This window comes from Sphaerodactylus townsendi, linkage group LG03 (assembly GCF_021028975.2).
Source record: "Sphaerodactylus townsendi isolate TG3544 linkage group LG03, MPM_Stown_v2.3, whole genome shotgun sequence".
NCBI lineage: Eukaryota > Metazoa > Chordata > Lepidosauria > Squamata > Sphaerodactylidae > Sphaerodactylus > Sphaerodactylus townsendi.
The window spans coordinates 16,502,235-16,574,052 of NC_059427.1; the positions used below are offsets into that span (position 1 = coordinate 16,502,235).

General features: G+C 45.9%; 1 protein-coding gene, 1 long non-coding RNA gene and 1 other non-coding gene across 4 annotated transcripts; 2 read left to right on the forward strand and 1 right to left on the reverse strand.

Moving 5' to 3' along the window:
- Nucleotides 1–3,467: 3,467 nt before the first annotated feature.
- On the reverse strand, nucleotides 3,468–28,015 carry LOC125430197 (RING finger protein 39-like). 2 transcript variants are annotated; one of them, XM_048492027.1, is made up of 3 exons: nucleotides 27,632–28,015; nucleotides 5,853–5,875; nucleotides 3,468–5,382 (listed from the first exon to the last, which is right to left on the reverse strand). In XM_048492027.1, exons 1-3 carry the CDS (start codon nucleotides 27,980–27,982, stop codon nucleotides 5,379–5,381), a joined length of 378 nt encoding a protein of 125 aa, XP_048347984.1. In that variant the 5' UTR covers nucleotides 27,983–28,015; the 3' UTR covers nucleotides 3,468–5,378. The 2 variants fall into 2 exon arrangements, with proteins under 2 accessions (XP_048347984.1, XP_048347983.1); XM_048492026.1 differs by having other exon boundaries at nucleotides 5,853–5,878.
- Nucleotides 28,016–42,086: 14,071 nt separating this feature from the next.
- On the forward strand, nucleotides 42,087–63,310 carry LOC125430204. The gene is made up of 3 exons (XR_007244106.1): nucleotides 42,087–42,099; nucleotides 43,173–43,178; nucleotides 63,200–63,310. It is a non-coding gene; the product is annotated as an uncharacterized LOC125430204 (long non-coding RNA).
- Nucleotides 46,419–46,506, forward strand: TRNAY-GUA. Its single transcript is given in 2 exon segments — nucleotides 46,419–46,455; nucleotides 46,471–46,506. It is a non-coding gene; the product is annotated as a tRNA-Tyr (tRNA).
- Nucleotides 63,311–71,818: the final 8,508 nt, after the last annotated feature.

Here is a 71,818-nt window from a genome sequence, read left to right on the forward strand (position 1 = left end):
TAACATTGAGGTGTGTAACTAGGAAATTCAGTTACAGGGACTGTGTAATATATCCCACGTGTTGGTGGTGTAGGTGGACTCTAATCTGGAGAACCAAGTTTGATTCCCCGCTTCTCCACTTGAGCGGCAGACTCTTATCTGGTGAACTGCATTTGTTCCCCACTCTTCCACAAGAAGCCAGCTGGGTGACCTTGGGCTAGTCACAGTTCTCTCTGAACTCTCTCAGCCCCACCTATCTCACAAGGTGTCTGTTGTGGGGAGAGGAAGGGAAAGGAGTTTGTAAGCCAAGCCCCTTTGAGCCTCTTTACGGGGGGGTGGTGGTGGTTAAATCCGAACTTTTCTTCTCCCTGCAAATGGGCTTACTGTTGCTAAGATCCTTATGAAAGTTCCTCGATAATAGCAAGCTTCTTTTCCAACACTGGCAACTAACACTCTTTTAGCAGAAGATGCCTGGGACTTTCTGCTTGTGAAGCATCTGTGTTTCTACTAAACCATGATCGCTCTCCATCTTATTACATGACACTTCTGTGCAGTGGCGTATTTGCCTAGGGATGGGGGTACCCTAGGTGCCACTGATCTGGTCACGTGCAGGGTGCAAAATCGACCCCCACCCCCACGTGACAGCAAGGACTTCCTGCTGCCTTGTCATCTTCTGACGCCCTCGGGACCACCCATGTCATCATCAACATGGGCAGGGCCAAGGAAGTTAGAGGACCCCCCAATCCTTGCCCCCCTTCCCAGCTGCTGGCTCCCCCCAAGGCCCGCCTCTCATAAAACCAAAGGCCCCAGCAGAGAGCCTTTCAGTTGCTTCTGTCCTCCTCAGAGGGGAGAGCAGAAGGGACTGCTGGCTGCCAGCTTGGAGCTGGCAACTGAGAGGTGGTGGGGCTCGGGGGTGGGCCCTGCCCCAGGCATAGTGGGGGGGGGCAAGGAACAGATGTCTCAGGGCGCCATTTCCCACCAGTACGCCTCTGCTGCTGTGGTTTATGGTTATAAATGTCCCTGGAAATTTGTTCTAATCCAGTCTGGAACTGGATTAGGAAGATCTAAATGTTATTTCTTCCCCCTGCATTTCCCTAATCAAAACGTTCTCAAGTTTCTTTAAGCTGCTTGTGCTGAGATTGTATCAAAAGTACTGGGCTGCATATTCACATTTCTTTGGAAGATGTCCCTTTGCAGGACTGGGTAGAAATCCAATTGATCAGTCTTTTTCAGCATGGAGATATAGGCACATCTGAACCTGTTGATTTTTATTTTTTACTTATCAGGCTGCTGTTGAAGAATCAGGAGCTCCGCTGGGAGGGCAGAAAACTAGGGTTGCCAGCTCCAGGTTGGGAAATACCTGGAGATTTGGGGAGGGTGGGGGGGTGGAGCTTGAGGAGGGAAAGGTTTGAGGAGGAAAGTGACATCAACAGGGTATAATGCGATAGAGTCCACTCTTCAAAACAGCCATTTTCTCCAGGGAGAATAGATCTTAATCATCTGGAGATCAGTTGTCATAGCAGAAGAACCCCATGTACCACCTGGGGGTTGGGAACCCTAATAAGAACCCTGATCAGGATTCTAAGGTTCTAAACTAGAGTTGCCATTTGAACAAAAACAACAACCCTGTCTTCTCTGAAGAACTGTTCCTTTGATAACCATTTGAACCCACATGAAGTTGCTTGATACTGAGTCAAACCCTCAATCTATAGAAATCAGTCTTGTCTACTCTGATTGGAAGCCGCTCTCCAGGGTCTCAGGTGGAGATCTTTTACATCATCTCCCACCTGATGTTTTCAATAGGCGATGCAGGGGCTGGACCTTCCATGCCCTGCCACTGACTTACAGCCTCATATAAACTTCATTAATGACAACTAGCCAGCAATGATGTTTGGCTGTATGCTGAGACAAAAATAAAATTTAACTGGTTGAATTCTGCACCAGATATTTCAGTTAAAGAGACAGAAACAAGTTATACTAGATGTGTATGTTTTTCTCTCTGACCAATTGGCAACCATGTTCTAGACCTGCTAAATTAATGTGTGGCATGATTAGTAGTGTAAAATTCATGGCTGGATCCAGGGAGAGCAAGGGGGCAAAAGCAGAGGTGGGATCCAGCAGGTTCTCACAGGTTCCCGAGAGTAGGTTACTAATTATTTGTGTGTGCCGAGAGGGGGTTACTAATTGGTGATTTTGCCACATGATTTTTGCCTTAGTTACGCCCCTCCTCTCAGCAGTAGCGCACAGAACTTAAAGCAGTCTAGCAGGAGGTGCACCGGTGTGCATGGCAGCCTGTGCCTGCGTGCATTCATTTCCCGCCCAAGGACCGGCGCAGCGGCTGCGTCCTTGCCACAGCCCCGCCCAGGAATGCCCTGCCCCCGGAATGTCCGGCCACAACCCCAATCGTGCCCCAGCCAGCCCCATTGGCGCTACGCCACAGTTTGAATCCCACCACCATGGGAACCTGTTACTAAAATTTTTGGATCCCACCACTGGGCAAAAGCCCCTCTTGGGGAAATGGTGGGCAAGAAAGGAGGGCCTGTTCATGTACCTTATGTGCCATCAAGTTGCTTCTGACTTATGAATCAATGGCCTCCAAAATGTCCTATCATTAACAGCCATGCTAAAGTCATGCAAACTGAGGGATGTGGATTCCTTTATTATTCCTTTAGTCCATCACATGGTGGGTCTTCATCTTTTCCTACCGTCTTCCGTACTTCCTAACATTAGTGTCTTTTCCAGTGAGTCTTTTTCATTGACTAATGTGCGGTAGCTTCAGTTTAGTCATTTTAGCTTCTAGCAGCATAATTACCAGATTAAGCTTTTCTTGAGCTGTACTTCAACAGCTCAAGTGTGAGGTGTGTTTGGTGTTTCTCATGCAAAATGACGTATGCTGCATTTTTTTAAAAAAATGACTGAGAAAAAGTTTGGCTGATAATCTGTCTACTTGAGTTGGGTTTTTATGTACGCAGAGGACTTAGAACATAAGAACTAGCCTGCTGGATCAGACCAGAGTCCATCTAGTCCAGCATTCTGCTACTTGCAGTGGCCCACCAGGTGCCTTTGGGAGCTCACATGCAGGAGGTGAAAGCAATGGCCTTGTGCTGCTGCTGCTCCTGAGCACCTGGTCTGCTAAGGCATTTGCAATCTGAGATCAAGGAGGATCAAGATTGGTAGCCATAGATCGACTTCTCCTCCATAAATTTGTCCAAGCCCTTGAGGAAATATTGAAACATTATTGACAGATAAAAGTATAATTATTCATTAACAGTTCATCAAAGCCAACATAATTTATTCTGTCATTTAAAAGAGTTGTTGATTATATATGTATATGTAAAAAAAAGTGATATATGCATTTTGTACTTTTGCCCCCCTTCCAAAAAAATGTAGATCCAGCCCTGCTAAAATTCAAGCATACATGAGGTTACACTGGGACTGTGAAACAAGCTGGTTGTGAAACAAGCTCCCCTAAAGAAAAACAAATCTGATTTCCTTTGCAATCTTGTTTTTATTTAAGTAGAGTTTTACACTTATGAGTCCCTTCCAGTGAAGGACTGAAATTGCTATGCATACACACACAAACAAAAATCTAAAATTGATTCTTGGTACACCACAAATTAAAAATATGGAGTGTTAACTGCATCTTAATGCTTCCTGTCTTTACTTGTGCAGGGGATTAGCAGCATAGTACATTGGAGGCAGGGACTTCAGGAAAAAAAAACACATTAATGATGTATCTGTGCAAGCATGGGAGAAAATGTCCTGTCCCTTTCTTTAATAAAGGATAAATGTGTGGAGATGAGAAGCTGCAGCTTTGCCTGGCACTGAGGTAAATAACATCATCCCTTGTAAAGAACACCCCATTAATTCTCTCTTTAAGGGTCAGAACACTTTTTCTCCAGGACTCTGGGAACTCGATATGAAGAGAGCAAGAGAAGATTTCCCATTTCTTCCTCAAGTGTGTTCCTGCATGGTAGGGGGTTGGACATGATTGGCCCTTGTGGTCTCTTCCAACTCTATGATTTATTCTCTTCGTTCCTAACTAAAGATCCTAGAGACTGACGGGCATCAACAACCAATGGGGTGTTTCTTTGCCATCTTACCATCCACCTCAGCCTAAATACATACCCTTAGCCAAAAGCAGTAAATGAAAAATGGTACTGAGTATTTAAGGAATAGTTGCATCATGCACTTCAATGCATTTCAGTTCTGCTCAGTGAATGCTAATTTATATTTAAGAGCCACTTGCTTTATTGCCTTCCAACATTTAAAACAATGGTAAGAGTACATCTGATCCCGTGAGGTCCACAGAAGCAGTATGAACCTTATCTAGATGGCTTTGAATGTCTTTCAAGGCAGATGAGCAAATGGTAGAGGGTGATATCGGAGATTTATTTATTTGTTGCATTAAAAAAATATTTATATATCATCTTTCCTTTGTGGCTCATGATTAATGAATGAATTGTGTGAATCTAAGGCCCCTTCTGCACGTGAAGAATAATGCACTTTCAATTCACTTCCACAATTGTTTGTAAATGGATTTTGCTATTCCGCACAGTAAAATCCAGCTGCAAAGTGAACTGAAAGTGCATTATTCTGCATGTGTGGAAGGGGCCTTAGCAGAGTAATTAAGACTGACCTCCCTTCATACACTGTCTGTTGCAAAATAATACTATAGATACAGGTAACCATCTCACTGTGTAGTTTCAGCAGTATTAGTCCGAAAGCAGCCATTCCTCTCCAAGGCCCAGCAGCCACCTGCTAATGCAGATCATCTCTAATATTGAAGTCCTCTTCCCTACAAGCAACACCTTGGGTACAAGGATAAGATTTTCCCAGGATGCCGTGCAGCTGATCTGAAGGTTTTGTCCTTATGCCAAACCAGGCACACTTCCCAGATTTAGTCCAACCAAAGTCTGTTCTGATAAGACATGGAAGGCAGTGCTTAAAATTCAGGCTAAGCCAAGTCCTGGAGTCTGTTTTCAATGTCAGGATTTCGTCACAGAAGATGCAAAGAAGTCACCAAGAAAAGGGGCAGTTTGATCATACAGCAAATTGAATTTCCTCCTTGCTAGGTAACTATGGTCCATTAGTTCCGCAAGGCTTGTGTGCTGGTATTTCTCTGTTGTTTTTAAAAATTAAAGCAATGTAGGGAGGATTTCTTCTAGCTCTTGTAGCTCCATTCCGAAGTATGGATCTTCACTTGGGTGCAGGCCTAGGATCTGCTGCTCCTTCCTCAGAACTTTGCTCTCCTCCATGTCATAGTCTGTTCCAGAGTAGACCTGTTCCCCCAGGGTCTTGACTGTCTTATCTCTTGGCAGGTTGATTGGAGGGGCTTCACATTAAATGTCCAACATGTTCAAATGGAAATGTGTGTCTGGGAGGGTATCAGAACCATATTAGCTGTGGATTGGAAAATGAAAATATAAACAGGCAGCTTTAATTTCTATGGGCCCCATGAAGAATTATATATATTAGGCTGACCAGACGTCCCGCTTTTGGTGGGACAGTCCCGCCTTCAAACAATTTGTCCCGCGTCCCGCGGGTTATTTCAATTGTCCCGATTTTTGGGAGGCTGCCGCACTGCCTTCTTTAAGCGCATGGAGCAGTCTGCGGCAGCAACCTCCCACACAGCGTAGCCACAGGAGCTACGGCCTTCTGGGGCACTGCCGCTTCCTCGCCCTGTGACAGAAGGGAAACGGCAGCACCCCAGAAGGCAGTGCGTTTCCTGTGGTTGCACGCCAAGATACGCGTGCGTGCTCAACACTACCAAGGTCTACCAGCCTCATCAAGGTAGACCATCTCCGTCACCTTGTATATATGCACACCCAATTACAGCAGTAGCCTCCAAAGGAAAAAGAAGAGCAACTTACCATCTGCAGAGTTCTCTGATGCCCTGCTGGAGAAAGAGAGAAGAAGGCGTTAAATGGATGATTACAGACAATGATCCTTACCTGTCTATTGTTATGGTGAAAGAGAAAACTTAAAATTGGCTTCCTTGTAACCTTTTTCACTAGCAATATGTTTATGGTAGACAAAAGGTAGTGCATCTTCACATACTGTATCACTGGCATACAGAAAGAATGTTCACGAAGGGAATGCTTTAAAGAGTATTAGAAAAATTCACCAAGGATCAATCTATTGGCAGCTAAATGGAACCTCCACCTTCAGAGGCAGCCTATCTCTGAAAGCTAAAAAGCAGGGCAAACAACAGTCAGCTGTCCTCACTTTCATGCCCTGCTTCTCAACTTCACCAAATCACCGGGTTATCCACTGTTAGAGTGTTGGATTAGGAAGACCCTAGTCTGATCCAGCAAAGTAAATCTTACGGTCTTCATTTTTGACTGGGCTCTCAGAGAGTATCTCAGTGCATAAATAGTCACAGTCTGTTCCCATCAGCTAGAGAGATTCGGAAGAAGAGTTTTCAGACAGATTTGTTCTCCTCTTTTCAGGACACAGCTACTATGCAATAAATTAAATGCTATAAGGCAAACAGACTTTGATTTATTTTAGGGGATGCTTCTCAGGTGTGCTCATTCTATCAGTCTCCACATGTTTTGGTGTGCAGGATGCTCAGCCGTGCAAATGCATTCGAAGGATAAACAAAAGGTCCACTGATTTGTGTCACCTCACTTTTAAGCGCTGCACATTACTGCAATTATAAAGTGGGATAAGCTTCAAGTTTATCCTTTCGGTTTCATGTGAGCAAAGAAGTGTTATCAGAGGTCGTTGTGTCAGAAATGTTTTTTTTCCTGTCACAAGATTATCCCCCCCCCCCCTTCATGTTAATATGAAATCCTTGTTAAGAGGAGCTGTGGCTCAGTGTTTGGCGTGCAAAAGGTCCCAGGGTTAATCTCTGGTATCTTCTGTAAAAAGGACCAAATGATGATCCATGTGAAAGGCCTCCACCTGAGACCCGGGAGAGCGGCTGCCAGTCTTAGTGACTTTGATGGACCAATGATGTAATTCAGTATGAGTCAGCTTCGGCGTGTTCTTTCTTGAGCTCAGGCAGGTTACCCTGCTTCCCCACAAAAACTCCCCCTTTCCATCTTTCTCTTGCACCTGCCCAGCACAGCTGCCTCCTCAGTTGCTCCCACCCCCACCCCGACCTCTGCTGTACATGTAGTGGTGGCGTGAGCCCTCTGGATAGGCCGTGGGGAGTAGAGAGATTCCAGCCGCCCGGTGTGGGAGGAGTCTCGTGGCACCGACCCCCTCCGTCCGCAGCCTGGGGGTCCACCTGGATTCGTCTCTTTCAATGGAGACCCAGGTGGCCCATGTAACCCGGGTTGCCTTCTTCCATCTTCGACAGGCCCGGCGGCTGGCCCCCTTCCTCTCCCAGACGGACCTGGCCACTGTAATCCATGCAACGGTCACCTCCAGGCTGGACTATTGCCTTCGCTCGGGCTATGCGGCTGATCCGGAGGTGAAACTGGTCCAGCATGCAGCGGCACGTCTGCTCCCGCGGGAGAGTGCCTTTAGAATCACATCATGCCCGTGTTGCATAAACTGCACTGGCTCCCAGTTGAGTTCCCGGATTGTCTTCAAGGTGTTGGTGGTGGCAGGCCCTCAGCGGTCACTGGACCTTAGTGCCCTAGAGACCGTCTGGCCCCATATGTCCCGTCGGTCTCTGCGTTAGGCAGAGAGCCAATCTGCTTGTGATCCACCAAGCCCCTCTATGGCTGGCCTCCACTAGGGCCAGGGCATTTACGGCCCTGGCCCCTGCCTGGTGGAATGCTCTCCACCAACTGTCGGGCCCCTCGCGGGATTGTAATTCCGCGGGGCTTGAGACTGAGTTATTCCGGGCTTTTGGGAGAGTCAGCGGCTGATAGGGGAGTGCCGGAAACAGCTACAACCCGCTGTTCCCTTTGTAGGAGTTTTAATAGCGGGACGCCATCTTTATTTTAATTGATACCGAAACTGGATGCTGCTTTTAAATTGTTTTAATATTTATTGTTTTATCACTGTTGTAAACCGCCCTGAGCCCTTCGGGGGAGGGCGGTATAAAAGTAGAATAATAAATAAATAAATAAAATAAAATAAGGTTGTAAATCTGCCCTTTCCACTTCCTGGCACATAATCTGATCTCTGGTGGCTTCCTGACATAAGCTGGCAGCTCAGCAAGCCCCATGCCGCTGCTTTGGGAAGAAAGTTTTGTCCGAGGTTTGGAAAAGTAGAAGATCACTGCCTAAGGCTGCCAGCCTTCAGGTGGGGTTGGAGAGTTCCCTCTTTTACAACTGATATCCAGGCTACAGAAATCTGTTCCCATGGAGAAAATGGCTGCTTTGGAGTATGAATTCTATGGCCTTGTGCCTTGCAAAAGTCTCTCCCCAAATCCTGCTCTCTCCAGGCTCCACCCACCAAATCTCCAGGTATTCCTGACCCGGAGCTGGCAACCCTACCACTGTAATCTTATGGAAGGGAGGCTTGTTTACACTGGGTTCAGAATGTAACACAAATGACAGAGTTCAATACAAAATCTCCCTCAAAGAGGGGACTCTCAGCTGAACTGGATTTCCTGCACAGTGGACAGATTTGTAGCTGCTTCCTGCCCTCTGCCAGATGGCCCATTGACAACAGCATAACTAACACAACCGTGGTAAGCCGGAAATTGCACATTTGACTGAAAGATCTATCCCTGACATTATCACAACATCCACATTATCCTAATGAGGGGTTAGCTGTTATTACAACAAGCCAGGGCATAGATGTTATTACAACAAACTAGTGGCTGGTGACCTGAGGGCAAGAGAGGACCACACGCTCAGCAAGAAGAGGAGTTTGAATGTATTCCCTGGTTTTCTCAACTGTAAGGAGTCTCAAAGCAGCTTACAAACTCCTTTCCTTCCTCTACCCACTGAGAGAGTTCTGAGAGAACTGTGAGTGACTCAAGGTCACTCAGCAGGCTTCTTGTGGAAGAGTGGGGAATCAAGCCCGGTTCTCCAGATTAAAGATCATCTGCTCTTAACTACTACACTATTCTGCCTCTAATAGGGCCCAGTATGCATTGAGCACTTTCCGCGACACTCTTCCCTCTATAGTGGGGTCTCATTGCATTTCCTTGTTTACATGCAAGTTGGTGCCCCACTGCCTACCGCGCAGCTTGCCTGCCCTCACTTCCAGGTCACTCGCTGTCAATTGATAGGCAATGAGTTGCCGGGCAATGAGTAAGCAATGGAAGCCTGGCAGTTCAGTAAGCCATTGCTTTGGGAAGAAAGTTTTGTCTGAGGTTTGGAAAAGTAGAAGAGCAGAGCACCAATGTATCATCAACCAAGAATGCTCTACTTGTGGATCCTGTGCCTGTTCCCAAATTATGCTGCTTCTTTAATTCCAGATTATGTAAGGAAATCACCCTGAGAGCAGAGAACGTGCCACCAGGGAGTCATTACACGGCATGCCACTTAGGTTACAGGTTTTGCAATACCATCAAAGACAGTGTTTATCGCAGAAATAGAACATACAGAGTTTGTAGGAGGTCTCCTGCCCCTGCTGCCTGATTGATCTATCTGGTTTTTAGGTGGTGTTGGGGAATTATCCTGCAGATATTGATAAAATATATGTTTTACATACACTCTATGTAAAAAGCTTTTTGTAAAATTATGACGTTTTAGTGGTTTGATGTTCGCTGCCTTGAAGCCCCTGTTAGGGTGGAATGAAGACACAGAATTTTTAAAAATAAAATAAACCCACTCACAAGCCAGAGGCAGATCAGCTTAGCTTTGGAAAGGATGGCACACTGTGTGCCTTCAGACTCTCCTCTGACTTGTGTATGTGGATGACTGCTAGTCTGCGTTTTTAAACTTCGAGCTGGAAAAATGTATTTTTTATGAATGGTTCTTCCTTTTGCAAAAGCTGCTGAAAGCACAGAACCCTTTACTGTATAAAATCTGGCTACCCTCTGTGCAAGACACCACCTGGACCCTTAGCTGTGCTCATTTGATTTGGAAGATGGAGATATTCTTCTTGTGCCTCTGTAAAATTTACTTTAGGTACATCTAGCCCATTTAGTTGTTAACATTTGTACAGGGTTTTGGCTATTAAGGTATATTTGTTGTTGTTTCCCCCCTTGTTTTGCCATGTTTATGGGATTGTATTGTTCTGTATATGGGAAGATTGGGAAGGCCTATGGCTAATACAATAAACTTTTCGCTTGCTAGTTTGTGCCTCTCGGCAGAACCATTTCAGAATGGCTATAATCAGACACTCTTAAGCCACATTTTAACTCCATCATGTCAAAACAGCAAATGTGTACGCATTTTCATTTTTCAAGAAGGTAGGGTTACCAACTGCATGAAGAAAAGTGCCCTGTTCCTTTAATACAAATGTAATGGAATGTTATTTACCAAGCAATGTTATTTACTTCACGCATGAAAAGCTTCTACTGCTCATTTACACACATGAACCCTCTATTAAAGGGACAGGAGGGTTTTTTTGTGTCCTGGCCTATTGGCAGTCCTATAAGGAAGGAGAAGCAGAGGAGTAGCCGCATAAAGACAATAGGTACGTCAACGAGGTTGGATCGGGTAAGGAGTGGGTTTTGTGCAGAATGATGGATTCGCACCCCAGACCACCACAAGAAATCTTAGCTCATATGAAGCTGCCTTATATTGAATCAGACTATCAGTCCCTCAAAGTCAGTATCGTCTACTCAGACTGGAAGCAGCTGTCCACGGTCTCAGTCTGCATCACCTCACCTCACCTACTACCTGGTCCTTTTAACTGGAGGTGCCCAGGACTGAAGTTAGGCCTTTCCGTATGCAAGCAGATACCCCCGCCATACCTCGGAACGCCCCCACCATGCCCCCACACTGGCGTGCACCCGGGCCGTCAGGGCTCCCCCCCCCGCCCCCTTGGCACTTCATCCCTGTAGCTAATGCCCACAGCCAGGAAGCCATACTATTTATCAGGCGATGGTTTTTTTCTCTCCTTGCCCTGAAAAGGTTCATCTGCCCATTTCCATATAGACTAAGCCTGCATTGAATGGACAAGATGTTTTCTGTAGGCCAACTGGCAATCCTATGAACACTGCAGAGGAAAGTTCTCAAGAGGTGTTTGGAGAGATCTTAACTGAAGATGCCAACTTCTCTCAGCCTCCCTGACCTGCTATGACTGCCAAGATTTCCTCTTTCAACCCCCTTTCACACATGCACAGAGAACAATCTTCCTTTTGTCTCTGGCCAGCCCAGTGCAAGCTCTTGTAAGCTCATCATACAAATTACAGTGTAGTTCAAGAGAGGGGGGCAAATGAGTTCATCAAGGTCGTTTCTGCACGGCCCAAATATCCCGGGTTGAGCAAGGGAAATATCCCGGTTTGGCCAGGAAGTTTGCATGGTTCCTGGTCCTAAAGAGGGTTTGCTCCACAATATTTCCCTCATTCTGAACCCACTACCATGCAAACACCACGGGAGAAGAAGAAAAAGTTTATTTTTCCTGCCCAGCCGCCTGATCGCCCTGCCCTGCTGCCTGCCCCCCCTGATCTCTGTACCTGACATCATGTCAGTTTTCAGCTCTGCTGATCCACCAACATTGCAGCCTGCCCTTTCCGAAATGTTCTCCCAAGCACATTTTCTGCTCATGGTATCAACTGGGTGCCAATTCGCCTAGATTAATCAGGAGTGGAGTCCCAAAATGTCCTCGTTTTCTTTTTTGTACATGTACTGGTTGCTCAGACCGCATTATAGCTAGGGAGATATATTGGACCGAATATTAGTGGGGGGTGGGGGTCTCTCGTTTTCCACAAAAATATGAGAACGTGAGCGGGGATGTGATGTGAAGTTGTTCCCCATTGTTTTTTGCTGCCGTTTGCCATGCTGAGGCCTGCGCTGGGCCCTTTCCAGAACTCAGTTTCCCCACACTTACTGTGGGTTGACCAATCAGAAGCACAGCCTTTTTGTGGGGGCGGCAATGGCCTGAAACAGACCTTGGGTGGGAAACAGCTAGTTTGAATTCAGTATTGAGGAGGGGTCGGCAGCAACTGTTGGTTTTGAGTGATTGGTGTGCACAGACGAAGATGGCTGGCACAAGTGGTGACGCTGTTCCTCCCAGTCTTCACTCGATTCCTTCACAGAAACGGGCAGCCATGCGAAGGGAGAAACCAGGATAAGATAGAACTGGATTGCAAGATACTGATTGTAGGTATAATTGTGCCGTGCAGAAATGGCCCAAGTTTGGGAAGACTTTTATCAGATCCACTATCTTCCCAAAGGACACTAGTACTCCAAAATCTCTTTTTTCACTACATACATACAAGATTACTCCCCCCCCCCCGCTGGCCCAATTAATTTTCATAGGAACTTTATGGCTTTAACACTTGTATGGCAGCCTGAAGTCCAAAAAGTGCAGCACCCCCCTCTCATGGTAAGAAAGGGCAGCACCTGTTGAACTCATACCTGCCCCACAATTACTATGGGCATAGTGGCTTGTGCAGAAATAGTTGCTTGTGGCACTTCCACACACACACGCATATGCGCACATGACTGCACATGTCATTTGCTCACTTGATATCCCATGTGCTGTTTATTCCCAAGAACGAGGAGTGCCTGGCAGCGGTCCAGGCCAGAGGCGTAAACACCCCAGCGCCCTTGGCTGCCTTACCTAATAGCTGGCTTGCGAGTTATCAGTCACAGGGAAGGCAATGCCCTTGGAATCCTTCCAACCAACTACACACGTACGCACACACCTCATGCCTGTTCTTGAGCCATCCAAGCTTGATTGTACAACCACCCCAACATTCTCCAGTTGCTATGCACACAGTGGGTCACCTGCAACCCGCTCAGCCTCTACAAATTTACAAGCTGCTTTTGTTAATATTATGGTCTGGGGTGGAAGCATCCAAACCACAGTGCAAGCTTTGCACCAGCCACTTGGACATATCTACGAGGCCTCTAAAACTGGGTAACTAGAGATCTGGTGGAATGGAGTACCTACGAGTCCATTAGTTCCAGTTTCATATCAGCTGGCTTGCTCAATGATCTTAAAAACAACCATTTCTTAGCCTCAGCCCACATCTGTGCTATAGCGGTAATGATGACCTATCTTCTAGGTTTGTTGTAAAAATCTCTGAAATAGTGGATGTGAAGCAAACATCAGTATGTATTGTTATTAGTGATCCCAACATAATCTTTCAGTGTTTAGTGGATTAATTCTCAACATCACTATTTGGTTAGTTACTTATACCCAAAATGAGGACCAAGAGCATTTTACAACTTTCTTTTTCCCTCCTCTATTTTTATCCCTACAACAACCCTCAGAGGCAGGCTAGGCTGAGAAAGAAAAAGAATGACTGGCCCAAAGCCACACAGCAAACTTCTGAGGCAGAGTGGGGATTCAAACCAGGGTCTCCCACCTCCTACTCCAGCATTCTAACTATACCATGCAGGCTCAATGGACCAATAGCCAAAATTGGGGTTGAGAACAGTACCAATTAAGTGAAGAATGTCACTGATGCACAATGTTACTGGGAAGAATCTTACTGATGCACAAACCAGCAACAATGCATTCTACATTTGGAGCAGCTGTGCTCATGTGATTGTGTAGAATTGGGTGTGGTAGTAGCTCTTCACAGTTCACAAACGCAGGGTGAATTTTTAAAAAACGTGCTCCTCAATTGTACCTAAACAATAGGTACAATGCTCCTTTTCTCATTGTCTGTCCCCATCGGCTGTTGTACACCAAATTGGTATGTTTGATACTGGAGCATTTTCTGCTATTGAAGTAGGCACATTTCTGCTTAATTTGGTAGCAGGTCTAGCACAGCTGCATACAAAGTGCTGATCTGATGACTGGGTGACCAAGCAGGACAGGTGTAACTTCTTGTTTTCTTTTTCTGGAGATATAGTGAGCACTATTCTGGTTGGGCTGCCACCTGTTCAACATTCCCTTTTACATTTCCCATTGAAGTGGGGAAATGCCCTTCCATGGCTTCTTCCACCAAAGCTGCTCACTCCTACATTGCCACCTTGTACTGAGAAGCAACTAGATCAGCAACAGTGGGCCTTCAACATAAGGAAATTTCTATTGGATCAGACCAAATGTCCATCAGGTCCAAAAAAATTTCTTCGACAAGGGCCAACTCACTCAAATGTCCACTGTGTTCCCCTTCTTGCTTCTCATAGTGGCCAACCAGATGCCTCTTGGGAAACCCACCTACTGGTTTTGAAGAAAAGAGCCCTCCCCAAACAATGTTTATTGCTGTAGTAAAAAGTTTGGCCAACTGAGTTCTGTAGATGAAGGTGCTATTGAAGGTACAAAGCAAGCCAAACTGCTTGACAATACCACCAGGAGAAGGCCTCAGCCTCTATGCCAGTGGTGACGAACCTTTGGCACTCCAGATGTTATGGACTACAATTGTAGTCTATAACATCTGGAGTGCCAAAGGTTCGCCACCACGGCTCTATGCCCTGTTGTTGGACCTCCAGAAAAACAAAGTGGCCACTGTGTGAGACAGAATGGTGGACTAGATGGACCTCTCATATGATCCAGCAGTGCTCTTCATATGACAATCCTTGCTCTCACCCACTTCCTCCATTACTCCTGTTGTCCTTTGCTCCTCACATCTGGAGTTATCTTGCTTGTTTCAACAGGGAGGAGAGGGCAGGTAGGAAGAATGGGAAAGGAATGGTCAGGTTGAGCCAAGTGGCTGCCTATCCTTTCTCATATTCCAAGGCCAACATCTGGGGGAATCTCTGTGTGAAAGGTGGGGTGCTGTCTCCCAGATACCAATCAATTCAAAGGCATGAATCTTCCATCTACTGTTAGAGAGACTTTTAGTCAACAGTCTGTTGTTGTTTGTTTATTTTTGTGTTGCTTCTTCTTCTTAGAAGGCCATTATGCAACTCAATTGTGGCGCCTTTCAAAATCTGCATACCTGCTCAATATTTGACATAGATGATTGCAAGATAAGTCCTGGTCTAATACATCTGTCACACACACCCTTTTTCACCACATCTAGTTCGATGGAGAGTCCTGGAGAATGTTGGAAGCTCATGCACTGTTTTGTGTCATTCAGGTAGGTCCTAATAAAGAGTATTATGCAGGTGACAACCTGGCAGCTGTCGATGACAGACACTGAACCTGCAATTGCCGCTTGTCTGACTTGCCCTTCTGAGCTTACGACATTAGGCTCTGCCATATATGTCACCACCAGGCAATGTGCAGGATGCAGAATCCAGTGACGTTAGTTCTGCCTCAAAAACACTGACATTGTTTGCATTACAAGCCAGTGTGAAGTCACTGCTGATCAGATGCCAATTCTTTTTTCCCCAGGAGTATCAGGTGGTGTTTCTGATAGCTTTGCAATGATGTCACATGTGATGAATGAGAGGAACGTTTTCCCTCTTATCTCTTCCTCATATTTGGATTCCTGAGAGCCTCCACTCTGATGCACCCCTTGCATGTTCTGGAGCTGCTCAACTTTCCAATCAGTCTGTGTCACCAAGTGAGTTGCATTATCACAAAGAGTAAAAGAACAACTGGAGTAGAAACCCACTTTTGGAGAATGTTTACTCAGAAGTAATCTCCATGTTATCTGGTACGGTTTACTCCCAGGAAAGTGCCTTTAAGACCACACCCTTTGTCACATCAAAGGCCCTAGGCTCAGTCCATAACATACCTGACAAAGTGACCACCTAATAACCCAAGCACATACCTTTGAAATCTCTGAGTGCAGAAAGCCATTGTGAGGTAGTGGCTAAGAATGGTCAACTATTATCTGGGCAAACCTGGCTTTGAATCTTCACTTGTGTCATGGTGACCTTGAGTCAGTCACACAGTCTCTCAGCCTAACCTGCCTCACAGAGTTCTGAGGAGAAAATAGAGGGGGAAAGAACAATGAAAGCAGCTCTGGGGCCCCACTGGGAAAAAGGCAGAGTATAAATGAATAAAATAAAAAATAAAATAAAATAAAATAGAGGCAAAGAAGACCAACAAAGCCCTTTCACTGCACTGGCAGATTGGTGTCCTGGTGGCAACCTAATTTCCCCCTTCACCTATCATTACACCCAGTGTCCTGCTCACTGGGTGGGTTGGGGGATTAGGGTCAGAAAATCCCTGGATTAGGAAACACCTGGGTTAGGAAATACCTAGAGATTTAGGGAACTCAGGAAGACAGAGGGCAGGAGGAAGGACTTCAGTGGGGGATGATAATGCCATAGAATCCACCTTCCAAAACAGCCACTTTTCCCAGGTGAGCTGATCTCTTGTCACCTGGAGATCAGTTGTAACAGCGGGAGATCTCCAAGCCACCTCTTGGAGGCTGGCAACCCTACTAATCTGATCCTTTTAACTGGAGATGCTTGGGATTGAACCTGTCACTTTCTGCATGCAAAGCAGCTGCTGTACCACTGAAGCACAGCTCCCCTCTCAATTATCTGTACCCATCAGCCCTTAAGAATCTAGAAGCCCTTTGCACCCTAGATGGCTGTCTACATTTCCCTGTTTTTTATATGACTTCTGTAGGTACTGGCACACATCTCTTTCCTTCCTTCCTCTCAGCACCCCACTTTAATGTTGCATTCATTAAAAAGTCTTAAAATATAAGTTGAAATTTTATTTGTTGGTGATTCAGCCAGAAGTATTCATAATCTACCTTATGTTTCTTGGCTTTTAATTAACGCCTGAAAAGAGGGATACCGAATCTGGGTTGGGAAATTACTGATGATTTGGAGAGTCAGGGTATAACACCATAGAGTCCACTCTTCAAAGCGGTCATTTTCTCCAGGGGAAACTGATCTCTTTAGCCTGGAGATCAGTTGTAATCCCGGGAGAGATCTCGAGGTCCCACCGGGGAGCTACATAATGTTACAGAGGGCCTTTGCTCTGACCAGCAAAAAGCTTGCAAAACTTAAGCTAGCTTGTTCTTCTGACTTAAAAACATTTATTCAAAATGTATTTCAATAAAATATTTATAAGTCTGTCTCTCTTCTGACCAAGTCCAGACCCATGTTTAGCAAACATCAGCGTAATACCTAGAAAGCAATCTAGTTTAAACTGACAGGAGCAAAGACAAATGACACAAGAAGGGATGACACGCCAAGTAATATAGATGTTGATCAAAATAGCATTCAGCTAAAGGATGGTGAGAGAGAGAAGAAACATGCATGTGTGAGATTGCTGCGCATACGTAGGCAATTTTGCTTGCCTGTTCACTCCACTCTACCATCAAAGAGACAAACTGCTATTCAGCATTCAAAATGGCTGCTGCGCTTGGCAGTGGGGATGACTCCACAGTGAAAATCATCACCTGATGCTCTTTCAGTTCTGGCCTGATTTGTGCAGTCACAATGATGAATACATTGTCACAGTTCTTGGGCTGCTTGCAAAGGATTCTAACATGGTATATCGTGCACCAGAGAGAGAGGTGGTGATGGTGGTGGTGGTAAATGCTATCAAGTCACAGCCAACTTATTGCATCTCTGAGGGTGGTCAAGAAAAGAGATGTTCAGAGCTGGTTTGCTATTGCCTGCCTTCATGTAGCCACCTTGGACTTCATTAGTGGACTCCCATCCAAATGCTAACCTGGGCTGATCTTGCTTAGCTGAGCCATTCAGGTTAGGACAACAAGAGAGAGAAACAGAATTTATTTTAAATTCACTCAAGAGCCTGGTGGAAAGAGCCCACAAAATTCAAAAGGCTCAAGTTTGATCGCTTGCAAATGAATCTAGTCCTGAAGCACCACTGAAAATTCAAGAGCCAGGCTTCCTTCTCTTGCAATTATGTTGGTAGTCATAACAGAAAGCATAACCACAAACAGACCGAGACATGGACATTCTTAATGCAACTATTTGCAGCGTCATCACAGAGACAGATGAGATTTAGAAATGTTGAACTCTGCGTACCCTTGAGAAGATTCCCTGTATCTGTCCCTGTATTTGTCCCTGTATCTGTCCACCTATGAACATTTTCCACATTGCCATTTTATTAATATTACTGTTACTCAAAAGGAAGTCAGTAGTGCCATCTGTACTCTCATTTATTATTCTAGCCCCAAGACCCTAAATTTACAGGGCATGAGTGTCCATCTGTACCACTTCCATGTTTTGTTTTGTTTTTGTTTTTTAACAAAAGAAGCCTCTAAGCCAGTGATGGCAAACTTTCTGGGCTAGCCCTGTCAAAAATTAGGAAAATGCCTAACTTGACTCTGCTGGCTTGTCCCATACATACACACATACACCCCGAACAAAAAAGAAAAAAAAATCTTTACATATTAACTATTTTTTTAAAAAAGCACAGTCCAAACACGTGTATTATGAATTATGTATTATGAAAAGAGACGTCTAATAATTACAAAAAATGACTCAAATTCAAACAGGCAGAATAGCTGGTGAGCGCTGGCGTACCAGACAAAATGTCATAGCGTGTCACCTTTGATACATTTGTCATAGGTTCGCCATCATTGCTCTAAGCATATATGTTGTCTTTAACCTAAGGCTATACTCCGTGGGTCCTTGCAAGATGCATTTCCAAAGGGAACATTTCTCATGGGAATAAAGAGCATCAGATTTGCAGAACTCCTCTGGACTAGTTCAACTTGATCAAGAAATTAGCCTTTTCTGAGGCATGTGCAGCCCCGGATCCCTACAAAAATCCTCTCCCTCACCTGGTTTGTTTCTGTTGTGTCCCTCAGCTCTCCATTGTGTTCAGCACCATTATATAATTAGTAACCAGAAGGAAACAAAGGGATGCACCAATTGGGGCAAAGAGTGGCAAAAACGCGATGGGGCAGAGGGAAGAAAACTTTATTCAAAATGTTAATAACTTTTACACCGCTAACCAATCTTCACTCTACAGATTGGTGGGCCCTTATTGAAGCAAAGCTCTGTGCTCTTGACCTATCGCTTGACTCGCTGGCAATGTTTTTCACCAAATGAAATTCTTAAAAACATCAGGGCCAGACTATACGAGTCCAAACGGCAATCCTTGCTTGTCTAGGCCCATAAATTCTGTTTCCCCCTTTTCTTTGGTATCCCATGTGGCTCTGGTAAGGCTGAATATTCATTTCTCCTCTCTGAGCCTAAACTCCCCCGGGCCCTCTCTTTAGGAAGATGTAATATCCTGCCCTCTTCTTTGAGCAGGGAAGGGCTAAAAAAGTACCACATCATGAAAGATTCTGCATTTGTGAAAAGCGTTGTGAAGAATCTGTGGATCATGTTTTTACTTCACTGCCCCCTTTATACAGAGGCAAGAATGTCATTATTATTGCCCTATTTGAGTGGCACAGATAAATGGACTGATCAGCAAAAGACTGTTTATTTATTAAATAACGACTCCGGAGCCATCCTAAAACAGGCTGCAAGGTTTCTTAAACTGGTTGTTAATAAGCGATCTTAATCTAATTACCGTATGTAATATACAGCTATCTATCTATCTATCTATCTATCTATCTATCTATCTATCTATCTATCTATCTATCTATCTATCTATCTATCTATCTATCTATCTATCTATCTATCTATCTATCTATCTATCTATCTATCTATCTATCTATCTATCTATCTATCTATCTACTTACTTCTACTTCTACTTGCACTTGACTTCTATTTTATATCCCTACTCTCCCCAAGAGGGGGCTCAGGGTTGGCTTAACGACATTGTAGATATAACAGGTACTCTAAAACCACATCTTGGTTTAAAACCAAGAAAAAGTTAAAAAACAATAACAATCGGTTAAAAATGACCACAGCGTAATAAAACAGATGATTACTTCATGGAGAAAGGGAGAGTAAGTCAATACCCTCACCCCACCCACACATTTTGGAGATTCTTAGCTTATTTTCATTAATATCCACTCTCATGCTTGAGTGCCTACCAGTGGAACACAAAACTGAATCAGGTAAAGGGGTTTTTTTTCTAAATGCAGCAAAATTGTTTAATAAATTCAAGCAGGGTTACATTTAAAAAGGATCCCTCACTTTAAGCTTTGGAATACCAATATTCTTGCTAGAAGGTTGATCCAATAATAACCTTTTGGAATCTAGATCTAACTTTAAATGAGAGATTTTATGAATCACCATAAATTCTTTGTTCCTCCCACAGAGCATGCTTAATCAGCCATGGAATGTTTGGAGCAACTGTAAATGCGAATGCAAATGCAGTTGTAAATGTGATTGCAATTGAAACAGCAAATGCAGCTGTAAATGAACTCCATCCAGACACATGCAACTGTGCCTCACTTCTCTGTGAGGTGGACAAAACATATACCCCACCACACAATCACTCCACACTGTGCTACAGAGAGAAATGTATCTCACTGTGACGTGCCTCTGAAGATGCCAGCCACAGATGCGGGTGAAACATTAGGAGCAAAAAACTACCAGACCACAGCCACACAGCTCGAAAAACCCACAACAGCCAATTGATTCTGGCCATGAAAGCCTTCGACAATACAATAAACACCTCTTACAAAAACAAGCAAACAGGGAGGGCAATGTGACCCCTCAAACCCATAATAGTTTTTGGTATCCAAGATATGCCTCCAGTGCAAATTTTGCCCTTCTCCTGGCCTCTATTTTTAAGGCTAGAGTTGCTCAAAAGTTAAGTCTTTGGGTGTGAGAGAGGTAACAGGATTGGAAGAGCAGTGTTGCCTCAAGTTAAATCACACACATCCAGGATTCATTTAGTGTCAAAGTCATCACAGTCTTATAGTATTCTGGACTTGGGCGGAGGTGGGTGGGTCGAAGATTAGCAATGGAGGATGCATGCTAATGACTATTATGTACCCTGAACTCTAGGCCACTTGACCTACAGAAAAATGCCCTGTCCTTCCAGTAGAGCTTTTATATGTGGTAATGGGCAGTTGAAGTTTTTCATGGCATGGAGGAAATTTGCATCACCTTGTAAATAGCAGACCATTATGGCTTTATTATCCCTGACCTGCATTGCCCAGTTTGACCTACTATATAGGATTTTAGGAGCTAAGCAGGGTTGGTCCGGGTTAATACTTGGATGGGAGACCTCCCAGGAATTCCACGGTTGCTGATTAAGAATAGCAAACAATGTCTTTTGCCTTGAAGACCCTATGGGGTTGCTAAGTCAGCTGCAGAGTTTTTACATACACAGAAGTCTTGATTAAAGGGACAAGGCATTTTTCTCCAGGCTGACTGGCAAATTAACTTTATCATAGGATAACAAGTAGTACTTACTCATCCATGTACTCCCACTGTTCAAGTTCCAGGCTTGGCAGCAACCTTCTTACCTCAAAATTGCACAAATCCAGTCCACAGTCTGTTCCATGGGGAACTGGACCACTGTAATGTTTATCAAGCTGCCATGTTCTGTTCCCAGGATGCAGAAAGTTCCCTACATCCTGTCCTAAAATTGGATCAATGTTGTGCTATGGGAGGCACTTTCTGATTGATTCTCATCCCCATAAATACCTTACTGTGTTCTTCTGTCTTCCCTGTTCTCCTCTATGGAAGCCCCACTATGGCACCAACCCAAATGGTCTGAATGGAAAAAAGGAGATCCTCTGGAGGGGTGTCCAAATTATGGTATCACTTTGAACATGGAGCTCCCCCAGCACACATCTGGTTGGGCCGTTGTTGTGAGATGGAAAGGCTTGGCAACAAGGCGTCTCGGTGGCTCTTTCTGGATCTGGAATCGAGCAGGCTCATTCTGAAGACTTAGCTAAATTCTGATTTGTTAGAGCAGCTGAAATCCTTGTTACACACCATCGAGTCGGTTCTGACTTAAGATGACCCTAGGAATTAATGACCCCTCCCCCCCAACATTCTATCATTAACAGTCTTTCCTGGGATCTTGTAAACTGGCTAACTTTATTGAGCCAATTAATCTCATGTGGAGTCTTCCTAGTTTGGGATGTTGTGGAGATGGCATTTGCAGGACAGGTGTGTAAGGGTTCTCATGGGCCCAGCCTTGTGGCTTCAAAAGAAGATTGGCTATGTGGCCAGAACTGACTTGTACTAGTTGTGTTTCTTTCACCTGGTTGACTGACCTAGCCACATTAATCTGTATTTTTGTAAACTTACGGTTGTACTACTGTAAGACCCTCTGTGCTGTGCTGACCTGGAAGAGCCCATGGAAAGACAACTGATGCAAAATGTGGCAGCCTAATTATTGTCTGGGCTAACTAACAGGAACATATCTTACTAATTTTAGTTGATATTGGCAGCCAGTTTTGTTTCCAAACTAGTTATCCTTAAAGCCCTTCACAGTCTAGGATTCACAAATCTAAAGGAATTGGTGACCCAACTGGTGTGTGGTGTTCCGCAAGGGACAATTCTCTCACCATTATTATTTAATATCTAATGCCCCCTCTAGCCAAATTGATCTGGAAGTTGGACTGGGCTGTCATCAGTATGCTGATGTATCTGATGATGGATGGTCTTATGTCATCTAGATGCTGCCCCAACTGTTTTGAGCAACTGTCTGGAGGCCATGATGAAATGGATGAAAGAGAGATGGCTGAAATTAAATCCAACAAAGAGGCTGATCTTAAGGGGTTGATCTTAAGGGGGCAGGTGGAAGAATGTCAGCTGTCATCTCTTGGCAGGGTGCATCTGTCAAGAGTTTAGGTGTACACCTAGATACCTCCTTAACAATAGAGGTGGAGGTGAAATAATGCTACTAATGGGCATTTTATCACCCTCGCCAAGCAAGATAACTGACACCTTATCTGTCCCAAGCCAACTTAGCCACAGTGATTTATGCAATGGTCATCTCTAGGCTGGATTATTGCAACTAGGGCTACACAGGGCTACCCTTGGACTAGTTCCAGAAGCTCCAACTGGTCCATAATGCAGCAGCGAGGTTCCTACCTGGATCCTCGTGGTGAATACACATTTAACCTGTGTTCCACCCGCTGCACTGGCTCTAGGTGGAACGCTGGATCAGATTCAAGCTTTTAGTACTGATGTACAAAGCCCTATATGGTCTGGGACCAAAGTACCTACAAGACCGTCTTTCCCATTACGTCTCCCTATGGACACTATTAATTGAGTGAGAACCTATTTGTGGTTCCTGGCCTGACAGAAGTCTAGCTGGCCTCAGCCAGAGCCAGGGCTTTTTTGGCCCTGGCCCCACCCTGGTGGAATGCTCTGTCTGAAGAGACTAGGGCCCTGTCCGCAGGGCCTACAAGATGAAGCTGCTCCACCAGGCATATGTTTGAGATAGAAGCAGTTACTGTCTCTGGTCTCCCGCCAACCCCCACTCTTCCTCCATCAGGTAGTTAATTCTTTCCTTCTATCCTCCTTCTCATCTTCCTTAAGATTATCTGAACTGTTGTAATGGGATGCTTTCAGGATTATCTGAGCTGTTGTAATGGGATGTTTTCACCATACTGATAAGAAGTATATAGATTTTAAATTTGAATTTGTAATATTTATGGTTGTATAGTTTTATTGTTTTGTTTTGTTATAGATGTTTATTTTCTGCTGTAAACCACTCCAAGCCCAAGAGGGGAGGGTCAATATAGAAATTTAATAAAATAAATAAATGACCTCCCCTGTACTTTTCTGTGTGCCAATTGTGGTCATCTCCTCCTTGTTTGTGTCCTGCTCAGCATCTATCAGAGCCCGTTTCTTTGCTAGAGCATCTCCTGCCGTGTAAAACAGGCTGCTTGAAGAGCAGATGGAGGTGACATCTTTAGAAGTTTTTAGGAAGTAGTGTATGGCTGTTTTTATTAGCAGTGGCCTTTTAAAAGGGAATTTAAGTTGCATAGTTCTGGGGAGGAGGGGGAGGTAAATGGTAGTTTTCTGTATTTTGCAAGGTTTGTTTTTTGGAATCGAATGCTGCTCTTCTCCTGACCTGACTAGAGCAACCCCATGAGATCTTGGATGCTAAACCATGTCAGCGCTAATTGGTATTTGGAGGCAAAGGTATTGGGGGGGGGGAGGAATGGCGCCTGGGGACAACACCTGCTTCAGCCCCCCCGCCTCCTTGTTCCCCAATACCTGGGGAGGGCAGAAGCCGGCCTGCAGGGAGATGGGGGGGGAAGACCCGCCTCCAAGCACTACCCCCGAGGGCCTGCGGAGGGAAGGAGGCAGCTCGGCCTGTTCCATGGCAGCAGGCCTCTGCCTTTAGGCATCTCCCAAGCCAGGTCAGCATCGGGGAGGAGGGGGTGGAGGTGATTTAACCCCCCCACCGTTGCACCAGGGGTCATTTGACCCCTTTCCCCGTGGGTGGTGTGTCCCTGCTTGGAGACCACAGAGACAAACAATAGCAAGCCACCTCTGTTCCCCTCTTGCTGTGAAAACGCCACGGGATTGCCGTAAGTTGGCTGAAACTTGACAGCACTTTACAAAGTGGCGAAAGTGGCAGGGTTGCCCTCCAGAAGAGGTGGGAACTCTTCCTGGGACACTTGCCTTGGGTATTCAAGGAGCAGGTTGGCCCTGAAGCTGCCGCCCAAGATGCTGCTCTTGGCACTTCCGAGCTATATTGCTACAGCCTTTGAAGTGTGTTGTTGGGAGAATCTCAGAGTATGATTGCAGAGCAGCTGATGAAGCTAAGCAGGTCTCAGTCTGGGTCATGCCTGAATGGGACACCCTCCCTGGATGGGCACCAGCATGTATTGCATGAGGGAAGAAAATTGGGATGCAAATGTGACAATAATAGGTCAGTGAACGAACACTCTGCCTTTTAGATCTCGTATGCCTCATCCTTGGGTACTCCTATATGCCATGGCTATGATTAGAAACAATTAAATGGGCCAGTGCATGAAACATGCGTGCCAAAGCCACAAATCCTTTTGGTTTAAGAAAATTAAAAAGTGACTGAGCTGTACTTATAACGAAGTACAAAGAGTAACCACAGCACATGCGCTTAAAACGCTCTGCTCTTTTAGCATGAATGTATATTCCAAGAACGGGTTTCGGGCCTTGCTGTAGATCTTACCTCACCCCACACTGAAATATCTTCGCCCACCAACCCAAACTGGAATATGCCTATCTGCCAGTGGCAAGTACTGGATCGAGGATAAAGAAAAGACTCAATTGCTCTGCCATGCACTGAACTGATAGAGTACAATGGTGCATCACAGCACTGTTTCCCCACGTGACACAATTTTATCCTCGCATCAACCCTATGATAAGGTGACCAGATGGTCACCTTTGTGAACCGGGACGGGGGTAGGTGGCTGCGCGCGGGAAAGGCGGGAAACGGCAAGCCCCAGAAGGTCATGCTCCTGCAGCCACGCGCGCGGGAGGCTGCCACACTGCCTTGCGCCCCAGAAGGCAGTGCGGCAGCCTCCCAAAAAGCGGGACAATTGAAATAACCCGTGGGACACGGGACAAATTGTTTGAAGGCGGGACTGTCCTGCCAAAAGTGGGACGTCTGGTCAGCCTGCCCTACGAGGTAGGGAAAGTTACTGGCCCCAGGTCCCTCAGCAAGAAATGTTGAAAGCTTCAATGACAAGAACCAGCTGGTTGTTGTGGGTTTTCTAGGTAGTGGCTGTGGTCAAGTAGTTTTTGCAGCCAACGTTTCACCCATATCTATGACTGGCATCTTCAGAGGCGTGTCATGGTGAGATGTGTTTCTCTCTGTGCCATAGCAGGCTTCATGCAGAATGTGAGTTTGAACTACAGCCTCCCAGAAACTAGCCTGACGCTCTAGCCACTAAACCACAGTGGGGCTCAGTTGGCAGTATGAAATGACCCTGAATCTTAAAGGAACATAAGGTATAAACAGGACCCAGTGCCCTAAACATAGATACAACCAAACCACAAATTACTGGTGGAAAGGGCCTTCATTCCCCCCACTCCAACTGCATTTTCTACTTCTAATCTGGTGTCTTTGAAACCATTGCAAAGAATGCATTTATTATCCCAAGAGCAAATGGGCAGTGTACCCCCATATGAAAAATGGGTCAGCCTGCATTGGCGACCCCATTCCAGGCCAGATTGCACATCTGGCATTGCTACTGTCATGAAACTCCAGCATCTCTGGCAGTGGTTTGGTTTTGCTCTCCCTCCCTCTCCCCCAGCAGACAGTATCGCTTGATATCTTGTCAGTCCCGACTGGCAAGACAGCTTCTTAGCCAGATTTACTAAAGAGGAGAGGATGAAGCAACTGAAAGCATTCTAGCTGTCCCAAGTAATTTATGTCTATAGCTGAGGAAGGTGGAGCTGATTTATGAAATTCGCACAGCCCAGGATTTTGGCAGTGGGACTCCAGGAGTTTGTATTCCAGATCCAACACTCTTAGCACAGGAGTTTTGATTTTAGTAGTTTGGAGCCACACCTGAGCAGATCAACTCTTATTGTCAGTTCTCCCCTTCAGGGAAAAAAGAAAACCCAAAGTCGAAAACTAGCAAATAGGATGTTGTAACTGAAATCTGAGATTGCTATCAAACCAAACTCATTACCAATGTAAATAGATCAATTACGCCGGGATAGCCTGTCTCAATGCATATTTATGTATTCCTTTACGTCATTTATACCCAGCCTTTGGTCCCAGTGGGGACCCAAAATTGCTTGCATCATTCCACCATCCTCCATTTTAGCCTCACAACAATCCTGTGAGGTAGGTCGGGCTAAGAGAGAGAATGACTGGGCCAAGCTATGCAGCGAGCTTCTTTGGCCCAGTGAGGATTTGAACCCGGGTCTCCCAGATCCTCACCTGACACTGTAACCACCCACACAACACTGTCTCTCATAAAAATGGCATATGTGTGTGTGGCACAAGAAGTCAGACCACTATTTTAAAACTCCCTTGGATTTCAGGACTATGGTATCTGCAATGCACATAAATGCCATCGGTTGACCCTGTGGCTCTCGCTCCATATTCTTTTCCTGTGTGATATAGTGGCAGAGAGGAAGTTTCTGGTTCGAATCCAGCTTCTGCCAAGATTGCTCTGGTTGGCTTTTATAGCTCCTCTCCCTCCCTCAACTCAATTCCCCTTCTACAATACAAGGATAACAACAACGGCCTACTTTGCAGAGCTGTTGTAAGAAGCGCCAAAGGCAAAGGGCACGGGAGGCATTTGAGCCTGAAAAATGCTATGCAATTGCTGCCCATTAGACCTCGTAGTAGGAGATTCCTTGGGAGGGAGAAGGAATGAGTGTGGTCCTGGCTGATGTGCATGTTGATGGAATCTCACCTGGAGATCGGAGCTGTGAGAATGAGCTTGGGAAGGAACTGGCTGGAGTCTGGCGCAGTGGGGAAGAAAATGCCGAAAGGCAAAGAACGGGGAGGGGAGGCGGCAAGGAAATCAGCAGCTACTTTAATATTCATGTCTTCCTTGGAACTGACACTTCAGTTATGTTTGCTTTCTCCATTCCTCCACTCTCCAGGCTTTCCCTCTTGAATCTGTGCTCCTCCTGCCGCTGTTCAGAGATTGCGATCTTTCCAGCACCCTTTCTCCCCAGCGCCTTCTAAGAAGCTGCAGGTGTTTAAAGCAACACTTAGACATCCGAGGCATAAATAAAAACAGGATGCCCACAGATGCCCTGGCATTTGCCAACCTGTCTGTCTGTTTCACAGCAAAAGGTCATCACGTTGCAACTTGTTTCTCAAAGGGCCGAAATGAAAGCACAACCAGACAGCACATTCTGTTTCTTGAAACCCCTCCAGATGTTGTGCTATGGTGAGAAGCACTCTGCACATGCTCAGGGAACTAAATTCATTCACATTTCCCAGGACTGAATCCCGCCGTCGGCCTTAGCTCTTGACAACCCCCAAAATCCAAAGGGATCCCCTGTCCTACCTTCTCGTCCCGGATGCTGGTTGCGGGTAACCACCCTCCACGACGCCTCCTGGGCTTGGGGCCGAGGGGCACCTCGGCTGTCTTGGCATTGAGATGCTGGGTGATCTTGACTTCCACGGCCAACTTGACATTGGTCCGGAGGTTCTTCCTCTCAAAGACCATCTTGCACTGAGGGCAGGACAGCACCCTTGGGCCCTTCCCAGACGCAGCTGCCTCTTCCCAGTAACGGGTGATGCAGGCACGGCAGTAGCTGTGATCACAGTCCAAGATCACCGGGTCCTTGAAGTGACCCCTGCAGATAGGGCATATAGCAGCTCTCTGCAGCTCAGCCACGAGCCCTTTCCCTTCCATGATGTGTCTGGAAGTCTGACTGTGTAATGTGTCCTGCTGTCATCTGGTGCCAGTTAAGAAGCTTCCTCTTCTTTATAGAAGGGGGTGGAACAAACTGAGAGGTTGGGGCGGGGCATCCTTACTGCACCAGGTAAACAACTCTTGCATAACCAACCAGTTTTTCCACTTTGCGAGGTCGACTTTCTGCGCTGAAATAAATAGATGTGGCAGGAACTGCCTGTGGGGTGGAAGACAGGCTGTTGTTTTTTCTTGGAAAGATTTTTGTAGCCTGATAAGCTAGGGGGTGTTTTGGAGAGGACAGTGCAGGGGCGAAGATGAGGGTTTATCTTGGGGTTTGGGGTGGGTGGGGGAGTACCTGGTTGCATTCCTATCCTTACTCCCTTCATAGAGCTTTCTGAATCTGTCCCGATCTGGAAATGAATCAACTCGATTAACCAACAGAAGGGTAGGGATGGGGAGAAAAGGCAGCCATTGATAAGAACAAGGTTGAATTGATGATCCAGATGGTTTTATTGATTATGAGGCTGGTGCTATATCAGGGTTTTATTGTGCTTTTATTTTCCTTTTTAAAAAAAATTGGTAGCTGCTCTGGAAACCTGGCATACAAATCTTCTCGTACACTTGAATCAGGGATCACCGAGGGCTACGGTCTTAACCTGTTTTACTATCAGGGCTCAGTCCAGGAACATATGGAGTAACGATTTTGTAAAGTGTCCTTGAACATGGGCAGAGCTCCTTTTTAGCCAGTTGCTCTCTCTCAACCTGAGCATCTCACAGGATTGCAGAGAGCACAAAACAAGGCAGGGAGGAAGTGGACTGATGGTTTGGGGACGATGCAAGTGGGCCTCAGGAAATCTATCTGTGGGAATCCTGTTGGGAATCATCAGCAAAGTGAGGAGGGCTCCCAAAATTCAGAAGATCTGAGCTTCAGAGGAGTAACTGGAATCACAAGTTTATGGATTTTTGGGCTCACAAAGGTACTCTTGGATACATTGACATATAGTCCATTTTTATCCCACCTGTTCCCTCAAGGTACTCTGGACAGATCACAGTGTTTTTTCAACCTTGGTTTTTTTACAACAACCTTATAAGGTAGATCAGGCTGTGCAATTATGGCTGTCCCAAAGTCGAACCGGGAGTTACATCCACCAAACCTTGCTGGTTCTTGTCCAAAACTCTAACAACTAAACCACACTGGCTCTCCAGTTTCTTGTACCCATGACTAGTAAATCACTATTCTTGATTTGCCTATTCGTGACTAACTTTTGGATTTGCTTCCTTTAAAAAAAAACACAAAATAAAACACGGCATATGCTTGAATATCCTACCTCCCTTATCCTACATAAATGCCTGTGGCAGCTATTATAAAATAATTGTAGATAGCCAGATCCATCGTGAGATTAAATATTCTGTTGATGATGCAAAAGGAAAAGTGTTAGAGCCAATTTATTAACACACTTGGTTTGCAGGCTAAGGGCTTGCCTTTGCAGAATAAATTAATACCACTATCAGTATCAAAGATGTTATTGCATAGCCACAGGCCTTCACAATATAGGATATAAAATTAAAAGATAAAGAAATAATACACAATGTAAATTACAGAGGAATGTAAAATCAACCATGACAAGGTTCTCACTTTAAAATTCTCCCAAGTAATTAAATAGACAGCGTTAAAACCTATTAAGGGTACAAGATCATATTAAATGGTAAGTTTTTCCAAGGTTTTCTTTAATGCCTCCTTGGCTCTCATTTCATTGGCCGCTTGTGCAAACAGAGCCAACCTTTAGGATACGAAAGAATCAGTGTCTAAGAGAAGCAAGGCCCTTTCGCACATGCAGAATAATGCGCTTTCAATCCACTTTCTATGCACTTTAAAGCTGGATTTTACTGTGCGGAATAGCAAAATCCACTTGCAAACAATTGTGGAAATGGATTGAAAGTGCATTATTCTGTATGTGCGGAAGGGGCCAATGTCAGAATAAAACCATATCATTGTTAACATAATGGAAAGGAATTTAGAAATAAATTAATGCAGGCAGCTATATAAGATACTAGTTGGGGTGTGGTGCTTAGATAGGGTTGCCAATCTCCAGGAGGCCTGGAGATTTCCCAAAATTACAGAGACCAGCTCACCTAGAGAAAATGAACACTCTCAAGGATGAACTGTATGGCATTATATTTAGCTGAGGCCCCGCCTCTTTCAAACCCCACCCTCCCCAGGCTCCACCTCCAAAATCTCCAAGGAATTTCCAAAACCCAGAGCTGGCAACCCTACGCTTAGGCAATTATCTGAGCATAGAAGTATTCACGTGCTGTTGGGCATACTTCAAGAAACTTGGAAGGACCTTTTTTGATATTTAATGACAACTGCCAGAGTGGTACTCATAACAAAATGGAAAGCAGAAGATTGTCTTAGCTTAGAAAATTGAGCAAATAAGGCCAGAGAATATGTATCAATGGCAAAACTAACCAATTCTGTGAACAGGAGACCTAACCAAGGGTTTCAAAATAAATGGAAATATATATTTTGTATATTACTTTTTAAAATTATATATATTTTTATTTTCTCATATAAAAAGACAACACATATATATGTGTGTGTGTATACACACACAAACAAACACATACATACATATGCATATATGCATATATGTGTGTAAGTGTGTGTGTATATACCGTATATACTCATGTATAAGTTGACCCGAATATAAGTCGAGGCACCTATTTTTACCACAAAAAACTGGGAAAACTTATTGACTCGTGTATAAGTCGAGGGTGGGAAATGCAGTAGCTACTGGTAAATTTCAAAAATAAAAATAGATACTAATAAATTACATTAATTGAGTCATCAGTAGGTTAAATGTTTTTGAATATTTATTTCAAAGAAAAACAGTAAACTAGCTCTGTAAGTGGAAAAGGGAGTCAAGAACAATATGGTCTCAACAATAACTTTAAAAGTACAAAAACCTTAGCTCAATCAGCAACCAAGCTAAAACACAAGAGTTAAAATCCTTCAAAACTGGATTCCTCATCATCATCTGTATGTCCAAATGTAACCCAACTTAGATTTTAAGAGGGATATTATCAGAAATGGAAAATCTACTATTAGCTTCTATTGTAAACAATGGGGGATGGGACACCCCCTTTGGGGGTCACTAACTTTGGATCCCCTGACCCAAACTTCACCAAACCTGGCTGGTATCATAAAGAGACTCTCCTGATGATTCCAGCCAGGTTTGGTGAAGTTTGGTTCAGAGGGTCCAAAGTTATGGACCCTCAAAAGGGTAGCCCCATCTACTATTAGCTCCCATTGAAAACAATGGGGAATGGGGGCATCTCCTTTGGGGGTCCATAACTTTGGACCCCCTGAACCAAACTGTACCAAACTTGACTGGTATCATCAGAAGTGTCACCTGATGATACCCTGAAATTTTAGTGCTGCTAGCATAAAAACTGCGCCCCCTGCTGGTCGGCAAAGTAAAAACACAAATTTTTTTAATGACCCGCATATAAGTCGAGGGGAGCTTTTTCAGCATTAAAAATGTGCTGAAAAATTTGACTTATACATGAGTATATACGGTATATATATTTACGTGTGTGTGTGTGTGTGTGTGTGTGTGTGTGTGTGTGTGTGTGTGTGTGTGTATCAAGAAACAAACACAACCCCTTACACATCGTATAGTGACTTCCAACTATCTGTTCTTTGACTACAGGTTAACTCTAGCTTCAATGCATATATTTTGTATATTACTTTTAAATGTAAATGCATATTGCTGAAGGGTTATACTGGTATGGAAGCATTTAATGCTTTGTTGTTTGCCTGTGTCAAAAGGGGAAAAAAATTGAATGGATAATTTTTCTTACCAAATATAAGTTCTAAAATCAAGTTATAAGCACCTTGTTTAATATAATTATCCGTTCCATGCTGGTCTCCCATGCCGGAACTAACCCCATTAAAATTTGGCTAGCCTCAGCCATCCAGGGAAGGATTGGGGGGTAGAGTTGCCAGATCCAGGGCCTTTTTTGAGATTTAATGTTTTTATATTAATATTATTAATATTTGATATTTTAATATTTTAATATTAATATTTGATATTTAATTTTTTGATATTTAACCCATGGCTGGGCCCTTAGGCTTCAAGGTACTTTTGTCACCATTTACACTTTCAGTTTTCACATGGACACTGTGTGAAATGGCCATCGACAAGTACAAGCCCAAGTCAGGATTTCAAAAGAGAAAAGGAAGAGCGATTATACTGAGGGAAAAGAGGTTGGCAAACTTTATTTCAACTGGCTACCATTTGTTCCTTTTACATTTATATATAAATAAATAATGACTGTCTTGGCTGGTCCCACCAGCTTGTGGGAATGTTCGAGCACATGTGATCATCCAGGTCATGACTAGAGTGTTTTGCTCATGGAGGAGTAATAAGGGAGGCGGCATGATGTCAGACCCCTGATGCTAGCTTGCTATTGGCCTGCTGTTTCTCCCCACCCCCAATCGACTCAAAACAAACTTCAGCTGAGTGCAAAGTGCCTTTAACCACTGGAGCCCTAGGGTGCTGGTAACAGTGCCTCAGCAAAGAAATTGACCAGCCCCCTGGTCCCTACGGGGACCCTAGACTTCAGCCTAGTCAGCCTTGTGGATAATATGGCCCTGCCTAGATCCAGGTTGGAAAACTCTTGGAAACATGGGAGTGGAGCTTGGAGAGGGCAGGGACCTCAGTGGGGTACAATGTCAATAGAGTCTACCCTCCAACGCATCCACTTTCTCCAGGGGAACTGACCTCTGTATTCTAGAAATGAGATGTAATTCACAAGGACGCCCAAGTCCCACCCCGGAAGTTGGCATCTGTCCATTCAGTTCAGGCCTCCATCTGAAGCAGAAAGATACATTCTGACTTTCACAGAAAGAACAGCACTGGTAGAGCACACAGTGTGTTATGTGACTTGCAACCCAACAACACTTTGGGAACACTGGGTGGCAAAGTACAAAGTGAGAAACCCCACCCAGGTGAGTCTCCTTACCTGCCTCTTGTCACTTCCTTGAGTCCCCCCCCAGGTGTGTGACAGACGCTTGCCTTGTTAGTTCTGTCAACAGCATGTTTTGAATTCAGCAGAAAGGAATGTTTTGTCAGGAACAAGAGGCCTTGAGAGGTGCCCATACGACAACCTGATCCATCCTGTCTTTCCGTTCCGGCAGCCTTCCATCTTCCAGTGCCCTCGGCTCTCCAGATCTTTTGAACAGTTCTGCTCCCGCATTTCCCCGTGTGCCTGGAACTCCCTTCCTAGCATTTAACCTGTAATTACCTTGTGGAATCCACTGCCACCAGATGTAGAGATGCCTACTAGCTTAGAAGCCTTTTGATAAAGTACGTGACAGATTCGGGGTCTATCAATAGTCACTAGCCATTAAGCCGTCATGTTTATCCAGCAGGGCATTTTTGGTTACCAGGAGAGGTAACTGCTCACTCCGACTTGGGAAATGTCGGGAGGATTGTGGGACAGTGCGCCAGGAGGGAAGAGTTTCAAGGGGGTGGGCCTTAGTAAGGATGTGATGCCATAATAGAGTTCTCCCTCTGAAGCTGCCGTTTCCTCCAAGGGAAGTAGTCTGGATGTCAGTCATAATTCCAGTAGGCCCCACCTGTAGGTTGGCAACTCTAGCAGATGAGTTGTCATTCCAGAACTCCTGAAGCCTTCTGTCCCCATTTGAAAACGAAACCAATTCCTTTTCACTGCCTTGCTTTAGCGCTGGTGGCCGTTACCTCTCTCAGCAGCCCTCCCCCTAGACTCTCCTCAAACTGTATTATTTTTTTTAACAATTTCTATCCCACTCTCCCTGACCAAAGCCAGGCTCAGGGCAGCATACAAACATAAATAACATAAAATGTAAAATATAAATACAAACATAAATATACAAAACATAAATGTCAGGGCATCCCAGGTCCCACCTGGAGGCTGTAAGAAGTAGAAAATGTTCAGCAACTACTACAGGAGTTGATATTGGGAACCTATATCCCAATGGACTAGATAATTGTGCGTCTTCTGGCATATTAACATGCTCTGCAGAGCACCACAGAACATGCCAGGGTAATTATTTTATTTATTTAAAACATTTTATGTTGCCTTTCCACTTGATCGCAGTCCACAAGGTGGCTAACATTTAAAAAAACAATATTAAAATATCTAAGTAATTAGAAAACCAGTTAAAATTATAAAATAATTCAACGAAAAACATATAACCAAATGACATCAGAAAAAGGACCAGTAACAGATCACTGGGGATATGACTAAGCAAATAAAAATTTTCACCTGCTGGCAAAAGACAATGATAAAGGGAAACAGCTAAATCACCTTGTGAGAGAGTTCCAAAGTTTGGGGGGCCACAGCCTAGAAGGCCCTTTCATATGAAAGGACACAATTTAAAAGTATGTTGGTCCCAGGCCGGTTACCCCAGCCCCCTCCTCCCTTGGCCACTTTTAATGTGCCCAATCCTTGTTATTATAGAAATAGATTGAAAAGGCTGAGACTCCTTGAAGACCAAAGATTCACAGAGGTGGTTAAGGTGTGGGTTGCAATCAATCAACATCTAAGTATTTTGTGGTGTCCCTGTCTCTGCTGAGCTATCTCTTGCTCGTTTCTGAGCCCAACTGGACCATATGCATACCCTTCTCTTACACAGAGTAAAACTCACAGGGATATAATGAACTCGTACTTCTGTTGAAGGTCAAAGCGGAGATTTGCCCTTGAGTTTGTTTGAGACTGATTCCACCCATGGAACCTGAATTCCTGGCAGGATTGCGAGATTGCCCTGCATGGTTAGTGGTTGAGCAAAGAATTTGCACGGGAGCTCAGCCAGCCTTTGACAGATTGGGAGTGGGCTGTAGCGGAGGCATCTTGGGAAATTCCTTCCTGGTGAGTATGCTCAGGAAACGTGAGTGAGGTGACGCTTCTCTGCTTCTCTCGTCTTAATGACGCTGTGCTAGTTGGGAAGAACATACATCCTTCTTCTGTAAAACAACACTTGGATTTACAGCTAGAGGAAGAAAGCGCTTTTGATTATTCGGTGCTGGCTCACATTACTGGACATTGTTCTATCTGATACATTTTCATCCTACCTTTCCTCCAAGGACTTTAAGACAGTTCTCTCCATTCCTGTGTTTTATTTTCACAACAATCCTGTGGTGAGGCTGTGAGAGGGACTGACTGGCCCACTATCATTCACAGAGCTTCACGGATATGAGGGGATTGAAAACTCCACATACCAGCTGAACAGGAGGCTGTTGAAGACAGTTTTATTTAGCCTGCATTTGACTAATATTTTTATTTATTGGCAGTCCTAATTGAGTGCCTAAATTGTGGTCTTTTATATTTATTTTCCCTAATTGCTTTATTTTCATTGTAAGCTCTCTTGAGTTCTGCAAGGTAGAAAGGCAACTAGTGATTGTTTTAAATACATAAATGCAAAGATTTCAAATAGATGCTCCGAATGTTTTGTTATAGAGGAAATATTCCCTCCTGCAACAAATTCCTCTGAAGATGCCAGCCACAGATGAAGGCGAAATGTCAGGAGAAAATGGAACTAGAACACGGCCATACAGTCTGGAAATATTCTCTCCATTTTTCATGGACCAGTGTGTGTACCCAATAACCCACGGACTGCGGTGGCGTAGCGCCAACAGGATGGGGGGGCATGGCGCCCTGGGTGGAGCAGCGGCCGAAGTGTGGCTGGGCCATGGAGGGGGCATTCCTGGTCAGGGGTGGGCGCTGCCGCAGCAGGGGCACAAAGCACGCACATGCCCCGGGTGCAGTTTCCCCTCACTCCACCCCTGATGGGCTGCCAAATGTGTCTCCTTAGTGCACGCATTCATGGGTGTGGGCTGCACAGCAAGCAAGCAAAGATTATTAGCTTTCACTTTAAAAATCCACCTTTACTTTAAAAAAAAGTTCTGGCTTCTACCCAAACAATTCAGGCTAATTGGCCCAAAGATCAAAAAAAGCAGCCTGACTGGAGTATTTTCCCCTGATCAATTAGTAGACTAACCTCTTGCCCTGGAGGCTGTTCTGTCAGTAGATTTCCTCACTTTCTGCCAGAAAGAATTGCAGCCAGAGGGTCTGGAGAGAGACCCATGGATTGTAATTCAGTGGTTTAAGCCTGGCCCCCACAGTGGGTCTGTTGGCTTGAATCCTCCGGCTCCAGGGATAGAGGAGCAGAGACTATGGTGGATTCTGCACATGACAAATATAACTATGATTGTAAGGGTCTGGTACTCCAGTCAGTAACAAGTCTCAAGAAGGTTTCAAGAGCTTTATTAGAACTGTGTCAAACGAAACAGCCGGATAGCTGAATCTGAGATCCAAGCTCCCTGACCCCAGTATATACCTTAGGGTTACAGTTTGGTTCAACCCATAAGACCCCCACCTTTGCATTCCCCCAATATCAGCATGAGAAAGGACAGTAATACAGTTACATTGTTTTGAGAATAGACGAGTTACTCCCTGTGAAGGAAAGATTAGAAGTACTCAGCAAGCTCTATTGAACTAGGTACATGCAAAACAAAAGACAGAGGCCCTGTGGCCTTGGGGCAAGGAGATAGCGAGCCCAGCTGCCCCTGGGCTGGGACGTGCACGCTGGCAGGCCAAGGATGGTGCGGCCTGACACTGATGTAGGCTGTTACATAAACTGTTGTGGGAAGGGGGAGCTTCCGTACAAGTCCCGTTCCTAAAATGAGTTTGGCCTGTTTTATTCCTCTCAACCTGAGATTGTTGACAATTGCTAAATCAGCGACCCTTTTGCACAATCCCAGGTTGGAGACGCTCCTGTGCAAACACAACAGGCAGGAGACACCTTATTTCCCTCTCCTCCATCTGTTCACTTTAAGTTCTGTGCTGTCCATTGCCAGGGAGAATCTGCCTGCCCGCCATTCTGTGCAGGTCACCCAGCATGTTGTAGGCAGATTCTGTGTGTGCCTGACAATGTACAAAGTCCCCAAAGCACATTTCCCCCCCGTGGCTGCGAGTACGAGTACGTCCAATCTACAGCAACACGTTCATTATTGCCCGGCCATTGCAGGGAGTTCCCCCCTTTTTTTCTTTTGTGTGTTGCAGATGCACAATTGCACAGGTGCAGCTGATCAGATTGTGGGACAATCAGCGTGGCTCTGGGGGGTTCATGTCTGCACAGCTAAGCACGTGTTGCAGGAAATTAAAAAAGAGGGAGAAGCATCTCTGTGCAAAGGCGCAAAAGCAACCCAGTTTGTTTCCATGGTCTCCAATTGCTGCCTGAAAGTGTGAAAGGCACATATGTGAACGGGAAATAGGAAAATGGGTTCCTTTAAAATGACTGCAACCCGTTATACGTATGCTGCGCAGAATCCACCTATTTTAGAACCTAACTGCATAGTCACATTTTGAAAGAGTTGAGTGACTCCGAATTCCCCAGAGCCAATTCTGGTCCTCTGTAGCTGAATACCAACTGCAGGGAATGACTTTTAAAACATAGAAGAGGGCCAAGAGGACTCAGAATGCCAATGTGGGGATAGAAAGGGCTCCTACCTTTTCCCCGGGCCATTTTCCTGCGCCAAAACAGTGCTGTGCAGAGTTGTTCCTCATTTTATATATCAGCGATGGCAAACCTTTTTGAGACCAAGTGCCCAAATTGCAACCCAAAACCCACTTATTTATCGTGAAGTGCCAACACTGCAATTTAACCTGAATACTGAGGTTTTAGTTTAGTTGAGAAAAAACAGTTGGCTCCGAGGCGTGCGTTACTTGGGAGTAAGCTTGGCGGTAGTCGGTGGCTTTGAGTTGAAGCAACTGTGCAACTCTTCCAACGGGTGAATCACGACCCTAGGACGGTTTACTCAGGATCAAGCCCCATTGCCAGCAACCGAGCTTACACGCAGGTAAAGGATTGTGCTTTAGTTCTTCGCATGGAAATCAGTGGGGTTTAACAGCGCTTAACAGGGTTACCTACACTGTCTACCCAAAACTAGGTCTTAGGTTTAATGCTAATAATCGAGCCCAGCGGCCCAGGCCAGCTTAGATGTGGGGGGGAGGGACTCTGTTTGTGCATGTCCACAGAGAGGGCTCTGAGTGCCAGCTCTGGCACCTGTGCCATAGATTCGCCACCACTGTTATATATTAAAGCCATTCCCTGTAACTGCTGTGAGGCTGCAGGGCACCAGAACCCAGACTCAACTAAATCATAAAGATCCCTTATTATGGCCATGTGGGCCATTGCCTAGATTAAGGTGACCAGATGGTCACCTTTGTAATCGAGACGAGCGGCTGCGCGAAGCCAGCGCCTCCTGCGACGCAGCACCAAGGCGCTGAAGCTTCTGGGAGGCTTGTCGTTCACCGCCCTGTGACAAGCGGCAACGGCAAGCCCCAGAAGGCCATGCGGCTCCTGCGGCGGTACAGGAGGCTGCGCGCACCTTAAGCCCCAAAGGCAATTGCAGCAGCCTCCCACAAATCAGGACAATTTGTAGAACCGGGTGTGAACGGTATCCAAAGGCGTGTGATCCGCCAAAAGCGGGGCCGGCCTGAAGGTCAACCTAGCCTAAATCAAGTGACCAGATGGTCACCTTTGTAATCGGGGCCGGGGCTTTCGCAGCGGCCGCCAGAAACCATGCTCCTGCGGCGGCGTCTTTATCTTGTAGCGCCAGCGCGCAACTTCTGGGCTTGTCGTTTGCAGCCCTGTAATAAACGACAAAGCGAAGCAAGCTGAAGGCCATCGCTCCTGCGGCGGCACAAGGAGAGCTGCCGCACTGCCTTGCGCCCCCAAGGCAGTGCAGCAGCCTCCCACAAATCGGGACAATTTGTAGAACCCGCGGGACGCGGAACAAATTGTCCAAAGGCGTGACGGTCCCGCCAAAAGCGGGACGGCTGGTCAGCCTAGCCTAAATCCCAGGTTTTCATGATGGTAATACTTGGCCTGCCATTTTTTAGGCATGGTGTCAGTAGATGGGAGGTTTTTAACCTCAGACTATTGAGTGTGGGTTTCGGTTAGGGTTGCTAACACTGGTATGGGAAATGGAGGTGGAGTTTGGGGAGGGCAGGATTCTGGGGAGTGTGTAAAACATTCCGAGTTTGCCCAGAGTATTAATAAAATTCAACAGAGAACATATCAGATCTTGTGGTGGTAGTAGAAAGCGCCGTCAAATCGCCCGTGTAGGGTTTTCAAGGCAAGAGATGATTTGCTAGACTTCCTTGGTGGTCTCCCATCCAAGTATTAACCAGGCCCAATGCTCCTTAGTTTGAGATCTGTCAAGATCAGGCTAGCCTGGGCTATTCACATCAGGGCATTGGATCTTGACAGCTTTATATAACAAGCACCCTAATTAGTTATTTTATGTTGTGCTCATCATGAGAAGCAAAAGGCGTCACAGCACAAAGAGGTGTAATTTTAGAGAACGGCTTTTTTTCCAAAAGGATTAGCAAAAAGTTTGCGCCAGAGTAATTAAGCAGTTTCCTCCGGGGAAAACAAATTATCATTGTCAATTGGTATTTACAGCCCACCCTATCCCAAAGGTGCAGTTTGTCCCGTATCTCGCTGCTAACTTGCAGATGCGGGAAGGCAGTAAAGGTGGTGGGTGTTGCTGGGATTTCCACCCCACTTTTCCTGACAGGCACCTTTCTGCAGAAACGGATTTGTTCTACAAGTCTGGCTGCATGTTGCAGCCTCCATGTGAAAAGCAAGCTCAGACAGCTGCCAGTTCTGAAGGCTCAGGGCAAGCTGAAGAACCTGGGATGCTGTTGCTTGGTCAGGTTTTATTTATTTTATATAGCTGGTCTTTCCAAGCAGTGGAGGAGATAGGAAGATTAGCCGAGTGAGACAACTGAGGATAAAAATCCACCCGCAGCTTCTCTAGGGCTGATTCTGCGCGGGCCAAAAACAGTGGTGTGAAAACGGTGTGAAAACAGTATAAAGCCTTTTACATTGTTTTAAACCCTTTTACACCATTTTCACACTGTTTTCACACTGCTGTTTTTGGCCCATGCGGAATCAGCCTAGGATTGCTCCTGTTACTTATTAGAGTGAAGTGAACTGCCTACTGATCTAGTACATTTTTAAAAAAAGAATCATAATCTTCTCAGTGGAGTTCGGGGTGGTGTACGTAGTCAGCCCGCTTTTATGCTCGCAACAATTCTGTGAGATGGGTTAATCCAGCAGAGCATAACTAGCCAAAATTTACCTTGAAAGCTTCATGGTTAATTGAAAGTTTGCACCTTGGTCAACATTACACTATGGTGCCTCTGTAAAGGGTTTTGGGCGACCATTCAATGGCAGCAAATTGACAATTACTTAATTATCTTTGGCCACCACTGAGAACAACTTTTGGATTGTCTGCCTGACGCTCTAAATTATCTTGGGATATTTCTGGTATGTTTCCCTTCCTAGTTAGCACAAGATGTCTGGCTGCTGCCCAAACCAGTGACTTATGTCTCTGTCCTCTTCTTTCTGATACTATGTCACTGATGGCGAACCTATGGCACGGGTGCCAGAGGTGGCACTCAGAGCCCTCTCTGTGGGCACGTGCAAACAAAGTGCTGTTAAACCCCACTGATTTTCATGCGAAGAACTAAAGCGCAATCCTTTACCTGGGAGTAAGCTCGGTTGCTGGCAATGGGGCTTGCTTCTGAGTGAACCCTCCTGAGTGAACCCTCCTAGGGGTCGTGATTCACCTGTTGGAAGAGTTGCACGGTTGCTTAAAAGCAAAGCCACCGACTACCACCAAGCTTACTCCCAAGTAACGCATGCCTCGGAGCCAACCGTTTTTCTAAACTAAAACCTCAGTATTCAGGTTAAATTGCCGTGTTGGCACTTTGCAATACATAAGTGGGTTTTGGGTTGCAATTTGGGCACTCGGTCTCGAAAAGTTTTGCCATCACTGTACTATGTAATAGAACAGAAAAAAAATGAAGATATGACATCATGTGGCAAGTTTTCCTTGGTCTGTCAGTGGCAGTCAGTAACGAGAACTGGGCACAGGGAAATTCAGGACATGATGATGTCACGTTGCAGCATGGTGACACCAGCAAGGGGCTTTCAAGACAAGCGAGAAAGAGGTGGTTTGCCATTGCCTTCCTCAGCAGAGTCTTCTTTAGAGGTCTTCCTTCCAAATACAAACCCTGTATAGCTCTAAGACCTGATGCAATCAGGCTATATACCAAGCTGCTTCCCTCTCTACCACACTTTTTAACACAAGAATGTAAAAAGAGCCCTGCAGAATCAGACCAGTGCTTCCTCTAGTCCAGCATCCTGCAGTGGGGGAGAAAAGTGCTGTCAGGTTGCAGCTGACTTATTGCAACTTGGTAGGGTTTTCGAGGCAAGAGTTGAACAGAAGTAGTTTGCTGTTGCCTGCCTCTGCATGGAAACGTTGGACTTCCTTGGTGATCTCCCATCCAAGCACTAGCCAGGACCAACAATGCTTAGCTTCTGAGATCTCATGATGGGGAAGAGTGGTTTATAAATCAAATAATTAAATTAAATGAGATCGGACTACCCTGGGCCATCCAGGTTGGACTGCAGTAGCTGGTTAGGTGAACCAGAAAGTCCAGAGAGGGGGACAGAGCTGAATGTTTCTCCCTGTTGTTACCGCACACCAACTGGCATTCAGCTTTTGAACACTGAGGCGCTATTTCATAGGTGTCAAACTCGCAGCCCTCCAGATGTCATGGACTACAGTTCCCATCACCCCTGCCAGCATGATGCTGGCAGGGGATGATGGGAACTGTAGTCCATAATATCTGGAGGGCTGCGAGTTTGACACCTGTGCTCTATTTAATGATTCTGGCTAATATTCCCCAATGGACTTACCTTCCATGAATCTCTTTTTAAAGTCATCCATACTAGTGGCTGTGGCTATATCCTGTGGGAGTAAGTTCCAGCTTTCAGCATCAACCACGAATCTCAAACAGCATTTAGTTCCAGCCTCTGAAAAACCTCAAGACCAGTGTCTCTGCTGAGCAACCTTTTGTGCCATGAGCATAATTTGCCACTTGGGTTCTAGTCCCATTGCTAACAGGGGAATGGAACTTATTTTTTGACAATTATCAGGCCAGGGATTATGTGTAATAAATTGTACCCATTTCAAATTTTCAGGGGGGCAAATGTGGAGAACATGGGGCCTTTCCCCACTTACCTTAAGCCCCGCGCTACTCTCCTCAAGTAACGCGGGGTCCCCCGGCACTCCCCACGGGCAAGTGGGACAGGCGACAGCCGCCCCAATCGCTGTCTGTCCCGCGCCCTTCTAAGCAGCGTCATTCCTGGCGCTCTTGTAAACGGCGCCTTTTGAAGCACGGTAGCGTAGCCACAGGCCTTGCAAGAGCGTCATGGAGTGATGCGCCTGGTAGCGCCAAGGCCAGAATGACGACGCTGAGCAGCTGCGGCGCATAAAGAGCGTGGTGAGTGGGGAAATGCCCATGGTAAGGAATCTTGACTTTTAAAAAATGTACAAGAAGGTAGGTTGAAGTCTTATTTGTCCTCACAGTAGGGTTGAATCTCACAGAACATTTTCATTCAAGGGGTCTTCTGCAAGCAGAAATGCAAGGAAGTTACTATATGTTACCCTTGCTCAGGGGTCTGCAACCTGTGGCTCTCCAGATGTTCATGGACTACAATTCCCATCAGCCCCTGCCAGCATGGCCAATTGTCCATGAACATCTGAAGAGCCACAGGTTGAAGACCTCTGCCCTTGCTCTAAGGCCCCTTCAACACATGCAGAATAATGCACTTTCAATCCACTTTCACAATTGTTTGCAAGTGGATTTTGCTATTCCGCACAGTAAAATCCAGCTGCAAAGTGGATTGAAAGTGGATTGAAAGTGCATTATTCTGCCTATGCGGAAGGGGCCTAAGTCACCCTGACTGTATCCTGTCTCACGTTTCCACTTGCACAAGACATAGTGCAAGGGACATTTCAGCCCTCCCCTCACATCCAATAACGGCTTTCTTGGATCAAATCGTATCGCCCTTCCAAATTGGACTATGATGACTGCATCGAATAGCCATTTGCCTGTGGATTTTTGTACTTGGAAATGAAAAAAATCAGCACTTGACGTTACATAGCTCTTGTGCAATGTCTTATCCAAGTGGAGTTGCCTTCAACGAAACTTCTCTTCCCATAGAAATATGGTGTGATTAAACCCAATTACCTTGAGAGATGTGGAAATCTTAGAATCTGAGAGGTTTGTGAGGTTGTGGGATCCTTTTCCTTGGAAGCCGTTCAGTTCCAGCCAATCTGCATCTGAATTCACTGGAAGATTATGCCATCATATTCTTTATAATTTAGTAGGGATGTGCTGTAGGGCATCGTGTCCTCAAACAAGAGGAAGTTGTGCCGATACTTAAAGAGATTTCATCGGCTGCTGACCTGCAACAGGCCGAAACCTTTTTTTTTTTTGCCCGTCAACAAATCCACCACATGCTGGCATGAGATCTGCTCAATACCATGACCTAACAATGTGCTTAAAATCTGCTTTTGCACTCTTTTTAACATTTTTTGTAACATCTGGCATGACGCAGGGCTCTGGGGAGCTTGAAACTTTGCATACTGTTATGGGTCATTGGGTTGGTCCCAATAAAGGTATTGCATGGATGACGCTTTTGACTTTTACTTTGGGACCAACAAGCTGTGTCTGTTTTCAGGTTTAATTCAAGCTGCTGACTCTTGCCTTTAAAGTCCTTCAGAACCAAGTACCTACATATCTGGAGGGCTGCGCCTCTCCTGATATGAACCTGCACACCAGGCTTTTGGGGTGATACCATCAACTTGATAGACTTGTTCTCTTGCAACAAGGGACCTGCGTTTTTTCAGCTGGAGCACCCATCTGGTGTGGGCTGGTTTCACTATTTAATTGTTTTCTTTGTTATCTGGTGCTTTGGATGTGTAACGTACTGTAATCTACGCTAAATCGGGTAAGATATAAATGTTCAAATACATAAATGGTGAATTAGAATTTGGTTACTTGCAATTCTAATAGACACAAAAGAACATACATGCACTAGATCAGAAACAGCACAATGACGTGTGTCTTGTAGGGATCCAGTGCAGACCTAGGAAAAGTTCCAGAAATCCACACGTATTAGGACTGGGTTTCCTGCTGTAGCATTGCAACAGGAAACCTCACACCCCCTGCCCCTGGTGCCAGTGCACCAGTGAGAGAGAGGTGTGTGTGTGTGTGTGGGGGGGGGGGGGCGGCAAAGACACAACAATGTAATTTATGGTTACATAACTGGAAGTGATGTCATGGGTCACCTCAACATGACAGAAGTGATGTCATCATGGTGTCACATGTCCCTGTGTGCTGCCTTTCCCTGTCCCCCAAACGTTCTAACTACCAGCACGACTGTCTCAGCTACTGTCTGTTCTGGAAAAATGTTCGTCCTTTTTCCCAGTACATTTGTGTTTATTTATAATGTATGTCCTGCCTTTGTCTGCTATGCATCACAATAGTCAAGTATCATGTTGCAATATTGACATGAAACGAAAACACTAGCATTTGGAGAGCATTTTTGGAAAGGGATTAGAACCATTGTTTAATGTAGGTTGCTTTTACAATGGGATCAAATTGAAGACTATTGCAATGTATGTATCATCTTCCTTCACTGCATCTTGCAACCCATTTTCTGTATTAAGCACTGTCAGATAGATTTTGGTCTGCATTTAGGTTTTTGCTACTGCTATTTGAGTCCCACTGGGTTGTTTATGAGAAGTCCTTGCTTTCTGATTGAATTTTTTTTTAAAAAATGTAATTTTCTCTGTGTACCAACAAGAAAGGTTTGCAATAAATGAAGTATACAAAAATAACAGCACAGAATCCATAGTAAGCCTGCCTTCCCTTTGGCACCCTGCACGGGCTTCTCTCCTGCTCTCCAGCCAAACCTAGCAGCAGGTTCTTTGTGACCTTCAAAATGCCTGTGGCAGGAACCCGTGTTCTGTTTCCCCTGCAGGCAGCTCAGCCGCAGACTTATGCAGAGCACCTTATGAATGCATGGCGCTCCAACAGCAGTGGTTTTCAAATTCTCAAATCTGCAGGGCACATCAATGTCACATGCATGCTAACTGGTCTGCTGAAGAGTCTCTGGTCCCTTCCGCACATGCAGAATAATGCACATTCAATCCACTTTCACAATGGTTTGAAAGTGGATTTTGCTATTCCGCACAGTAAAATCCAGCTTCAAAGTGCATTAAAAGTGCATCGAAACTGCATTATTCTGCATGTGCGGAAGGGGCCTCTGTGTCTTGCAGAGGATTTCATAGAACACATTCAGTTTATGCAGGGTGCTGGCCAATCCTGTTACATCCCACTGCTTCCCTGAGATTCTTCAGAGTGACACATTGAACCTCTCATGCAGCTGCACGTAGCAACAGATGACTGGTTGTAGCGGCCGCTCATTTGCCCATTGCTAGTGATCTTCTCTTTGAAAAACCTCTAATAGGATTATGAGGCCTTTTATGCATGTTGGGTAGCTTTGTGGCAGATGTACGTTACCTTCAGGTTAGATTCTCAATTGTGCGTATGTTTTCCCCACTCCTGAACTGATGGCACCACAAATGAGTGAATCCTCGCGGTTTGCAAAAGCAGGAAAGTGTGACTCTTTCCCTGCCTCCATGGGGAAAAAGTAGGAGATGACTATGTGTTACTCTCTCTTCGGGTTTTCTTGCTCCTCCCCACCTTCCATTGCTCAAGTTCTACCATTTCACATTGATTGGAAGGGCTTTTTTATTTTTTTGAATAAAATCTAGTGGTTTATTGATGGAGCAAAGGCCCGTGCCAGCAAAGTAGCGCTGGAAAAAGGCAACAACAACAGAAAAAAAAAACCCCAGTGTCAGGGAATGGAAACAGGGAAATAGCAGACGGGCTGTAGTTCCACCTGTTCCACCTTTACACTGCATAGAAATCGACCATTAGAACAATGGACTATCTATAATCCAGAGAAACTACGATAGATCAAAGATAGGGAACCAAAAAAAGAGTCAAAAAGCAAGCAGGGAGGATGCAAGCAAGGCAGCAGCAAGCAGACAAAATGGCAGATTGGCTGGGCTGGGCTAGGGATGCATTGCAGCCACATAATCCAATCAAAATAGAAAACCATGGGGAAACCCCATAGCAAAGCACATAACCGCACTGCAAGCACTAACTGCCTGAGGCACCTCAGAGAGGCTTGGAACAAAACTGACCCAGAGTTTTCCAACAAAGCATGTGCAAGTTTTGGTCCCCTTAATGCACATAGGAAATGAATACAACCCAAAACACTATATAGCATCAGATTCATGGTAATGTCACTTCTTTCAAATGGAGAATAATGAATTCCTCTGAACTTAAGAGGATGAGTCAAAGCTGGATGCAAATAAAGAACTGTATGAGCTGTCACTATTGGGCAACCTACAGAGTGTGAAAAAGAGTGACTCAGACCAGTCTCCCAACTCCTTCGATAGCTCAGCTGGTAGAGCGGAGGACTGTAGAGGACTCACATAGACATCCTTAGGTCGCTGGTTCGACTCCGGCTCGAAGGAATGTTTTTCTTCTTCCTGGGATGAAGATTGAGCAAGTCATCTTGGGAGTGCTGAAACAAAACTAGAGAGTGATAACACAGAGACACAACTCGTGTGGAATATGCCCTGTGGCATTTACTCACAGTTCTGAAGCCAGGCGGGCATCACCAGATGTTCAGTTTGCTGACAGACTGTAGTCATCCCCGCAGGGTCGTCGCTAAGGAATAGGCGAGACGCAGAGGAGGTTTCCATCTGGCTGATACGCCAGCAACAGGAAGCGCTGGATTTCGCGTGGATCCCGACAACTCTGCCTTGTGCTAGGCTAGGCTCGCCTCCCTTTATTAGGGCTTACAAGAGGGGGCAGTGGGCGACTGGGGAACCGAGAGCCGGAGAACTGAGAGATCATCATGTGATGCATGATCTCCCACCTGGCTGGGCTACGTCAAGGGAGAGGAGCATCAGCTGCCTGGGCCTAATCCTCACCTGGGGGGGCAGAATCATTGTCCACTTTGTCTGGGACAGCCCGGTGACTGAGCCAGATAGTCTCATGACCCGTGGACTCATGGGGGGGGGATGAGGAGTGGGGTGCTTGGTGCAGCCAAGAAGGCCGTAGGAGCGCCGGTGTGCCAAGCGCTCACCACGGTGCTGCTGGGTCAGCAGTGTATTACTACATCTCCTCCTTTTTTACATTTTAGAAGGGAGGCCTAAATGTTAGGGGGCGCATTTAGGACGGGCTGGCTTCTCTCCTCCATTGCCATTTGGTCAAGCTGACCGAAATGCCAAAAATATTAGAACTTGGCTATGGGTGGGCAAGGGAAAGTCGAGGGGCTTCTTACATACGTTACAGGCAATAGTAGACACGCATCGAGCAAGGCAAGCTCCAATAGTAAAGCATACAATCAAACCAATGCAGAATTGAACAGTAGTACAGTATCAGGCAACTCATGCACTTTCATCTGACCAACAATGTCAAGCAATCACAGCGTATGATTATCTAAGGTTAAACGCTGACGAAGCTCCTGCTGCTCCGGAGGCCAGAGCATCCAAAGCAGTTGAGGTAGAATTGATGGGCTTACATGAGCGGCACAGGCCAGAACGGCTGATGGTCTTGGTGTTACAGGAAATAAGTCCGGGACTCCTACCTAGGAAGTCGCCAGGGAAACATACACTGGCCTTTGGTTGTAGAAAGCCACCCAGCGTGCCGCTCCGCAAAAGGGGGCCGAGGGGAAGGGCATGAGCAGCTGCTGCGCAGGGCTCCCGGGTGGAGCCTGAAGGCAGAATGATGGTGAGGCTGACAGCAGAGAGTCCCTGGCAGACGGATGCAACAACAACAAATAACATAACTTCTAAGATTTAAAGCATGCAATAACTTCAACGATGGTTGAAGGTTACAGTACTCAATAATTCCCTTTGAGGTCGGCTCCAAAGGGCATCAAGCATAAATGGAAACAATAAACATAAAGCTAAACAATACAAAGGAGCTAGGTGATGAGAGGAAAAGGGGCGGTCCATGAAGCCGCATTAATTGTCCAATGCGCTTGGCTCTTGTTGTTTGGCCACCAAAGCTTTTAGAAGCTTATGGTGGTAGAGTCCCCTGGATTTCTCAAGAACGTTAAGAGAGAGAGCTACTGATAGTCTTTAGCATTGCAAGCCAGTGACTCTCACCCAGCAAGGAACTGTGAGAGTAGGCATGTTCCTCGGATAATCATCAGGTGGCTGGAAATAGGCTGAGAGTTCCAAAGGTTAACCTACCAGGAATGTTCCTGGCTGCGACTTCAAGCTCCAGCCAGGGGGCTGCAGGAGAGGGAGAGAGAATGGCGGAAGGTAGATGAGGAGCAGCGACACACAGCGTCAACCTCTGAGCCATAGCTGGCCCAGGCTGCCATTCCCCTGGGGGGGGGAGGGCCCAGCGCAGGGCTGCGACTCCGATGGAAGAATAGGCGTGCTGGCTCCAGAGATCCCTCCCATCTTGGCCCAGGCTGGGGGCAATGCAGACCCCTCTCCTAACAGAGGCCCGGCTGGGTCCGGGTCCTCCAGGGATACCCATTCCATCTCCGGGTGAGCCACCTGGCATGGCTAACTGGACTCCCTGTAAGTGGAAGAGAGAAAAAAAAACAAGCGGCAGCTTTTCCCCAGGGGTTTTCTAGCGTGCTGGCTGAGCTTAGTTCTTATAGATGACAATGGAAAGCCCGAGCCCCGGAGTGGGGGGGGGGCGGGCAATTTTGATAGAGAATAGAGAAGTACTTTGGACATGGTCTGCTGGATGAGACCTTGATTGGGTCAATAGGGGAACCACTCCCCTTTCTTTCTGGCTTGTTTTGGCCAAGCTTTTCGCTGAGGGCTTAGTTGGCCCATCTCGGACAACCATCACTTGCAACATCTCAAAGCTGCTAAGAGATACAAGGCAGGGAATTGCCCGAAGGCTTAGAGGAGAAGGGAGAGGTCATATCCAGGTCGGATGTTTGTTTGTAAAACAATCCCAACTTCACCGCAAATCTAAGGTGTGGGCTTTTGTGCAAAAGCAACTTGAACACCCACAATTATAATCATATCGCACATAGCATCTATAGGAAAGATATATGAGAAGATGCAAAGGAAACAGTTCCTGGGCTTGAGGTTTGATCACAGGAGCAAATTGGGAGGGGTCTGCAAAAACCCTTTATCAGATCCCTAGATCTAGAGGTGGGGCTGGGCTCAGCCCATTAGAAAGAGGGGGGTGTGTAGAAGGAGAGGCAGGGGGGGGGGGAAGGGCTTGGAAGTCAGCTTCCACTCTTCCCTCCCGGTAAAGCAGGGGATTCTGTGGCCGTTTGAGCTCAAGCTTCCTACCTTCACAGCGGAGGCTGTGTAAGATAGGTGGGAGCTGAGAGAGACCCCCCCCGCACTGTGACTAGCCAGGGGGGGGCTCAGCAGAAAAATGTGTGGAGCATGAAAATAATTCTGAAGCGCCACGCCAATGTGGCAGTGTAGGCTCCAGATGGATCTAAGAGAAAAGGTTCTCAAGGAGAGGTTTGAAGAAGAGTTTTGAAGGTTTAAACTAAGATGGAGGCTGCTTGGAAGCAGAGTCCCCATCGGGTATCCTAGGGAGCACGCGACCAGCTGTGTCCCGCTTAAGGCCCGGGATGCTGCGATGGGCTAAGCCTTTCAAGGCATTGGCACATAATCAGAAGGAGAAAAACTTTAATTGAAGCACAAGAGCATAGCTTAGAAGCTAATGGAAAATCCCCTCTTAAGGAGGGGAGAACTTTGGGGTCTCTTGAAAGGGGGCAAGACATACAGAACATACATAGGCATACAGAGCACATACTATAAGGTAACAAGAAGGAGGATTGCAACTCTGATTTGGGATTTTGCTCTCTCTGAGGTGTGCTACCCATTTTGCTGCCACTGGGAGCTTTGAGCTTAGGGCTTTGTACAGGCTCAGAGGGCTGGGTGAGATCCTGGTTTAGACCTTACAGCTGGGAGGAGAGGGCCAAGGGGCTTCTTCTTCAAGAAAGGACTTTTGGCTTCAAGGCTATTGTCAAAGGCATCTTCCCCTTTCCATGCCGCATTGTCCTGTACTTAGACTGGCTATGGGGCATTCTGGAGGAGGGCTCAAAATGGCAGTCCTCTTCCTCGGCCAGCATTTCTTTCTGCTGCAATTCAGCACTGTGGATACTCCAGTGAGCTTTGAAAACGCGTGCCACTCCTGGGGCACTGGCTGAGGCATGAGTGACTTTGGAAGTAGAAGGGTTAGCAAGAGCAGGAAGTATAGACGAGGGGGGGGGGGAGCAAGCTGCGCAAGACCAGCCCAATGGTCTCCGTGGGGATGGGATCACTATACTGAGCTGGGGCAGGTGAAGATCCCATGGGAGAGCTCCGGGGAAAGGGGCTTGAGGAGTGCGGATCTTGGTTCGGGCTGGGAAGATGCCCGGCTGGCCTCCCCAGCTGGCTGCTGGGAGCGCCTCGGGTCTTAGAGCTTTCCTGGGGGTCTTCGGCCTCTGGGAGAAGACCCTCCCCTCCGTCCAGGGTTGTAGGCCCCCCACTGGCAGCCTACAATTCCTCGAAATGTCCTGAGCTTGCCGCAATTGAGACATCTCCGCCTTCGTCGGGGGCTGGGTTCCCATGGCAGCTTTTATAGTGGCTGGCCAGCGCCGGGCTTGATGGGCTAAAAGACCGATATCCTGGCAAGCTTTGAGCTGTCGGCCAGCTCGGGGTTCCTTCCTAGGCTCAGTGACGCTTTTATGGCATCTCCAGCGGAGGCGCTCTCCTTGGCAAAGGCTTTAAGGAGTTCGCCTCTGGGCACTCCTCGTTGTCAACCCGCCTCTTGAGGGGGCCTCCTGACGAGCCTGTTCACAAACCTCAGCATAGAGGGCTCTTGAGGCTCTCTGGGCCGGTGCTAGAAAAAGCTTCGGGTTGGTTGTCCCGGGTATTGGGGACTTCTTTCAAAAACTTTGCCCAGAGCGCATTCAGAGGCAACCCGTAGCGGGTGGTCTCAGAGCAGGACAATCTGATTGTCGGGCTTGGCGAAAACGTATTGAAACCGTTAAAGCTGTTCGGCGGGCGAGGGCGCCGCATAAGAGGTGGCTTTCGCCCTGCTGAAGCAACACAAGCGGCGAACTCACCTTCCCAGATCACAAACTGTGCAGGGGCTCAGGAGCATCGCCGGAAGGTGGTCTTTCCAGTCGTCCGGAACCATTAGGTGGTTCCTGGCGATTGCCCTCTAGCATGCCTCTCACATAGGGTTTGCTCACTCCTACGATCCCGCATTGCTTTGGCGGAGACTCGAGTGGAGATATTTGTAACTTAAAGGGGCGGCATTTTCGACAACCCTTTCAAGAGAATAATGCCACCCACCCCCTCATGGTCTGTGAAGTGGACCGGGGCATAAAGCAAGGATCCTCAGCATCATCTTCCATTAAGGTTCTCTTTCCTCTGCAGATCGTGGCTAATACGCCTAAGTAGGGAGCGAAACCCGCGCCTAATACGTATGCTGACGAGGTGCTGTGGCTTCGAGGAGAAAATGAAGGCGGAGCAGTAGAGGAGGCTGTCGAGCCGCTTGTGAGGAGAGTTTGAAGGAGGCGGAGAGCAAGGGGCAGGAAGGAGGACAGGCTACGCCCAATTCTAGTGGATAGAGAAAATTCCGGCATGAAATTGAAAGGCAAAGATGTCGAAGGAGGGCTGCCTACGGCAAGGAGGCCATAGGTCTGCAGGCTGATGGCTTAATAACACTGCCTACGCGTCCAGTAGCAGCCATACCGGGCGCGAGCGAAAATTCTGCAGCGTAAGAGTGCACCCTCGATGTTTTCCCAGTCTTCCTTAAGATTCCAGTGTCTCCACCGAGGGCACGCTGGACACTGGGCTTCAATCTCCTCAACCAATTTGCCAGCTCCCCTCTCTTTAACTTGGAGACCCTGCCGATTTTCGCTAACTTGCTTTCAGCTCGCTAACGCGTTTTGTCATAAGCCCTGCTTTTGCAAGCTCCCATACTTCCCACCGGCTGATCCGGCTGGACGAGAGAGGCGGTCCTAGACGCGGCGAAAGTCTCTTGGAGAGCGCCGATCCAGAGTGGGCGATACACGAAGCAGGTGGTCCCTGGATGCCCGCTGATCCAGCCGACTTCTCGGTATCGCCGCCCTTCCCAGGCTTAACGGTGAGCAGGGTGGAGGTTCGAGGACTCCCCGGTTTTCGGCACCAGCTTGTAGTCATCCCCTCAGGGTCGTCGCTAAGGAATAGGCTGGTGACGCAGAGGAGGTTTCATCTGGCGGAGGCGCCAGCAACAGAAGCGGATTTCGCTGATCCCTGACAACTCTGCCTTGTGCTAGGCTCTCGCTCCTTTTATTAGGGTTTACAAGAGGGGGGGGCAGTGTGGGCGGACTGGGGGAAACCGGGAGAGCGGGAGACTGAGAGATCATCATGTGATGCATGATCTCACCTGGCTGCTACGTGCGGAGAGGAGCATCAGCTGCCTGGGCCTAATCCTCACCTGGGGGACAGAATCATTGTCCCTTTGTCTGGGACGCCGGTGACTCCGAGCCAGATGGTAGTTCATGACCCGTGACTCATGGGGGGGGGATGAGGGAGTGGGGGTCACGGTGCAGCCAGAAGGTCAGAGGAGCGCCCGGTGTGCCAAAGCGCCACCACGGTGTGTGTGTTGCTGGGTCAGCAGTGCATTACTACACAGACAAAAGGTATAAACAGAAAGGTGTATATGCTATTTATGCCAAGGATGCAGACATGATAAGGCTGCATTTTGACCGGAATTTGGCACCGCAGAAAACCTACAGGAATAACATTCTTGGAACATAAATAACAGCACGGATTACCTTAGCAGTAAATAACACCTTTAGTAGGATGGGTCAAGATTCATGGGAAACTTTTTTAGTTTTCAAACTACACAGAACGTTTCCTCAGGCTAAATGTTAATTTGGGGGGAGGGGAGTCAGAGAGGAAGAGGTCTTTAGCTCCAGATGTGGTGATCTAGACTACTGATTGTGGATTGTGTCAGTCTTAGAAAGGGTAATGGAGGCACCCTTTTGCTGACTAATTAAGACAAGGTTTAAGTGTAGAGTGCAGCATGAGCAACTTTCTACAAAAGCAAACCCCTCCTTCCACGCATACCTCACTCAACCAAATGACAGCCAGATTGTGAGTCAATAACTATAAAAACCAGTTCCATCGCTTTGTCAAACACACTTGACCAATATATAAAACTCAAGGAGGAGTGAAGTCATACACGGATCTGACTTATACTAAATCAGGCCCTTGGTCCTTCAGCATCAGTATTGTCTACTCAGAAAGAGCTTTCCAAGGTCTCTGACAGAGGTCTTCTGCATCGTGTGCGCCGTGACCAATTTAACTGGAGATGGCAGAGACAGAACTTGAGACTTTCTACATGCAAAAGAGACGCTTAACCACTGAGCTGTGACTCAGTTTTACAAATTTGGCCCCTCGCTCTGTTGTGCTGATTGGTGCCTTCCTTGCCAGCGGCTGGTGTGACAAATGGAGGGTCCTTAGGTTGTCCCTTTGCTGAGAGAGTTGGTGTTCTATTTTGGTTCCTTGAGCAAGGTCCTTTCTTTTGGCCTTTGTAACTCTATAATGCCCCAGGTACATCAGTGGTACTCTAAGCTAGCTCCAGATAGGTAGTCGTGTTCATCGGTAGGAGCAGAATAAAACAGGAGTCATGTTGTTACCGCGATTTGCCAGGTAACAATAAGTGATTTCAGCTCAGCAACTTAGTGAGGCGCAGAGAGCAAGTGTTCTTCAAAGCAAAAGGATTTTATTGCAGATGGTCACAGCTAGGTCAGGAGAATCGCCCCTGCAAATTCAGAGTGCAAGCAACTTTTTTTTATTCCCAAACTTCAAAGGGGAGGAGAGGGGGCAAGCCCCTCACCCCAGAACACCAATCATAAAACAACACAGTTTACAAACAAGATACAGTTACATCTTTCTGAATGTCCACCGCTGTCAGGCGCCTTTCTCGCAGGATTCCGCGAATGGTCCTGGAATGGACAGCCGAGAGCCTATTGTCCGTGAAATCCAGATAGCCTACTCGCCGCGACTCCAGCTATCAGTTCTCTGATGGCTACACCCTTCAGAGATGCCTTAAGGCTCCCGCCTTGCTATGCTGTAACAAAAGGAAAGTTCAAACTGTCCAATGATAGTTCCTGCACGTCTCCCAATGGCTGGGACACCTTTGGGTGCTGGCTGCAGATTTGATTTGTAATTCCAAAGGGGTCATTGTCCTTATCAAAGAGTCGGCTGGGTGTTGGTCTGAGCTGCATTCCAGAGCCAACTTCCTGGTCCCTTAATATCAGACCTTAACTGGCTATTGCTTCTACTATCAGACACAAATTTCAAAAAATAACATTTCTACCCTTAAACCTTAGGGAAACCTTTAAAGGATACATGTAATTTTATACTTATAGGTAAGACCTCACACATATTGACTGGCATGGCTTTCTTAAATCTAACAAGAATAAAACCTTAAGCTAACTGAAGAACCTAACTAAACTAGCATCCTAGGCTGCAGGCACATCCTAGATTTAACTTAAAAGCGGCATTTATTACATTCTAAAATGACACAAACACAAGGGAAACCATATAGCTGCTATAATAATCATACATATACCTTCTTTAGAACCTTATGAAGGTTTCTGAACTAATAATAAGTCTCTCACAAGATCCGGGGTTCGAGCCAGTGTAGCCAGGCAACCTGACTTCAGGAAAATATTCTGTTTATTTTCCTGGCGGTAACAATGTGACACTTGAAAGATTAACAAAATGGATGTCAACATCTGCTTTCATGAGTATGGACTCACTTCATCAGGTACAAGAAGTGTACATTCATCAAGCTAATTTATATAAACGTTGGGGTGGGGTAAAGAGACAGGGTCAAAACAAGATTCAATCTGAAGATCCATCTGTTCACTCAGAGTGGGTGTGAGATCCTTCTAACTGTTGTTAGATAGGCAAAATGTAAAACTTAGGGCAGGAAGAAATGAGATAAACAGATATCCTACAGGTGTGAATATCAAGCACACCCCATCCCTTACAGATGTTTACTTACTGCAGCTATTATGCTCGCAACTTCCTATTATATCTGCTTATCTTATTTCATCAAAAATGTATAGGATACACAGGATATTAGCACCTATCAGAGCTAGACACTCATAGCTTACCTTTCCCACCCCTTACAGATGTTAATTACTTCATGTAAACCACTGTAACTCCCCATTGTATCTGCTCATCTCGTTTCATTCTGCACCAGGTTTTGCATTTTGCCTGTCTAAAAACAGCTGGAAGAGTCTCATACCCTTGCTGGGTGCACTGACTACCGTTTAGATCTGATCCTGTTTCAACAAGCATCTCTTTCTACTGTTCTTCCCCCACCCAGTCCCATATATACAAATCAGACTGATGGATTTATATGCTTGTACGTCTGATTAAATGAGCTCTGACTCACAAAAAACTTATGCTGGAATCAATTTTGTTAGTTTCGAGGTGCCACTGGAGCCCTATTTTACTCTACGGTATAACAAGAATACTATGTTAAGTATGCTTGTGTCTTTATCTACTCCATTGAATACCACAGGCTACAGTCAGAGGAGGGACATACACCAATCACTGAAATACACATTTTTTTCCACACTCTCTCTTTCCAGTTTGGTCTTTGTTTCCATCTGTCACTTCCAGCCATTAGAATAGTAAGGATTTTGTTAGCTCTAAGAGACTGTAATGGGCACACCCCATAATTTTGAAAGGAAATTGTTGTGGTTTTTGAGTTTCCTAGGGGTAGTCAGATCCTTCCAAGAAGGAAATGCTTCCCTAGTGCATCATATTATGGTATGCCACAAAAGCATCCCATCTTGCTGGTGAGACAAAGCCAATAACAACTCAAGACTGCCCAAGAGTTGTATCACGCTTGGAGCGTGCCAGCTAATTAACTTCCCTGGCACGCTCAGGTAATAGTTCTATTCCCATTTTATATGTAGAATCACTGAGACTTTAAAATGTTCTGCCTGGAATTTAAGGTTGACTCAGTGAATGGTAACAACCAATTTGAGAGAGCCACCAGTTTGGCACTGCTTTGTCAGACACAACACTGCCTTCCTAACTGCCACATGACCCTAATTCAGATGAGGGGGGAGGGGGTGGTTAATGATGTTTAACCCTTCAATGCACTTATCACCCCCTACAAATTTACAAACTGAAACTTCCACCACCAATCTGACTAAAAACTACATGTGTATGTGTATGTGTGTGTGTGCCCGCGTGTGTGTATGAGGGTTTCCCCAGGTTTCTGGGGGAGAATTATTTCTATTATTTCTATTTATTTACATTTATTCCCAGTCTGGCATTCTCACACAACTGTGACTATAATCAGGACCCTGTGAGCAACAACTGTGAGAGTCGAAACGAAGTGTAGTAGAAGCAGACCTGGGTTCAGATCTCCATGGACGCTCATTGCATCACCCGGAGCCAGTAATTCTGTCTCAGTCTTGCCTACTACAACTTACCTGTGGTGAACATAAAATGGAGGAGAGGAGAACACTGTTATACGTTGCTTTGGTTCCCCATTTGGGAGAAAAAGTGGTTATGAAAGCCCCAAGGCTGGGCCAGCAATAAGACCAGGCCAACAGGAGAGCTGAGTTTCAGTCAGGCCTTTCTGACTAGAACCCAGATGTACAGGTCATGAACTGAGATAATTTTTCCCGCCCAGTCTGTCGTTTCGGTATCAACACAAAAGCTGCTATATTTGGACCTGTCTCACCAATACTTCCTCGTCCAGCCCTCCATTCCAGTCCCAAACACAACAGGCCAAAACCGCATGAAAGTCACCTATCTTGACATTCACAAATGGCCCTTTGTTTCAAAGTCGGCAAGGCTCCTGCAAGCTCTTATGTAAGAGCTGAAGTTTAATTCAATGACATTCTGGTAGAACCAGAGTAGTTGCGCTCTTGGGACACGGTTACGTAATCACAACTCCATTGGAGATGCAAAACGGCCCCCTCCCTTCACTGCCTTCCTGAGCCTGTTTGATCACACTGATAGGGTGAGGCAACTGGGGCCTGTGCCTTGGGAACTGTACACTTGTGGCATGACAATTAGTATGATAATTAATAATGCTAATTCCCTGGGCAACTTTGGCAGCTGCCACCTTTCCTTCTCACTGGCTCCCAGAGATTTGCTAAGGCTCGTTAAAAATCAATTGAGGTGTGCAGTTGACAGCCCCATGAGAGATACCTCAGCTAAATGCTGCCTACATTTTCCCTAGTGGAATGAGTCTTCTTAGAGTGGTTTGCCACAGGAGTCTTGGCCATGGAGGCCAACTAGCAAACCTTTCTTTCCACTTTTGCTATCCAGTCTTTTTTTCACCATCTCTAATCCCCTCCCCACTCCTTAACCCCCAAGCAGCATGACATAGGGGTTAAGAGCGGCAGACTTTTACCTGGAGAACTGCCCTATTGCAGTCCAAGCCCACAGAAACATGAGGCTCTTAAAGGCTCTCCAAAAGGGATCTGGCCCCTCCATAGGCCCTGCAGTCTAGTGGTGGTCCCAAAGAACTTTATTGACCAGTGCCCTCCAAAGGATTTGAGTCAACAAGCTGGAAAGAATCAGAAAGTTCACTCCTCCCGCCCACTAGAAGCCTCCTTCATTCATTTCAAATTGTCTCCTACTAAAGCCAGATTCCCAGGGGTGGAGCGAGGGGAAACTGCACAGCACCGCCCTTCCCCACCCCGGAATGCCCCTGGAACGCCTCTCCATCGCCTGGTCACACCTCCTCCACGGCTCTACCTGGGGCGTCACCCCCCCTACCCTGTGGGCGCTACGCCACTGCAGATTCCATTAGGGTCTTCTCTGTTCCCAAATACCTCAACCATCACTCTGCACTTACAACCTTTTCTTGCACCTTTCCCACTCCACATACTTCTATCCAGTTTACCCCCTCACACACACACACAGAGAGAGAGAGTAGAAAGCAATGGCCTTGCCCTTTTACATAGAACTCACCAACCTCTGACCATTTCATTTCCCCTTTTGAACTGTGGTAAAACTTCTAGAAAAAAAAATACTTAAAGAGAAATGTTAATCCAGAAGTGAACTTTGCACAAACGTGTGAATAACTGCGATTCAGGAGAACAAGGCATCAGTGACCCTCTAAAAGTCAAAGTCCTTCAAGGCTCTACACTAATTCCTCAGATTTTTTTGACTTGGTCGTTATGTAGGCCAAATTTTTTTTGAAGCTTTTCTTTATAATTTTGCAGACTTTCAGAAGTGCTTGAATAGGGTTGCCAGCTTCAGGTTGGGGAACACCTAGAGATTTTGAGGGCAGAGTTTGGGGAGGGGAGGGACTGTAGTGGGGTATAATCAGAGGTGGGATCCAGCAGGTTCTCACAGGTTCCCAAGAGTAGGCTACTAATTATTTGAGTGTGCCGAGAGGGGGTTACTAATTGGTGATTTTTACCCACGTGATTTTTGCTCTTAGTCACAGCCTCCTCCACCCCCCCCTCAGCAGTAGCCCGGCGCCAGAGACGCTTGGAAGCAGTCTAGCAGGAGGTGCACCGGCGTGCGTGGCAGCCTGCGCCTGCGTGCATTCGTTTCCCGCCCAAGGACCGGCGCAGCGGCTGTGTCCTTGCCACAGCCCTGCCCAGCAATGCCCCGCCCCGGGAATGCCTGGCCACACACCCGTCATGCCCCGCCCAGCCCCATTGGTGCTACGCCACTGTTTGAATCCCACCACCACGGGAACCTGTTACTAAAATTTTTGGATCCCACTACTGGGTATAATCAGTGGTAGGATTCAGCCTATTTGCACCAGTTCGGTAGAACCGGTAGCTAACTTTTTGTCTAGTTCAGAGAACTGGTTGTAATCCCACCACTGAGTCCTTCCAGAACCAGTTGTTACATTATTTTAATCCCACCATTGGGTATCATGCCATAGAGTCCACCTTTAAAAGAGGCCACCTGGAGATTGGTCACCTGGAGATCAGTTGTAATCCCAGACTCTCCAGCCACCACCTGGAGGCTGGAATCCCTACTCTTACATAATTCAGTTTTGCACAGTTTGCAGAAAGCTAGGACTGTGGGAGCCTTTTTGACCTCCTCAGGGAGACTACTCCACAAGCTATTGTGGGGGCGTGGGGGGAGAGGCAGTCTCACAGAAATTAGGGTCCAAGGCAATGAAAATCTTTGCAAGGGGCAGCCAATACTCAGAGGCGTAGGTAATGGCTCGAGACAAATTGTCTCCAGGACTTCCCAGCCTCGGGCCCCTCTGCCCCCCTGATGCCCCAGGTTCCACCCCACTGCCTCGACTCCCCCCCCATGTCACCACCATGGACATGGGAAAGGTCTAGGGTGCTCCACCTCCCTCAGACTCCCTGCCGGGCTGGGAGCCCAGCTGGCAGGGGGGGAGGAAGGGAGGGGGGAGTCCAGGGTGGGATTGAGGGTGCTTGGAGGCAAGTCCTGCTGCCTCATCGTTTTTGTGTGCCTTGGACGGAGTCGAGGCACCCGAAAACAAGGAGATAGCAGGACTTCCTGGTCACGTGGGGGGCTGATTTTGCGGCCCCATGTGACCAGAAGAGTGGCGCCCGGGGACAAGGGGTACCCCTTGTCCCTAGGCAGATACGCCACTGCCAATACTTTAACTTGAGCCCAGTAACTGATGGGCAGCTGGTGAAGTGACTGTAAAATGGGAGTGATATGCTTGCTCCTTCTGAACCAGCTGGAGTCTCCCAGTTGGTTTTGAGGGGAGACAAATACACAGTGCATTACATACGACTGAAAGACAGCAGTTTTCTCAAAGCCATCCAATGAGACAAGGAGTTCTAGGCTCAAGGCTTGAGGGTGTCAAACAGGCACCTGGTTTTGAAATGCTACTGACTGAACTGTCCAAACTCACATTTATTTGATCAGAGCAAGCAAAGTGGAAACCATCCTTACAACTGATCAAGGAGATGTATGATATCCCAGTTCCCAAGATCGGTTGTCTCCATCCAAAAACATAGCCCTGCGCCCCTCCATTCCAGTGGATATCCCTGGCTGATCTCAAAGCTGATTTAATTGCAAAATCCATCCATCCATGGGCAACACGTTGTACTCTCCAGTGAAATAGATCCTCCCCTCATTCCTGGCCAGGGTCTCAGCACTGGTAGGGACTGAAGAGAGTGAAAGCCCCCATGGCAGAGGGATCCAGCTTCCACTTCTCGATCACCCACCAGCTGCAAAAATGTTGCAACCTGCAGATAACACTGGTGGGCGACCAAAGTAGTTAAAGGTCTGGATTCCATGTCCTATAAGGAGTGGCTTGGGGAGCTAAGTATGTTTACTCTGGAGAAAAGAAGGTTAAGGGTGACATGATAGCCATGTTTAAATATCTGAAGGGATGTCCTGTTGAAGATGGAGCAAGCTTGTTTTCTGCTGCTCCAGAGACTAGGACCAGGAGTAATGGGTTCAAGAAAAGAGATTTCACCTAAACATTGGGAAGAACTTCCTGATGGTAAGGGCTGTTAGACAATGGAATATGATGCCTCGGAGGGAAGTGGAGTCTCCTTTGGAGGTTTTTAAACAGAGGTTGGATGGCCATCTGTCAGGTATGCATTGATTGAGTATTCCTGTATGGCAGGGGGTTGGACTTGATGGCCCTTCTGGAGTCTTCCAGTTCTATGATTCTATGTCCTAATTCAAACTGCTTACTTTTTTTTTTTTTTGCCCCTCATAGCCCCAGCGGTACAGGGAGCTGCATCCTGGTTCAAGACTCAGAAAGGGAAAGGGAAAGGATAAAACTGAGTAGGGAAGGACTGGATCACCCCCATCCTCATTTTATTACCTCTTTCTCCGAGTGAACAGAAATATCTCCCAGATAAATTCAATGAAACTACAAGAAAATTCTGCACTCAGGTTAAGCAAATCTCCAATCATTCAAACGGTGCCGTGACTTAAGTTGCCCTTTTCAGTCAAACAGGCCTGTTGTTAAGGAAAAGAATGTTGGAGGCATATTACAATACAATAGGGTCCGGACTTTATCAGGTGGTGGGGTTTCCGTTTCTCACGGATTGCCTTACCCATATTCGGTTTTAAACGCGTGGTAGTTTACCATCACTGAGTAGCGGAGAAGCACGACGCATTTATTGCAGTATTAATAGAATGCGGCAAAGGCTGTTGACCTGAAGTCGCTTCGAAGGTGGTGAATCATCTCAAAGTATACCACAGCCAGTGGTGGGTTCGAAACATTTGCGGATATCTTTTTTTAAGCAGCGGTCCATATACGGTTTTAAAATCCGAATTCGCAAATGGCACTTTCCGGAGCTGCCTCCGCTTAAGCAGGCAACGACCGGAATGCTCCGCGGGGCAAAGGGTGGATGCGAGGGCTGGGCAACAAGGCAGAGGGGGGGCAGGTCGAAGCTCTGGGAGGGACATGCCCACGCTACCCTCTGACCTCCAGGGGTTGGAGGGCAGCGTGGGCATGTCCCTCCAGCCCTCCAGAGCGGCGCTGGAAGGAGAGGTGAGTGGAGGGGACGCGAAAAGCGGCGCACTCATGCACGGAGCTGCCTCCAGTTCGGCCCCTCCATTCACCTTTCCTTCCAGCACTGCTCTGGAGGGCTAGAGGGACACACCCACGCTACCCTCGGACCTCCAGGCCACGCTGTGCCGCAGTATAAGGCTGAAAGAGCCACATGCGGCTCCGGAGCTGCGGGTTGCAGACCCCTGGATTAGGTCATTAACAGTGACTTCAGCAACTTGTTTACAAACAAACAGTTAATCCTTTTGTGACTGGGTTGTGACAGACACTTGCAAAATCCCAACATAGTCCCAACCTTTTTGAGCCTTTGAGATTTTAACAGTGTGAGGGGCACAGCCACAAAATAGCTGCGGAAGGGTTGAAGCCATCCACAAAATAGCTAATGCAGCTTACCTTCCATCGCTCACTGAAGATCCGTGTACTGTGGTGACAGCCGCTGCCAAAGCATCATTTTTTAAAAATCTGCAAAGCTAATCAAATCTCCAATGGCTAATCAGAAAAGCACCACCTTGCCTTGTTCACTTTCTAAAAACATTTGACAGCCACCGGGAAGGAAGTCAGCAGACACCATGTTGGTACCCCCAGGTCTAGAAAGAGGACATGTTACAGAAGGACTCTAGAAACTCCCTCCTCCTCTCCTCAGCAAAGCCATGGCCTTTTTATAGACCTGCTCTGATTCTGTGGAGCTGATAGTGCCCCTATTTGCTCTATCGCCCCAACCAGATTTGAAGAAAGCAGCTACTTTGCTCTAATACCCCCACCCCGCCCCTGATTTAGGAGGCATCAGAAACATCTTTCTTTATTTCCCCCTTCTCAAAGGCTAGTGTGGGATAAGTACCCCAATCCACAGGTCTTTGTACACAAAATGTACACAGCAAAATGGCCACGGCTCACTCAGTGGTGAAAGAGATGGCTGGTGCTGAGTTGAGGGGAGAGCAGAAGGTAGGATTTGTTTAGGAGTCACACTCAAAACAGTTTGAGTAACGCTACTGCAGAGGGAGGTGGGGCCCTTCTCTTCTGAGGCATGGTGTGTGATCTGTCAGTTTCTTGAAGCTGTCACTCTCAGGAGGAACTGTTTGCCAGTAATTACCTAAGACACCTGAGGGCAGGGATAGTCTTTCTGTTTATTAGCTGCCCTGTTTCAGAACTAATGCACCTGTGCAAATAAAACCACAAGGTCTGACTCATTAACTACTGCCCCCTTGGGAGGCCCAACTGCCATGCATTGCTGAGCTACTTGGTAAAAGGCAAGCCATTTAAGGTCATTGGACATGGAGGTGGGGGCAACTCATCGGTATTATAACACAGAAGGAAAAAAATGTACCGTTTCAGATATCCAGGTTCTCAAATTCTGCATACCGATTTGCTCTGCCAAGCATTCCGGATGGATGATCCCTTTTGGTAAAACCGAAGCAGCGGGATTGGATCCAGTAATTCACCAGCAGATGGTGTTGATGTCTGGGAACTTCCCTGCTTTAGGCTCCCCATAGCATTTGACTCCTTGGGTACTAAGACTCACATGGAATCATAGCCATGCAGATCAGGGGGTTGCAATGAGAAGGGAGACGGGAAGGGGAAATCCACCCTTTCTGCTCATTTTATCAGTGGAGTTCTGCTTAGAAAGGAGGAAGATATTTTGCCCCTTCTCCCTCCACTTGGCCTAGGATTGGTGCAGACTTGTAGCCAGAAAACTTTTACCAGGGAGGGGGGAATTAGTATGTCAGGGAGGCATCCATCACTATTTATTATGTTTATGGACTCATTTTCTACTTGAGACTCAAGGTGGATTACATGGTATAAAGCAATGTAATCAAATAGCATGACAGAGAGCTCTAAAGCAATGCAATAGGACTAGGCTTAAAAAGTCAAAAAGTGCAAAAAAAGTATCAGGCATGCTAAGTCAAGCAATGCAGAAAATGGAATCACAAAAAATGAAAACAATGTTGTAGGTAGCATCATAATAGAATAGAATACACAGTGGCATAGACTGCAGTCCTGTTCTCTATTACATTTATAAACATGCTCTCCCGAACAGCTATTTTACATAGTTTGCAGAATTAAAGAAATTTGGGAGCCTTTCATCCAGCTACTGATGCCGGAAACTGTGAATACAACCTTCTTTTCTCCATAAATTTGATGCGAAGGAAACAAAAAGCTCTATTACTCAAAACAGTTTTTGAACTACAAAACCTGTTACACCATCTGTAGTTAACTGTGCAAAATTCTTATTTTGTTTGGGGGTAAACAGTTCTCTAAAAACTCATAGGCATTTTCCCCATGGCCAATATATCCTGGGATAAGGAAGTGAACCATCTCAGTTCGGCCATGACTTCCATGTGGCTTCCGGGTCTAACTGGCCCCTCGAGATTTCCCTTATCCTGCGCCTTTCAAAAAACGATAAAATTGGTGGTTCTTAAAAAAACCCAAAATGCACCACTCCCACTCCCATGCAAACACTGTGGGAGGCAGGCCAGTTTATTTTTCCCGCCTCATCGGATGCAGCCAATCAGAACGGCAGAAAAACGGGACAGTTCGCACATGCGCGGCATTGCCGGCGAGGAAAATGAAAGTAAACTGGGGGCCGTGTGTAATCACCTGGAATTCTTCCTCCTGGCCTGAACCCGCTGCCAGGCTGCCGTGCGGAGGGAGGAACAGAGATGGAAACATCCTGGTATGTATGATCCTAGTTTCCCCCCAGGATGTTTTGGCCGTGAGGAAAATATTATAGTCTCTGATGCAATTCTATGCTTGAAATTTAGCTATTGTTGGGTTATAGTTAAAAATCTGTCCATTTTCCTACAGGATTAAGTTATTAAACTGATGACAAATGAGGCACCCAGTATTCAAGTCACAATTATAAAAATTTTTTAAATGTTTAGCAAATAGAACACAAAACTAAACTATTAGCTCAAGCCTTCTAATGATGCCACCCAACAAATGTGTAAGATCAACAACTACCCACAGTCATAGCATTTTCTGTGGAGTGGCCTTTCTGAGGATGCAAGGAAGGCTCTTACACTTTTGTCATTTTGCAAACTATGTAAAGTACAATGGTTCAAGAGTGCATTTTTATAAAGATAATAGAGTTACATGATAATGGAATAATTCAGGAAGGAACTTTCATAAAAGCAATAGGACTGTGGATTATATCACTGTATGTTATGTATTTTCTGCTTGCTGTAGGTATTATCCTACTCTTAGTAATATCATTTTCTGCATTGTTTGAGATATGTAATGATTTTTGCTTTGTTTCAAATTGCTACAATCCTGTTCTTATTGCATTGTTTATTAGTTATTTCATCTGATTGATTGCATTAATTTACACTGTAATCTGTTTTGAGACTCATTGAAAAAGGTGGACTATAAAGTAAATAAAATAAATAAATAAGATGCATAGAACCATTCTGTGAGTAGGATTCTTTTCTAAGGGCTTTTCTGCTTATGCAGAATAATGCCCTTTCTATCCACTTTTAATGCACTTTGCACCTGGATTTTACTGTGTGAAATAGAAAAAAAACTTGCAAACAATTGTGAAAGTGGATTGAAAGTTCATTATTCTGCATGTGTGGATGGGGCAAGACATCCTTTCTCAGCAACTTTCCATCTTCAGAGCAAAAAACACAATTCTCCCCTGTGAATAAATTCCTTTGGGGTCAGGAATTTGTGCACACTAACCTCTGGGCCTAAATGCCTTTTATTTGTCTCCTGTCCTGTCAAAAACAATTTCCCCAGCAAAAAGAATTCTTCAGGATGATTGTGGAACACTATCGTGTTCTCTCTGTCTTTTTCTTTTCTTTGTTCAGAGTCTGGTACAACATGATTCATTACTTAATCGCGCTCTCTCTCCCTCTTTTAACTCAAACATGATTTTACTCCATGCTTGTGTAACCCCCATGTTCAGAATGGGTTGACCCAGAAAGGGGTGAAGACTCAAAGCAGCAGAAGGCTGCAAAACTCATGGAGTTTGGAGGAGACAAGGCTACCAGACTCGGACCTTGGTTTGTATAAGCCCTTAACACCTTGTTAAGGTAACTGCAATGTTGTTGGGAACTAGTGGGAAGGTAGTTGTTTATTTTTGCTATGTTGTAAATGTTGGAGCTTATTGTTTCAGGGTTTCTTTTTGTGGTTGTAATGGGTGAGAGTTCTCCTGGAAACCTTCATCATGTTGAATCCTGTTCATCAAGCCCTTGGAGTCCTCAGGAGCCAACCCACTTCAAAGAAGAATTGGACTTGGCAGTATCAGTAGACTGTAAATATAAGGACTTGAAAATGCAACCTGAACAGGACCTTGAAGTGTGATGTTAAATGTTTGATGTTATATGTTAAGTAGTAAACCATTTTGTTTTTTAAAATTTGTTGTTGCAAACTCATTCCAAGTTCTGCCCCACAGAACCCACAGATAGAGGTTACACTTGCAGGCTTTTAAAATCAGGATGCTTCAGCCTTGCTAACTGTTAATTCTGTTTTAGCCAATTGCATAGAGAGTTCACACTTGGAAAATTGACAGGATTCACACCCTTTTTGCCTCAATTCCTTCCTTTCCCCTTTACACAGAGAATTTACACTTGAAAGACTTGTGACAGATTTCATACCAACCCCTGGCGCTGATTGGAGGGGCATGAAAAATGAAGATGAGGCACTGTCTGCTTTTGCTCCATCATGGCCCATGGGATCATTGTAGGCTGTAGGTTGGGCAATGTCTACAGATGTTGGGGGTGGAGACTGAGGAGGGTAGGGCTTGGAGAGTGCAGGTATTTCACTGGAGTATAATGCCATAGAGTCCACCTTCCAAATCAGCCATTTTCTCTGCCTCCTGCTGATCCAGTGTGGTGCAGTGGTTACAAGCAGGTAGACTCTAATCTGGAGAACTGGATTTGATTATCCTCTCCTCCACATGAAGACCTTGGGTGACCTTGGGCTAGTCACAGTTCTTCAGAACCCTGAGCCCCACCTACCTGACAAAATGTCTGCTGTGGGGAGAGGAAGGAAAAGGAGCCTGTAAGCTACTTTGAGACACCTTATGATTGAGAAAAGCAGGGTATGGTATAAATTCAGACTCCTCCTTTTCTCCTAGAGGAGTAAGTAGAAGATCTCCAGTCACCACCTGGAATTTGGCAAATATTTCTTGACTTGAGGTCTTTGTTAGTCAGCCTCTTCAACCAGGACCAGCCCAGATCCTGATTACTTCATTTCTTGTTTTGTTGGTTTATTGTACTTTGGTATATTTTGTAAGTTGCTTTGGCTTCCTTTGGGGAGAAAAGTGACACATAAATTCATTCATTCATTCATTCAATTTAATAAACCGCTCTACCCCCGGAGGGCTCAAATGCAACAAATAAAATATTTTCTCATATAGACCAAAGTTCTATGGTTAAAAACTCTCTTATGTCCATTGTCACAGATTAGCAATAATTCCTGCTTCCTAGATCCTCTGCATGTCTCTGTCGATCTTCATCAAAATCTGGAAGCTCTTAGACATGTCTCGTACACGAGCGCAACAAATTTGCAAAAAAACAGAGTACGCTAGAGTTGTCAAATAAAACGTACAGGCGATCGTGCCTCTTGTATGCGTGCTTAATTAAATGTAGGTTTGTGCAGCTTTACATTCTGTGGTCCACCCACTTGTATAATTGGCTTTTAACAATCTACCCCGGAGGTGGAAAATAGCAATTAAGTAACATCAACTGGTGCAGCTTGTTGTGGGGATGGGGGGGGAGAGAATATAATAAATACAGAGATCTAAGAAGCTGGACTGAAAGAACTCATTTCAACAGAAAGTGGAGTTAAACAGCAATCTTCTAGGCACACCTGGATCTCAAACAGAGCCAGCATGCCCAGAAGGAAGAAAGACCCACATCCTGACGTTTGAAGCTTCCCAGCCTGCAAACCCGCCCACCTGTGTTCAGAAACGCAACAACATAGACAGCTGGTTTTCCCCAATAGAATCAGAGCTACTCAAGTTGTGTGCATAAATCCATGTATACTCTGTCTCAGAAAAAGATGATATTCCTCCACCACAGAACTCAGCATGCCAGACCTTCTATGGTCGTTTCCCCACTTACCATGACCTCCCTTTGCTTTCTGGCGGCGCTACTCTCAAGCGCGCCGCGTCATTTCTGAACAAGCTGTTCTGGCGGGCTTTCCCACGACCAGCGCTCTGCGAAAACGCCATCAAAAGGCGCCGTTTTGAGGAGCGCCAGGAATGACCCGCGCTGAGGGGGCGCGAGAGCGGCAGTGTCGGGGCAGCTGCGTTGTTGCCGCCCCTGTAGTGGGGAGTGCCAAGGGACCCTGCGCTACTTGGCGACAGTAGCGCGCAGCAGATGGTAAGTGGGAAAACGACCTATGTTGCAGAATGCTTTGTCCTAGTGCCCATCAGCTTGCAAAAGACAAGTATTTGCTGATCATCATTCAATGAACTATAAATGTTCTTGTATCAAAGTACCATGTTCAATAATGCACAAAATAATGGTTTTGACAAAGAGAATGTGTAAAAATGTATAATTCTCATGTTCATTCAGGACTGTATTATAAGGCAGAAGCATACAATTTTCTCCACAACTGAACCTCAAATGACTGTACTAACACCTTTATGCGAGACAGAATATAGGAACATCCATGTGGGGAGGAGCTGTGGCTCAGTGGAATGTGTTGCATTCACAAGGTCCCATGTTCAACCCCTGGTACCCAGCACCACGTGATGTGGAAGATCCTGGCCTAAGGTGCCAGTCTGAGTATACAGTAGCGGCCTTGAAGGAGCAAAGTTCTGATTCAGTATAAGTCAGCTTCATAAGTGTTTCTTCTGTATTTCTGTTGCCTTGTCAAACGCGACGCAAGTCCGTGAACGGCATCAGGGAGAGATGGAAGTGCTTTTGGAAATATCTCTCGAAGACACAGAGCCGGGGGCAGATGCTAGCTCATTGCCGACTCTAACTGAAAACATTGTCATGCTGCCTTTAAAACCAAGGCCCTTTCCACACACGCAAAATAATGCGTTTTCAAACCACTTTCACAACTGTTTGCAAGTGGACTTTGCCATTCCGCACAGCTTCAAAGAGCACTGAAAGCAGTTTGAAAGTGCATTATTCTGCATGTGCGGAATGAGCCCAAGTTACAGTTTGCAGGAAACCGGCATGGTACAAGTCTGGCAGTGGGTTTATATCCGCCCCACCCCACCCCATCCCGCACCTGAGAATTTCATACAATGTTCACCGCCTTTTTTTCCTTACAAGGGAAAACTGGTGACCTCCCCCACCCCCATGTCATAATCTCTTATTTAAAATTTGAAAGGACCACCAGGAGCCAGAAAACATTGCTTCAGAGGCTAGATCCAGTTATAAATAACTAACTGCACAAAATGCACCATCTTGAGAATCCTAAACTTGCATTTTCTTCGTTAACAGTGCCATCCTAAGCAGAATTATTTTCTTGTAAGCCCAATAGTGTAAGTTTGCTCATGATGGTACTCTGGAGCTTATCCTCCCGAGTAAGAGAAGAGTTCAAGGTTGACTAGAGATTATCTCCCATTTCTCTTGACTCATTCTCTGTATCTGCCTTGACAGCTGCCAATGTCACTCTCCTTCTTTTCTACCTATTTAGTGCATTTTTATCCCACCCTTCATCAAGGGTACTCAGGGCGGCGTATTCAGCTTCCTCCATTTTATCCTAACCATGACCCTGTAGGCAAGGTTGAGAGAGTGGCTGCTCCAAGGTCATCCAGAGAGCTTCCTCTCAGGTCCTAGTCCAGCACAGTGACGACTATACTACTGGGCCTTGGTTCCTCAGCTTTTCCCAGACCGTTCTTTGCAATCTCTAGCAGGTTGTTGTACGCTGGATCTTCGAAGCATCTCTCTAAGGAACTAGAGGTATTCTGTTTAGCTAGCATAAGCGTGAGGCCCATTCATTTCACACATGCAGAATAATCCACTTTCAAACTGCTTTCAGTGCTCTTTGAAGCTGTGCGGAATAGCAAAATCCACTTGCAAGCAGTTGTGAAAGTGGTTTGAAAATGCATTATTTTGTGTGTGCGGAAGGGGCCCCAGAAGCACTGAAAAGACACACAGCCATCAACAACCCGCTGAGAGGCTACAGGGGCAGAATCACACTGTGATAATTTTAAAGATCTTTTATTCTTTCATGGGGGGGGGGGGCGCTGAGGCACAGTGCGGCAAGCTGAAGCAGTACACTCAAAGGTCTGCTCGTGATCTGAGCTAGATCCCAACAGAAGTCAGTTTAAGATGGCCAGCTCAAGGTTAACTCAGCCTTCCATCCACCTGAACCTGGTAAAATGAGCACCCAGCTTGCTTTGGGTAAAGTGTAGACAACTAGGGAAGGCAATGGCAAACCCATACTCTGTCCAGTAAATGTCATGACCTGAAATGTCACCCCATGACCCAGTATTTTCCCAGAAGACTACCTTTACTTTTTTCTTCTTTTACTGATTGAAGCTGCTGGGACTGCAATTTCCAGGGGCAGACCCTACGGGGCAAGAGAGTTATAACCCTTGCTCATATGCTCTTTCCCTTCAAATTGCCGTCTCCAAGATGTTTTTATTTTCACTGGGGCAGCGGAATAACCACAGGCAGGGTAGGGTGCAGTTTAATCTACCACTAGTGGGCAAATCTTCCTTAGGAAGGAGGGAGTTTAACCCTGAACAAGCAGATGTTTATAAAACTATTTAGCTACCTGAAGCCAGAAGAAATGTTGACTCCTTGCAGCTGTAGTGGGGAGACCCGTGTTTCCTCCTGAAGAAATTTTCTCTTTATGACCAGTTTTCCTTTCTATACTGGAAAAAGAAGTAAAGAGAAGGAACTTTTGACACCATTCACTTATATGGGGTAAAGAAAAAGAGTACAATGAGGCAAAAATAGCTGGTGGGATGATTGTCTCCACCTCTTTGACCATTTTATTCCATTTCTGGAGTGGAAGATGGGCCTCTATCCATCTCATCCTCCTTTACGGCTATCATCCCTCTCCAGTTCTTAACAACTCTGAGAGGCAGGTGTGGCTAAGAGATGACAGCTCCAATGATACCCAGTAAGCTTCATAGCAGAGGACTTGAATCAACACCTGCCTGATTCTAGTTCTGCACACTAGTTCTACAGATTCCTGCTCTGGCCAATGGCTGGTGATCTGTGGGGTTCCATAGCATTCAATCTTACCCCCCCCCCCCAAATGCTATTTAATATCTAAGCAAAACCATTGGGAGAGGACATCAGGAAGCATGAGCTGTCATTTCACCAATGTACAGGCTCCACAAGGAGGAAAGATAATGAATAAATATTTTAAATAAATAAAATAGTTGCCCCTGTCATGGCAGAACACTTGGCTTGGAAACTCCCCATAAGCAACCATTTATGACTGATCCTGCCTTCCTTGGTAGACATTTTGCAGTGTAGAGTTGTCTATTTTATCCACGGAAATTCTAGAAGATGTGGGGGCAATGCATGGGTAGGGTGCAGTTTAAGAATGGAAGGAACCTCAGTGGGGATGTGATACAACTCTAGGATTTCAGTTTCTCCTAGACTTCATGCTAAGCCATAGCTTCAAAAGGCGGACAGTATGGGATGCCACAGAGTCTACCCTCCAAATATGCCATTTCTTCCAGTGGAATGAATCTCTGCAGTTTGGAGATCAGTCATAATTTGAGGAGAACTTACAGGCCCCATTACTGTGGTAACACTTCCTGCTATTTCTAAAAATTCTGAAGGTCTCCAAGGTCAAAGACTCTTGCAATAGGGGGATTTCCTGATTATCCAGGTACCCCAGATACCAGTCTGTAGTGGATTAGGTATCCATTATGGAGACAGTAAACAAAAAAGAGATGCAAACCTACATAATAATTTCCTTGAAGAAGACCCTGCAGGTAATGGGAAATAATCATGATGGAATTAGTCATTGCTGGATGCCAGAGCTGTAAAAAAACACTCAGCAACTATTGTCTGTCTGACTGTTAAAGAGTTAGGAAATTGGAAAGATGATGAAAAAAATGAACATTTTCATATGAGGGAAAACCTAGAAAAGATTTACTAATGGGTGAGGTGGGGGTTAAGAGATGGGTCCTTCGGAGAAAACTTTCAGAATGTCATTGTTATAACTGCCAGTGAATTTCAAATCATTATTCTGTTTTTTAAAAAAACATGAAAATCTAAACATTATGCATCCCCAAAGAAGCTTCCTTTGTGCTGCAAATGCATTCCCTGCCCCAAGGCTAGAGGGGCCCATCACAGTGCAGAGGATGCACATCCCGGCCTTCCGCCAAGACTCTCCAGAGAACTATGCAGGTATGTTTAACCACATCTCTTTTTGATAACGGTTTTATGTCCTCAAGGCAGACAC

Coding starts and splice junctions, on each gene's coding strand:
- LOC125430197 (XM_048492026.1), bottom strand. CDS start 27,982: ATGGAAGGGAAAGGGCTCGTGGCTGAGCTGCAGAGAGCTGCTATATGC. Junction 5,879..27,631: donor CCAGCATCCGGGACGAGAAG/GTAGGACAGGGG, acceptor CTCTTTCTCCAG/CAGGGCATCAGAGAACTCTG.